The 71082-nt window shown below is 31.9% G+C and overlaps 8 protein-coding genes across 10 annotated transcripts; 6 read left to right on the forward strand and 2 right to left on the reverse strand.

The window, feature by feature from the left end:
• The first annotated feature begins 1123 nt into the window (after positions 1-1123).
• Positions 1124-5007, forward strand: LOC105774115 (hypothetical protein). Its single transcript, XM_012596472.2, has 3 exons — positions 1124-1795; positions 2406-2593; positions 4173-5007. Exons 1-3 carry the CDS (start codon positions 1171-1173, stop codon positions 4686-4688), a joined length of 1329 nt encoding a protein of 442 aa, XP_012451926.1. The 5' UTR covers positions 1124-1170; the 3' UTR covers positions 4689-5007.
• A 3311-nt stretch (positions 5008-8318) lies between these two features.
• On the forward strand, positions 8319-10084 carry LOC105773848 (protein PHLOEM PROTEIN 2-LIKE A10). Its single transcript, XM_012596002.2, has one exon. The coding sequence runs from the start codon at positions 8629-8631 to the stop codon at positions 9817-9819; it is 1191 nt and encodes a 396-aa protein (XP_012451456.1). The 5' UTR covers positions 8319-8628; the 3' UTR covers positions 9820-10084.
• A 2020-nt stretch (positions 10085-12104) lies between these two features.
• Positions 12105-12626, reverse strand: LOC105773849 (phytosulfokines). The gene is made up of 2 exons (XM_012596003.2): positions 12470-12626; positions 12105-12366 (listed from the first exon to the last, which is right to left on the reverse strand). The coding sequence occupies exons 1-2, from the start codon at positions 12569-12571 to the stop codon at positions 12241-12243; spliced, it is 228 nt and encodes a 75-aa protein (XP_012451457.1). The 5' UTR covers positions 12572-12626; the 3' UTR covers positions 12105-12240.
• An 8959-nt stretch (positions 12627-21585) lies between these two features.
• Positions 21586-25810, forward strand: LOC105773600 (hypothetical protein). Of its 2 annotated transcripts, XM_012595617.2 has the most exons (12): positions 21587-21845; positions 21943-22132; positions 22217-22285; positions 22459-22565; positions 22829-22889; positions 23232-23291; positions 23374-23448; positions 23868-24020; positions 24376-24430; positions 24863-24985; positions 25173-25402; positions 25495-25810. In XM_012595617.2, the coding sequence occupies exons 1-12, from the start codon at positions 21814-21816 to the stop codon at positions 25516-25518; spliced, it is 1179 nt and encodes a 392-aa protein (XP_012451071.1). In that variant the 5' UTR covers positions 21587-21813; the 3' UTR covers positions 25519-25810. The 2 variants fall into 2 exon arrangements, with proteins under 2 accessions (XP_012451073.1, XP_012451071.1); XM_012595619.2 differs by lacking the exon at positions 22459-22565 and having other exon boundaries at positions 21586-21845; positions 22217-22272.
• A 704-nt stretch (positions 25811-26514) lies between these two features.
• Positions 26515-31321, forward strand: LOC105773958 (kinesin-like protein KIN-7N). The gene is made up of 16 exons (XM_012596196.2): positions 26515-26756; positions 26853-26942; positions 27032-27150; positions 27243-27356; positions 27932-28013; positions 28092-28159; positions 28251-28325; positions 28414-28556; positions 28644-28746; positions 28821-28901; positions 29071-29139; positions 29209-29268; positions 29375-29521; positions 29637-29900; positions 30036-30122; positions 30759-31321. The coding sequence occupies exons 1-16, from the start codon at positions 26609-26611 to the stop codon at positions 31146-31148; spliced, it is 2040 nt and encodes a 679-aa protein (XP_012451650.1). The 5' UTR covers positions 26515-26608; the 3' UTR covers positions 31149-31321.
• Positions 31322-36211: 4890 nt separating this feature from the next.
• On the forward strand, positions 36212-38029 carry LOC105774433 (uncharacterized). Its single transcript, XM_012596921.2, has 2 exons — positions 36212-36836; positions 37477-38029. The coding sequence occupies exons 1-2, from the start codon at positions 36380-36382 to the stop codon at positions 37974-37976; spliced, it is 957 nt and encodes a 318-aa protein (XP_012452375.1). The 5' UTR covers positions 36212-36379; the 3' UTR covers positions 37977-38029.
• Positions 38030-39589: 1560 nt separating this feature from the next.
• On the reverse strand, positions 39590-49918 carry LOC105773222 (pre-mRNA-processing protein 40A). 2 transcript variants are annotated; one of them, XM_012594935.2, is made up of 28 exons: positions 49742-49918; positions 49516-49580; positions 49067-49132; positions 48762-48968; positions 48362-48556; positions 47337-47407; positions 47138-47207; positions 45234-45286; positions 45026-45083; positions 44586-44935; positions 44423-44495; positions 44077-44175; positions 43840-43908; positions 43678-43755; positions 43413-43499; positions 43283-43317; positions 43075-43180; positions 42333-42413; positions 42096-42242; positions 41905-42021; positions 41696-41794; positions 41529-41576; positions 41361-41453; positions 40945-41052; positions 40799-40863; positions 40586-40688; positions 40003-40308; positions 39590-39915 (listed from the first exon to the last, which is right to left on the reverse strand). In XM_012594935.2, the coding sequence occupies exons 2-28, from the start codon at positions 49546-49548 to the stop codon at positions 39778-39780; spliced, it is 2955 nt and encodes a 984-aa protein (XP_012450389.1). In that variant the 5' UTR covers positions 49549-49580; positions 49742-49918; the 3' UTR covers positions 39590-39777. The 2 variants fall into 2 exon arrangements, with proteins under 2 accessions (XP_012450389.1, XP_012450388.1); XM_012594934.2 differs by having other exon boundaries at positions 48636-48968.
• Positions 49919-63937: 14019 nt separating this feature from the next.
• LOC105772737 (uncharacterized) lies at positions 63938-66154 on the forward strand. Its single transcript, XM_012594155.2, is given in 4 exon segments — positions 63938-64470; positions 64473-65612; positions 65615-65692; positions 65695-66154. Coding segments are annotated over 4 exon segments (1671 nt in total). The 5' UTR covers positions 63938-64115; the 3' UTR covers positions 65793-66154.
• The last annotated feature ends 4928 nt before the right edge of the window (positions 66155-71082 follow it).

Genomic DNA, 71082 nt, shown 5'->3' on the forward strand with positions numbered 1-71082 from the left:
GAATTGAATTAACGGATAATTAAAAATTTTAAAAGCTTTTAACCGACCTCAATCGAATTAAATTTGGTGGCCAACCGATTAATTAAATTAATTCGATTTGATGGATTAATTTGATTAAAACTGAAAAATATACACATATCATTCCCACAATTTCATTTAGGGGTATAATGCCAGCAATATATGCAAGTGTTGAAAGTTTGAGCAATCTCTCTAAATACGCCCCCAATTCCAATTTTCCTCATTGTTGGTCATTTTTTCCACCATAACATCATTGCCACCCTCAATGTTGCCACTATTATAAGGTCGCAATGAGCCTAATTCGGGTATTATATGTCATCCTAAATCTAATTCTTGTTTCGTTACCTATTGATTAATAAATAATTTCTTTCAGTTGATCATATATCTTCATAAGTGATCTTCAAAAGTAGGTGAAAAAATCAGTTACTTTGCCTCTTAAATCAAATTGTTTGTCTAAACGAGTGTTCAGACAAGAGATTAAACAAACAACCAAAAAAAAAGAGGAGAAATCTGCACACAATCGTTTGTTAATGTAGTTGTTCAATAAATGATTTCATTTCACAAATGATTCAACCACCTATTGTCTAAAATCTAATATTCCTAGATAGAAGTAATTGCAGTCCCAATAACTAGTCTCAACTTGTTATAACCGTTCACCCAATATCTAACTTACAAAGGTTCAATCTCTCACAAGGAATTTCTACTAATATATTGCGAAAATACAACGGAAAATAACGAAGATAAACTTAATTAAATTAGCATAGCATTCTCTTAACCAATCATATGTATTAGCTGCCTATTTATCAGCATCCTCTAAGATAAACTCTCCTTCAATATGATAATTAAAATAAATAGCATTGAATCTTATCTCAAAATAAAGTAAACTTCCTCTCGTGATTGGATCGAAAACCCATTTATAGGAGAAATTATAGATTTTGGACTCTCATTTATCGAAGAATAAATTGTGATTTATTAATCGGGTGTTTATCTTTTTAAAAAAATAATTCGAGTTGAATTTACAATTATGGTAAAGTCAAAAAAAAAATCAAAGTCAAAACAAAAGAGATTCAACCATATATAATTGATTGCTCCACTCTAATGAAATTCAAAAAAGTTTAAAAGGAAAAAGGGCAGAAGAGATAATAAAGAAGCATGTCATGGTTAGCTCGGTCACTAGTGAACTCGCTTCTTCTTAACGAAGAAGATGATAATGAATCAGCTTCTTCAGTAGATGAAGAAAACGACGTTGCAACGCGCCAGTCTCAATCATCCTCCCTTCCTCTTAGGCAAAGCCTTGAACTCGAAGAAACCCAGTCGCTACAACAACATTCATTGTCCCCTCAACAAATAGCTGAGCATCAATCGCGTGGTGTCAAAGAAGACCTAACCGAGCTTAAACAAACCCTAACGCGTCAACTCTGGGGAGTCGCTTCCTTTCTTGCTCCTCCTCCTTCTCCTCGGACCCAATCCGATTGCCTATTAGATGATGTATCGTTCTCTAATTTGAATCGAGTTGAACCGTCTGGTTCTGTGGCGTTTGAGGGGGCTGAGATCGGGGGAAGGTTGTTGAAGATGGCGGCGGCGGAGGATTTTCCGTTTGGATCCGGGGAAAATGAGGAAGAAAACGGGAGGGAAAATGAAAGTGAAGATGAGGAGGTGGATCAGGTGTTCAATGCGGTTGGGTTAACGGATGAGGTGTTGACATTTGCGAGGAACATCGCGCATCATCCAGAAACGTGGTTGGATTTCCCTCTTGATCCCGATGAGGACTTAGATGGTAATTTCCTGATTAATCTGACCTCATTCCATACTCTGATATGCAATTTTTCTATTGATTTTCTGTTTTTTTAAGGCTCAAGAGCTCAACGCATCACCAAAAATTGTTAATTTTGTTTGAATTTCAATTAAATACGGGATGGTTTTAGGGTTCTACACCTTTATGTTAAAATGCCAGATTGATGCCACCTTTATTTTCCTAGGCCATTATGTAAGCTAAATATTTCTATTGTTGAGGCATTGAAGGGCATTAAATAAAGAAGTTCAGTATCATGAAAGTAAATGTAATTAATCTGCTGAGAACTAGTAAAATTTAATTGACTGGGCTGAAAACTTATTTCCAATGTTTGTGAAATTCGATCAAGTGCCACCTTCTTTGCTTAAATTTTCAAGCTTTATATTATCTTTGCATCTTGCTTGATCTGTATGGTTTTTCATGTATTCTTTGCTTCTTTGGCTAGTACTTTTGATTTATAAACTTCAATTTTGATCATAATTTCTGGGATTTCATTTTTTATTGTTTTTGTGTTTTACTAAGAATCAATTCACGCAAATCGCAATCAGAGTTTGCGCGCTTATCTGATTTCCCTCCATTGTTTTCCTTGTTTTAGATTTTGACATGTCGGTTGCACAACAAGAGCATACTATGGCCATTGAACATCTTGCTCCCAGACTAGCAGCTCTTAGATTCGAACTTTGCCCTTGCCATATCAATGACGGTTACTTTTGGAAAGTTTATTTTGTTCTTCTACATTCAAGACTTAACAAGCATGACGCAGAGGTTCTATCTACACCTCAGGTCAGTTGCTTTTCATAGAATCGATATCATCGGGCACCAAATTATCGTTTTTACTTACATTTTGGTTCTTTTGGCCCCTTATCCATCACTCTTCCTTTTTCATTGTTTTATTTTTCTTGGCTGTGGTTGTACATTTTTAAAATTTAAACTTTATTTGGTGTAGTTATATTCTGTAAATATTGGAACAAGAATTATTGGGTAAAAGTACCATAGAGGGCCCTGTACTAGGAGCCAGATTGCATTTTGCCCCCTCTACTAAAAAAATTGGCAAATTAGTCTTTTTACATTAAATCAAAGAGTAAATTAGTCCTTTCTGTTAAAAATTTCATCTATTTGTACTGTTAAGAACTGATGTGAATGACAGAATAACCAAACAGTGACATCTGGTGTGCCAAATGTACGTCATGCTGAAGTACGCAAACCAAAATTTAACTGTATAAATGGATGTAATTTTTAACAAAATGAATAATTTGCTCTTTGATCTAAGGTGTAAGGATTAATTTGCCCATTTTGTGAGTATAAGGGGAAAAATGCAATTTGACTTTTACTACAAGAGCCACTATAGTACTTTTACCAAAATGTTTCAAAGTCTGATAGTCAATTGATAGCAGATTCCCTTGCATTCTCGGCATTCAAACAAGAAATCCACCTTTTGCACCTGCACTCTAGCTAATCTTCTCCCTTGGGTTCACAACTATCATTTCCATTTACATGATAGGTAATATATTCATGTGTTTACAACGACTGGAAAGTCTGTAGCACATTTGTGTGTCTGTATAAACCGCAACCTTCTTTGCTTGGTTTCAGTGTGCTGAATATGTCGGACAAGAGTTTCTTCCTGTACTTGTTTTCTTCTTTTTAAATTATTCTCTCCATCCATTCAAGAAAGTTACGGTTAGGAGTCCATTTTCAAAATTGGTTTTCCTTGGATTCTTCATTAACTTTTAGCTTAAGTTTTTTACGTATGCCCTGAAAGGAGTAGACTTGGATGATTCTTGATTCTCTTTATGCCATGGCTGCTAGGGATGAGAAGCTCGGTTCAATAACATTTCATATTGTTTCATAAAAGTGATGGTATTGGACAAAAGTAAAATGAATGCCCTGTACTAGGAGTTAGTTTGCATTTTGCCCCCTTTACTTAAAAAATGGGCAAATTAATCCTTATACGTTAGATTAAAAAGCAAATTGATCCTTTCAGTTAAATTTTCAGTCATTTCTACCATTAAAACCGGCTTGGCTGACAGCATGACCTGACAGTTACACGTGCCGTGCCACATGTATCTCATTTTGACATACAGTGATCAATTTTTAACAGTAAAAATAGATGGAACTTTTAACAGAAAAACTAGTTTGCTTTTTATCCAACTTACAGTGACTAATTTGTCTATTTCTTTTAGTAGAGGGGGCAAGATGCAATTTGTTTCCTAGTAAAGGCCTCCACGGTACTTTTACTGATAGTATTGTTTTAGTAGAGATCTGATCTAGATTCTTTGTCCACTTTTTATGTCCTTTTCTTTACCAAGCATATGTAGACAATATCATTGATTAATTCTCTAGGTGGCTAATCTATTTCCGGCAGGTGATGGAAGCCAGAACATTGTGGATGAAGGAGCTACAAAAGCAAACGAAGCGAGAAACTGATTGGTACGGAAGAAGCACTTCCCACTTAGGAGGCAGCTCTAGTACTTTGCACAATGATCTTATCCCTTCCTCATCCAGTTATTTTGCCTTCGAGACCACATCACCTAGGACCTATACTTCTGAACCTACATCCAGTATCACAACAGATTATGAGGAAAAGCATCCACTCGAAAGTACCGAGATGCCAGTCATAGATAAGTCTGTTATCGAGGAACATCCGGTGTCTAGCACTGAGGATAAGGCATCCTCAAAAATAACAATTCCAACTTTTGAAGATGATGATATTGATTGGCCAGAAGATGATGATTCGGAATTCGGTGGTTATGGTGGAGCTACGATTTGTGTGGAGAACGAAGAAGATATTTCTTTCAGCGATCTCGAGGATGTAGATTATAGTATCACCCCCACAAAATCAAAGATGGTTTCAAAAGGATTTGAAACTTCTAAAACATAAGCCCGTGATATGGTTCAGTTAGGCATAAGATCCACTGGTCGGGCCGAGTATAGAAACCGACAGCAACGTTTATGCAGGGGCAACGGTGGCAGGTGCTGAAGTTGAGTGATCAATCAAAGTGATAAATAGAGTGATATTTTGTCTCGGTTTTCTTTGATTTTGTACAGAAAATCTGTATTTAAAAAGTTTCCTCCTTAGAACATGAGGTTTGCCACTTTGCCCAATAGATATAGGATATATGCATTTTTTTTTATTTTTTTGCTAAATTTTATGGAATTATTTGATAACATGATTAATGAGATTCAATTTTGATTTTTTTAAATATTTATAGTGGATTAAGTAAATTGTCATACAGATTTTTGTACTAAGAGTTGGATTACAATTTACATCTTCTACTCAAAAATGAGTAAATTAGTAATTGTTAGTTAAATCAAAGAACAAACTAGTTTTATTAAAAATTCATCAATTTCTCTGTTAAAAAGCGGTCTTATACATAAGGGTGAGTGTTTGATCTAATTGAGTGAAATTGTTAGGGTAAATTAAAAATTGAAATGTCAAATTAAGATATTTTAGTTTGATAAATTTGAATCATTAATTAAGCCCTAAAATTATTATTTTAAAGTTTTCTTTTTAAGTTTTAACCTATTTATATATTCTTTAGATTTTTTTAAATTTTAAAAATATAAATTTTGGATTTTTGAATACTTTTTAATTTTAAAATTATTTTAATTTTTCTTGAGCGAAAGATTAATTTGTTTATTTTCAAAATTGACATTGACCAAAAGGGTATTTATATCAATCTGTCATTCGAATTATTCGAATTATAAAATTCAACTCAACTCAAACTCAAAACTCAAATTACTTATTCAAGTTGACTTAAAAAATCGAATAACTCGATTCAATTAACTCGAAATTCAAATTGTTTTTTGTTTTTTTCTCGAATCGAATCAAGTTTTGCTCGCCCCTACTTATACATCAGCATGAGGTACATGTGGCAACCACGTGTAACTGTCTAGTTATTCCGTGAATCACATCAATTTTAAAAGTTTTAACAAAAATGATTAGTTTGCTATTTAATCCAACATACAAAAATTAGTTTATCTAATTTTTTAATAAAAAAAAAAGATAAAATATAGGATATGACTTGTTTACGTTATCACTAATAATTGAATAAAAAATTGTTGTGAAAGATGGAGTCTTTAACTTACTTCCATCTCTTAATTCTAATAATATACATTATCTAATTGTTTATGTAAGGATGGATTGTTAGATTTCGTATAAAATTGGTGCAAACAAAACTTATGATCTATTCCTATTACTCCCTTGTAGATTTTTTTTTATTTCTCAAGGTATCTACCGGAACAAGCCCAATAACTAATTTTCTACATTCTGTAATATCCTCGACTATCGGTTAAGGTAAGAAATATCATTGTCAATTCACTTAATTTTCGTGGTTTTGTAGATTATTAATTTAATCTTTATATTTTTAATATGGTCAAATTTATTCATTGTATTTTTCAAAATGATAACTTTTAGTCATGTACTATGTATAAGTAATCGATTTGATCCATGTTCTCTGTTTTAATAGTTTTAGTCCTCATACTTTTAAATTATGAAATTTAAGTTTATTTTAAAGTGTAATAAATACAATTAAAGTTTAAATACAAATATAAGTCCGAAGAACCCCAAGTATCAAATTATAGCATGGACTGATTGAGGAATTATAAAGTAGAATCAAATCATTATAGCATAATCGAAATAAGAATTGATATAATCCAAACTAAAGTTAACAAACTAGACTAAAACCCACATATGATAACTGCACATAATGAGACTCAAAGACTCACACGAGTAACTGCATATGGTGAACCTTGAACTTAGGTATTCAGTACGCAAACTAAATTCATAATTTTCTTTATTCGTTTGGGTAGGTGATAGAGACCATTCCCCACCGTGCCTCTAAGTGGTTATTGGTACATAGTAGACCTGTCCATGGGCCGGGCCGGGCCCAAAAAATTTTCAACCCGTTTACTAGGCCCGGGCCGGGCCCGGCTCGACCCAAAATATGGGCCTGAGATTTTGCCCAGGCCTGGCCCGAAGAAAAAATATGGGGCCCGAGCCCGGGCCGTTTTTAATTAAAATTAAAATTATTTTTTTAATAAAATTAAAACTAATTGTTATTAAAATTAATTGTTAGTAAAATTATCAAATTATTAATTGTTAATTGTATTAATTGTTGTAATAAAATCTAACATTTGATTAGTAAATTTATCAAATTATTAATTGTATTAATTGTTGTAATAAAATCTAACATTTGATTAATAAATTTATCAAATCATTAATTGTATTAATTGTTGTAACAAAATCTAACATTTGATTAGTAAAATAAACTTGATGTTTTATTATTATTATTTTGTAACGCTAGTCAAGAAAATGAAAGTAAATAAACTTAAAATAAAACTATTATATTTTAAAAATAAAAAATATATATTTAATATTTTTTGGGCGGGCGAACTGGGCCAAAAAATCTTGCTGAGGTCTGCCCATTTTTAAACGGGCCTAAAATTTTGCCCAAGCCCATATTTCGGGCATATATTTTTACCCAAACCCTCCCATATTTCGGGCGGGCCGTCGGGCTGGGCCGCCATGGACAGGTCTAGTACATAGTATAGCCCGCCTTCTTTGAAATATAAAGGTTTTGATACTCTAACTTTATTTATTTTTTAGTTTTTTTTAGTCCTTAAACTTGTATTCTTTTATCAAATCACCCTAAAATGGATAAAAATAATTAATGTTTGTTAACTTTGCTGACATGGCATACACATGAATTGACACGTGGATTACATGGCAACATTTAATTACTTTTTAAAATATAAAATATTAAAATTATTTTTATAATTTTTGAATTTTGAAATTTTAAAATTTTAAAAGATTAATTAAATGATGATGTGTCATTCACGTGTGTCAGCAAAATTAAATGACGGTAATTTTTTCATCCATTTTTGAGTGATTTGACAAAAAACACAAATTTAACGGTTAAAAAATTAGAAAAGTTAGAGGTCTAAAATGACTTTTCTATAAAATTGGAGGGTAAAAAAATGTCATTATTCCAAATATAAAAATACACCTAACAAAAGAAGGATAAATTATAATTTCGGTCCTTTTACGATGCTCAAATTCAAAATTTGTCTTTATACTCATTTTTGGTACAATGAAGATTCGAATATAAAAGATCGGCAAATTAGTTCCTGTACATTAGATCAAAAAGTAAATGGGTTATTTTGTTAAAAATTTTATCTATTTTTACAATTAAAAAATAGTCTCTGTATGTTAGCATAAGATACAAATGGCATGTTGCGCGTCATTGTCGGGTTATTCCGTTAGACATATTAGTTTTTAACACTACAGATAAATGAAAATTTTAGCATAAAAACTAATATTTTTTTAATTTAACGTATAAAGATTAATTTACTTATTTATTAAGTAAAAAAAATAAAATGAAATCTAAATTCTATTATAGAATCTTACACGAAAGATTTACCATGGGCTGTTACATGATATTATCTATACTAATAAAGGCAATGCTCTGATACAGCGTCGTTTAATAAATAACGACAAGACCCCCCGCCTCCTTGGAAAAATCAAAGCAGAGAAAAGAGATTCTCTGGACCTAAATTTCGGTATTTTATTTATCAATTTGATATTTTTTTCTTCATTTCTGCAACCAGGTTCGTTTCTCATTATCGTTACTGCAAATCCAATAGAAATTATCGTAATTCAACACCAAAACTAAAAAAAAAAACCTTTTTATCTATACAACTGATCTTTAATTTCTCTTCTTCTTTTTTTTTCTGGGGTTAATTTGCTTTTTTTTAGTCGTATTTGAAAAAGCCCCAGGGTTTAAAATTATTGTAGCTCTGGGTTTCTTTTGGGGGTGTTAATGGATATGGAATTGGTGGAAAAGGCATTGACTTTTTCACGTAGGAAGAAAAAATGGCTTATTTTGTTAGCTATATGTGGTGTTTCTGGTTATGGGGTTTACAAGGTGTATAATTTACCTTCTTTAGTGAAGAAAAGGAAGAGACTTTTAAAGCTGTTTGGAGCTTTGGTTTCTTTAGCTGAAATGGTCTCTGAATCAGCAGAGACCATTAATATTGTCTGTAAGGACTTAAGGGAGTTTTTACAATCTGAATCTGATCAAATTCCTAATAGTTTGAAACAGATTTCAAAGATTGTGAGATCAGATGAGTTTTCCCAATCTTTTATTAGGGTTAATGAGGGTTTAACAATTGGAGTTTTGAGAGGGTATAAGTTAGAATCAAGGAATGAGAGTGAATTAGGAAAGGGTATTATGGAGAATTCTAGCTTGACTGATAAGGTATTGGATAGGGTTTTTTCTAATGCTGGGACTGGTTTTGTATCTGTTGTTGTTGGTAGCTTTGCTAAAAATCTAGTTATGGGGTTTTATTCAAGTGGTGGTGAAATTGATGGTGAGTCATCTGATGTGCCTAAATGGGTTAATTTGCTTTATGATGATAAGTCTAAAGAGTTAATGGCTGAGTTTATACAAAGATTTGTAAGCACGGCTGTTGCGGTTTATCTTGACAAGACGATGGATATTAATACTTATGATGAAATGTTTGCTGGGATGACCAATCCGAAGCATGAACACAATGTGAGAGACATTTTGGTTTCTGTTTGTAATGGTGCTGTGGAAACGTTGGTGAGAACGTCGCATCAAGTGCTGACAAATTCGAGATCGGATACTTGTTCCATTGTAGAACAGAGTGAGAACACCAAGGAAGAAGCATCTTTAAAAGGAGTGAAAGAGGGCAAGGGGAGCTCATTTGATAAGGTCTCGTCGACGTTGGCAGTTCCTAGCAATAGGAAGTTTGTGGTTGATGTGACTGGGAGGGTGACTTTTGGAACGATAAAAACCATAATGGAGTTTCTGGTATGGAAGCTTTTAGAGGGTATGAAAAGAAGCATTCATGTTGTTCGTGATGAGGTTGTGGAAAGAGGACTTGATGTTATCAGATATGTCGGTGCAAAGTCTTCCATAATTGTCACCATTTGTGTCTCGCTTTACTTACATATCGTTGGTGGTAGCAGGGTTCTCTTGCAGGCTTGAATGGGTTTGTTCTCTCTTCTCATGGAACTACAATGAAATCTTAATAAAGTTGCCTTCAATGTATATATATGTCTCTCCTGCAAATAAAATGTATTAACTAGGGTCATTTTAGCTTTAGGAAAATACTGAAATTCCTCCAAATTTATTGAATTATTCAAATGTATACTCGATATTCTTATGCTGTATGTATACCACAATTATGGTAATTGTTGTTCCACAAAGTTGAGTCATTTAGAAATCAAAGTTGCAGAGGATGTTCACACTACTATTATGCTCTCAGTTAAATTTCCAATACTTGTGCCAACTCTTTGACCATTTTGAATAGAAGTTTGTTCCATTGATCATCACATCACACTTTCATGAACTGTGATTTCTCTGAGTAGGATGGGATTTGCTTATTACTGTACCTATTGCAGTCAGTTTCAGTCAATGCCTTTCAAAGATATTTATCCCTATGAGCATCATTTCTTGCCTAGGAAAGTTTTTGATCATGTAATATGATTCTGATGGATTATATATGATGATAGATTGATTAACATTATGACCTATTGTAGATGCTTGTTTTTGGTTACTAATTGTTCTATCAGTAGAAGCTTCGGGAAATATTGTTTCTTACAAGAGCACCTTTGGGAACGTCATGTCGGGAACAACCTTGGAAGGTTGGCAGAATTTCTATGTCGTTCCACTTTTGGGATGCCTTGGAGAGCTTGGTCTGGAAGCTCAGATACAAATATGTTCTTAACCTTTCTTTGGAATACAACTGCTTCCTCCTTATTTCTTCATTAGACAAAATATGCATTTACACTTAAGACCTTTCTTGCTAAAATATTTTAACGAGGTGTAACTTTCATGTACCCATCCTTATACCCATTATTCATATAACTTACCTTCCATTATCCACATTCAAATAACTTCTCCCACTTCCATCACCCATTATTTTAGCATGTTCATTCCCACTTTATTATAATTGTTCTTTAATCATTTCTTTCCAAGGCCTATAAATGCAGGCTTAAAAGTTTTATTTCGGGACTTCTAATCTTTTAGCAAACTTAGCACTTTAGAATTTTCCCTGCAGCTTTCTTTCTACAATCACAACAACCATAGTAGTGCTCACCTTTCTCAGCCTCTTATTGCTTGCATCACCTCTCACTGCCACCGCACTTGTTTTCTAGAGTCTGCCCGATCTTCCTCTCTGCCATCTCTCCATGACATTTCATTTTATTAGATTGTAACATTTTCTCGCCTTATCAAAAGAACCCTTTACACCTATCTTACTAACCCCAGCCTATGAACCGAAGGGATTTATCCATAACCAGTTGGTCTAGTCTACTTTTTCAGTTTGTACTTTTGCTTGTCGATACAAGCGTCTGTGCATATACATAGAGCTTGCTTTGTCACGAACAATTTAGTTGTTGATGCAGTCACCTTTAAAACATTACATCCGACGGCTGTAGAATCTGAATATGGTCGTTGTTGTTAAGTTGATAATGTTGAACCTTGGACTTGTGTGATTGTGACAATAATCCATATTTATGATTCTGAGAATCATCAGTGCCTATGTACTATGCAGTCCAGATAGTTGGGTAGGTCCTTGTAGGAAATTTACTAGTGGCATTTGCAAGTGCAACCCTACCTGCCATTCATTGACAGAGCTGTGACCTTGTAGGTCATCCAATGACATGATCTTTATGTTGAAACTTTTGGTCCCTGAAAAGACCATGTACTTTCATCTCTAGTCCCCCACTCACATCCAATTATAACGTAAAGCTAATTCTTCAACAACTGACACAGTATAAAATTATTAAAAATTTGTACCCTTTAGTTCATATAAAAAAATGGTGGCTGTTTCTTTGCCATTTAAAGATGGTATGTTCATCTCTCTTATGGTTGTTAAACATGCATTTATCACATTATTAAAGGGTGTTGAATTGTCATAGCCATGTTTGACCCTCAAGGTTGGCATGTTGCCAATTATCTGGCATGTGTTGGTACTTGCAAGAAAATTCGTACGTTTCATGTGTGAATTGTCTTGCAAAAAGGTCATAATTTTTTTTATGTTAATTCCATTGTTGTTTAGTCACAGCTTTTTGACCAATATAAAGCGTAACCAATTTTCTTTGTCTTCATCTCCATTTAAGAGAATCTTCATTGGCAACTTGGCTTATGTGTTATTCCTTTTCTCTCTTCTTTTTCCCAATTGAATGATTTTTCAAACATTTTCTAAGTTTGCATCTACAAAGAAATGGATCATCTGGGGTTCACATGCATGAAAAAAAGAAGAAAAAGAAAGAACAAAACCATATTTATATGCCATCTATACAATCATATGTCAACATTAATGGAAATATATGTGATTTTATTTATGATGCTACGATTGAACCAATATTTTACTCTCTTTTTTTCTTCCATAGCAATTCAACTTCACGGCTTGTGATTCTGGGTATAAATATAGTCCACATGAGCAGCAAGGGTTCTTCTCATCAAGCACTCCTCTTTGCCAATTCCTTCACAGTTCTCATCAGCATCAACTTTCTCTGCCTCAACTCCCTGCATGAACCAAAAACCAATATTAATACACACATGTATAGGTAGGTAACCTTGTAAAAGAGATCTACAAAGAAATCTGAGGATTAGATTAGGTGAGACATACCTCATGTTGGGTTAAGGACAAAGTTGGCTCAGGCCTAGCAGCATAGCTTAGCATGAAATTAAAAAGAAGGGCAGCTATGAAAAGTGAACAAAGCTTAGACATCTTTTTTTCTCTTGTTTTCTTGGTTTGAAGAGTGAAACAAAAATGGATGAATTTATAGAGGAAATAGAAGAGAAAGAAAGATACTATGTGAGTAGGTGGGGGTTGAATTTGGGTGGACTTACAGATAATTTCATGTCAATCCAATATCAACCAGTTAATTTCAGACATGTGTACGGGTGAAGTTTTAATTACTTTGTATACTTGACTTCAGCAGATATATAATATATGATATCATATCAAATGGAAATGGAAAAAGAAATTGTGATTTGATTGCTTTGTAAAAAAATCTAAAGGAAAATCTCAGTGTGAAGATTTTTGCAATTTTTATGCTTTGTACTCGATGCATGAAATTCACTAATGGCATTTAATGTGAGATGTTGTAATCCAGGTGTTTCCCATTTTGACTGTTCCAATGTTTGTCAGGTGATTTAGAGGTTACATGTATCACAACTTTTAAGGATGTTGTATGAAATGGGCCACAGCCCAATAACATCTTATTCAAGCTCTTGATGTTTGAAAAGTACTGTAGAAGTGGATTTCATAACAACAATAGCAGTAACAAATAAAGTTTTTATGGTTGAAAGGATGATGTGTGATATACATATGGAAGAACAATCATTTCATCCTCAAACTTTACTTCTACACTTGATTATGGATCAGGTCATCTATCCAAACTTGAAGGTCTACTAAAAAAATAGGAGGTTTTAGATAAAAATATAAGCTTGAAAAATAAGCTTAGACAAAAAAATAAAGCTTGTTTTTTCTAATGAACCAGGCCTCGAGTAGGATTTTCTCTCAACCCAGCCCGAATTAATTGTTTTGTTATCATTTTACTATTATATTGCTACTATTTTGTTATTATTATTTGAATATTGTATAACTCTTGTTTTATTATTAATTTTGTTACTATTTTATAGGCATTTGCTTGCTAAGTTGCAATTATATTAGTGTTATTTAAGTATAAAGACCTTTTAATGTATTTTCAATTTGTTGGAAAATATTAATTTCAATATTTTTAGTGTATTCGATGTATTATACTTTTTAAATTTAATTTTATATAAAAATAATTTTAAAAAATTAATACGATAGGTAGAGTTGAACTCGGATTTAATATTTTTAATATGAATTAAACTTTGGTAAAATTTTAAGTCCATTTTTCGAGCTAAAACCAACTCATGATCACTAGGTTTATCTACTTCTTAAGGGAAGTACTAAAAATTGGAGAAGTAACTTTAGTTTACTACAAGTCTAAAGATCAACTAGCAGATCTATTTACAAACCACTTCTAGTTAGCAAGTTCATGTTAGGTTTTTATGTCTTTTTAAGTATGGTAATTTTATCAAATTTGGTGGTCAAACTGATTATTCATGGAAATGCACAAATGTCGATCATTATTTCTATGCTAAAATGCCTTCAATAATCAATAATTTTGCCTATAAAGCAAATGGTTAAGAAAATATTAGGTCATTGATTACCTAAGATTTCCCCAATATTAAGTTGTATTATAAGGAATATTTGTAATATATAAAACAATTTATATTATTAGATAATCTAAAAAGTTTGTAGTTCATGTAATCTTATTGAGTAAATGACTACAGTTAAGACTATCACTATGTCGCCTATAAGTCCAAATAGAGAGATAGCTTGTTTTGACTACTGAAGTTGAACTGACTTCCAAGATAAAGGCATAGATATGGTTGTTTGAATTAACAATGCCTTGGACAATAACAAGTTGAATTAATCTTAGATCCTTTATAGATTAATTTACTACGTAAATGAATGACTATATGTATTGAAAACCTATTTATCTCAAAATAGTAAACTAAAAGTTGATACATTGACTATATGACTTATGCAATATATAGCTCCACTCATAGTAATGGAATCATAGCTCGATAAAAAGTAATGGTATCCTTTATATGGTATTATATGGTTTATGAAAATAGAATATGGGACCACATGTCATTTGTTTGTGACAAATGATTTAATCATTATCGCTATAAGTTATGACTATTTTTATTATAGTAGATACAATGGTGACCATGAAAATGGAACATGACCATGGGAGCTCGATTCTAAGCTCAAGCTCAATTAAACATAGATTTTTAAGCTCGTACAAATTCAAATTCGAACTCGGCTTGATAATTAAACTTAAGATTAATAATATATATTAAGGGCAATAATATAATTTAATAATATAAAATATTTAACAATATATTAAAAATTAAAATCTCGATAAGGTTCACGAGCCATTTGAGTCGAGTATTACTAAGCTCGAATTCAATTCGATGGATAGCTCTAACTCAACTCGATAATTACCAAATCGATCTAAAACAATTCTTTTTCAAATCGAACTCGAATAATTTATGAGCATCAATATTTCATTTACATCCTAATTTCAAATCTTAATTTACAGAAAAGTTAGGATTCAAATCCTGAAGAACCCCTACTCCCACCAATTTCTTACAAATTTCTGAAGGATCCCTTCTTGGCAATTAATGCTAGGTAGTTTGAATGGTGATCAACATCCTCCAAATAAACGACGACCATTCAAGTCTATGTCCTGCAACATTCCTACAATCTTTCGATTCACACATAAACATAAACATAAATATATATATATATATATATATATATATATATATATATATATATATATCAGCATCAACTCTTAAAAGCAAGCAATAAGCTTCCACCGACGACTACTGTATCTTACATATCAAGTTTAGGATGCCATCAAAAATAATTAAAATAATAATATAAAACTTAACACGAGTTAAATAATTAAAATATATGTCTCTTTTATTAAATTGGTATCACGAGTTAACCGAATACCAACTCTATTAAAAATAATTAATTATAATTATGAATACATTTTATCTTTTACATAATCGAAATCTAAAATATATATTGTAATGGCCTGAATTTTCAGTGGTGTCGGAACGGTGATTCGAGATCACTAAATCTGACAAGTGAATAGAAAATATTATTAATTTAGTGAGTATAGGTTAAATGTGAAGTTAGGAAAAAATTTTGAAATAGTGAATAGTGTATTAGGGATAAATATTAAAATAATTAGAATTGAAAATGAGGTATCGAAACCCCAAATTCATAAATTGAGTCATAAATATTTTAGAAATATTTATAGAGTGTCATTGAGTTGGTATTAAAGTTTCGTTGGAAAATCCTAACGTTTGGGTGGTCAATTAATTAAAAATGACTGAACTGAAAATAATGTAAAATTTGTTAAAAGTGATTAAATAGATTAAGTGATAAATAAGGAGGGACTTAAGGTATAAATATGTCAATATGGGATAGTTGAGACAGCATAAGAGAAGAAAAAATCTGAAAAAGTGATGTAATAAGGGCAAAATTAGAAATTTCGTAAAAATTAACAAATAAAAATCTTAATTAAAAGAGTTTCTAGGTAATTCTTCATATTTCTCAGCCAAAACGCCATATAAGAGTCCCTCCAAGCTGGTTTTTGATATATTTGAATCATGTAAGTTTAATTCTTGATTATTTCTTCTAATTTTGTGATTTTGATACTTTTACAATTAGGTCCAATTAATTATTTCATTAGTTTTTGATTTCATGGCTGATTTTGAGAGTTACCATTGATGAGTGCTGAATTTTATGATGAATGAACATGGAATTAAAGCTTTAATTTTATTATATGATGATTTTATTAAGTGATTTTTATAGAAATTGATTTTAGGGACCTAATTGTGAAAAATCTTAGAATTAGGGTTTGGTGTTGCGGTTTTAAAAATTGCAGGGGAGGTTGAATATTTATAAAGGGATTATAGTGAGTTTTAAAAAAAATAAAAAAATAAAAAAAATCGGGACTTCGCAAAAAATTCCCTATGGTTTTGATTAAATCTCGGTTTGGTCCCGAAGTATGCTTTGAGCTTTGGAGACCTATCTGAAGGACATCATGACATGTTTTAGTAAATGAATAGTAATTAACTTGTAATAACGGGAAAAATTAATTAGGTAAACTTCGGTAATGCCTCGTTCCCTATTCCGGCGACAAATACGGGTAGAAGGTGTTACATATATATTTTAAAATGACCACACTTAATAGGATTTGAACTTAAAACACATTAATTTTTAGCAATTTAATCTCATAACTTAATATATATGAAAATTATTCAATACATCGTCAGTAATTTTTTTAAACTCTAAAAGCGGGTTAAAAGTTTAACAAATATATTATAAAAATTAATTATATAAATAAATATGATACTTATCGCACCATCAATCCATTAATAAAATTTACAGAAAATTTTTTACTATAATACATCGAATAATTACCATATATATATAGATATCAACTTCTAGTTATCTAATGCATGCAGAAGAAAGCACTTTCCACTGTTCCACATGATAAATTTTGTCCAAAGCTTGAGTTGTTGCCCAATTAATTTTGTGATATTACATAACAACTACCACTACTATAATTCTTTCCCTATTTAGTTTTACATTCCCAAATTAATTTCACTAACCAGAAATTAATTCCCCATATGTAAAATTCAATTCATCTCTCCCTTTCTCGTCTCCATAAATAAGTTTAGGGCTGTTAACTATTTGATAGAAATAATGAAGATAGGGCTACAAACAAAGTGGGGGTAACAATGATTAGACTCCTCACTTCACCTATGGGTCTCATCATTGTCCTGTATTTCTTCTTTATTATGGTAGGCTTCATAAGGATTCAGATGACGAAAATACATAATTTCACCCTAACATTTTCTCTCTCATCCCTCTTTTAAATTCTCATACAAGAGCATTGAATTGAAATTATTCATTTTTTAGGGACCAAGGCCCCTTGTAATACTTTTTCTTTAATGAAATTAGCGTTTTATAATTAAGAAAATAAGAATTCAAATGATCAATCTTCAATTCAAGATGTGATTTACGTTCAACTTATTTATTAAGTTTTGACCTTACTCCGGTACATAGACTTGGCCCTTAAAAGTTTAGTATTGAACACGTAAGTTGCTCACAACAAGCAAGCTAAGAGCTTTTTATCTCATGCTATTAGTAAAACAAGCCTTCCATTAAATAAGTGTATGTCGACTTGTTAATTTTTCCATCGACGCGAACTTCAAACTCCTTGAAAATAGATTGAGTACGGAAATAAATATCAAAGATCTTCTGGGAATAAAGATCTCTTTTTAATCAAGGAAGTTTGATAACGTTGAAAGTCTTCAATATGTCCTTGCTTCATTGATTTTTTTTCACTTTTCAATCTGATAAATTGATGTTAAAAATCCTCAAATATATGCATTAAAAAAGTTTAAAGCTTTTTGATGAAAGTTGTCGGCACATATGTGAGAAGTTACACTATAGTCCAGATGGATAATTGGCACTAACAAAATAAATAAATAGGAATAATATATTTTTTAATTAAATTTAGAGTCGAATCGAATCAAACCTCTAAGTAAGAAGTAAAAACTCTCTCAACATAGTTTTCTTTATCTATAAGTCTTAAATTGAAATCATTTTTAAGAGGTATCAAATTTTACACCTCTCGACAGAGAAAGAGTTAATAGATTGATTCTGCCTATAACTTAAAAATAATAGTAAATAGAATATTAAAAAACTTAAAATTGGGTGAGAAAAAGCAAATATAGGATTTGCCATTGCTATATAAAGGAATGAAGTTATGTGAAAGAAAAAAAGAAGAAGAAGGAGGAATTAACATTTTAGGGGCCTTTATTTACATTTATTTATTTGAATAGAGTTGTTATGGGTAGGGTCCGGTATTTTCTTTTTCGTTTTCTAGTTTCAACTTGCTAGTTGCTACTTTCCTATTTGAATATATGCGGTTATTATTATATCTATAGCCGAGTTTTTTAATTTCACAGGTAGAGTTCAATAAATGTTACGTGTCTATTTTATTTTTAAATATTCGTTAAGGACACATAGCAACATCTCACCCCTGTTTGGGAATTTTTTTAACTTCACTACCGGTAAACCAAATAAATTTCCATATATATGCATATACTTATATTAAAATTTAGTGTAAATTATAAGAATAGTTCCCAACTATGCATTTGGTTCTATTTCGGTCATTCAACTAATAATATTTTTCGATTTAGTCATTAAACTTTTCGAAATTAAATATTTTAGCTACTTCCCATAAGTTGCTATTAACTCAATAATAAAAGTGTAACGTGAACTTTTTTTCTATTGACTTATTAATAAATTTAGGTCTCTAATATTTACACACCTCGATCTCTTGTCAACTACCATATACATCACCTCCTCATTAAAAAAAAAAACAATAGGGCATAAGTAGGAATTAACTTTATTGTAGTAATAATTAAACAAACAACCATAATTATAACTTTAAAAGGGACACCCAAGCCCTCAACTTTAATCCCATAACCACTCTTCTCTTCTTTTTTTTCTTAGGCAACTTCAAGGCTTTTGATCATAAATTATTTTACCAACTAAATTCATGGTCATGGCAGCCACTTCCTCTACTACCACTAACTGCTCACATTTCTTCAATCTCCGATCAAACGACGACGAACCCAAGCTGGTCCGTCCGTCACCACCCGCCGCTCACGGCTCACCAGCTGCTTCTGGGTCTGGGTGTGGAAAGCTCGACGGTGTTATCATGTGGTTCGTCAATGGCGTGGCGACTGTATTCTTTGCATCGTTAGAACGGTGTTCTTGCGTCCGTATAACCACGGCGGATGACGGCCAGGAAGCGAATGACGTGCCGTTGATTCACGGTGACGGGAACGTCAGGCTTGACGCCGGAACCACGAGGAGGAGAACTGCAGGGAAAGGACCGTTTCTTCAAGACTAAGGGGTTTTAAGAAATATATTTCGTTTGTTACTTGATTTGGTAAGCTAAATATGATGATGGAGTTCTCTTTGAATGTTTTAGTGGGATTATATTGTTGTTTGGAAGTATATTTTTACTTTTGTTCTTTATGATTATGAAATTGAAAAATAAATTAGTCTTTCTTATTTAAAATTTGGTACCGTTAAAAATTGATATGACTGTTAGAATAATCATACAATAACACGTGGTATATTACATATACCTTATATTGTTATCAAGATCAATTTTAATAGTAAAAATTGATGAAATTTTTAATAAAAAATCAGTTTTCCTTTTGATATAATGTATAAGGATTATTTTGTCCATTTTTTAGTAGAGATAAGAAAATGCAATCCAACTCCTAGTAGAAGAACGTCTCTCTCTCTCTCTATATATATATATTGGTTAAAATATACCTCTTACCATATTAAAATTCTATTGAGTTTGTGTGACCCTCAATCGCGTCACCAACTCAATAAATTTACCAAAACAAATCCCTCATTTTTAATAAGTAATAGATATTATTTTTAGGGTAATTTTGTATTTTTATATAAAATCTAAAAATATTTGCACATGGTATTTAAACCTAAAACATTATAATTTTTAATCATTTAACTTTAACATTTCAACTAAAACTATTTTATGTTATCATATCATTTTATTAAAATTTGTTGCCTATATTTTTTTACTCACATAAAGCGTGACAAAATATAGTTCAATTTAAAATTTTAATCTAATCATTGACATAGTATTTTTTCATCAAAATGTGCTTATTATATGATAATCATTATCGAGTTTATAACGATAAAGCCACGAGCATATTAATAGTAAATGACAAAACATACATACAATATTAATGATTAGATTAAAATTTATAAATCGAAAAATAATATTTAATATATGTATGTCGATTAAAGATTATATAATTGTTTTTGAAGTTATAATTGATCAATACAATAAGTCTAATCAATATCAATCATTATAAGTATTAAATTAAATGATTTAACTCAATCGAAGTAACAAATTTAATTTAGCTAACAAATCCACACAATTTTCATAAAATGGAACTCGAATTTTGGCGCTCAACATCCCAATGTTGATAATATGATCTGGCTATATCGGCTCTTTTTGACATAATACCCAAAACTATTCATAGCCCCTCCCCAACCCATAAATAGGAAGATAATGCACTTCAATGCACTTAAACCTATGTCCTCCTACATTAGCGACAATGTTCATAACAATTGAGTTAAGACTCAATCAACTAATAATATGGTTATTTAATTGTTATTTTGTAAATGTTTTTACATTTGATGTATTATTTTTTAATTTTCTTTTAAAAAATATTTAATGATAGGGTGTTTTAAGTTTTTTTTTTAAATACACACCTTACCATGTGTTTCAATTAGACCTGTACAATACATATTTTTTATTTAATGTTTTTTTTTAAATACACACCCGACCTGGCCCGGCCCGAATATAATAAATATATATTTTTTATTTTTATTTTTAATTGTAAAATACTTTTAAAATATTTTTTTTATTTTTTTATTTTTTTATTTTTAAAATAATTTTTTAATGTTTATTTTAAAAATGGGCCGAGCAAAATTTCAGAGCCATATTTCGGGCCGGGCCCGAGCCCGGGCCTAAGAGGTGGGCCCGAAAATTTTTTTTGAGCCTGGCACAAACCCAGCCCGGCTCGACCCATGGACAGGTCTAGTTTCAATTATGTTGAAATCGAATTGGATCGGTCGATTAAACTAAGAATTAGGCGATGTACCATTTCAATGTAAGATAAAAATTCACTTAACCCGTGAAGAAAAAAAAAAAACGCAATTGACTTTTTCACAAAAGTATAGATATGATGATGATTAATATGTTTACATTGATATTAATAAATTTAATTAAATAATAAAAATAAAAAATCTAGAATTATGTATGTTTAATTGACTTTTCCAAAAAAGAAAGCATAGATATGACAAAAAAATATTAAATTTTTTAAAAAATTTTAAATTTATTTTTAAGAAATCATTTTTAGTAAAATAAACGTATCCTAAATCAAATCCAAAATGAGAGTTAAAACTATAAAATTTTCAAATACTAAAATATCCAATCCAAAATTAAATAAAACGACACCCTTTTTACCGTTTTTAAACTATCTTTGGTTTAAACAAAAGAAAAAGTCGTCTCTCTCTCTATCACACACACATCAGCACGCAGAAGGGAAGTTACTGCCACGGTGCAGCATCAGGATCCGCCACCGTTTTGAACTACCTTAAAATCGTCGCCTTAAATTCCCCAATCCGTCGCCGAAAAAATTCTTCAGTAAAGGACAACTTGATTTGACGGCACGTTAAAGTGAAAAAAAATTCAAAAAAAGGGGAAAAGTTTTTAAGCGATGCTCCAAATTGGAGAAGAAACCCCTTCGAGGTAAAAGACATTGAAATTAGGGTTTAATTCTTCATTTTATTTCTTCAATGATTTCGAATTTTAATAACAGTGTTTCTAATTTTATGTTTTGCGGTAGGTTTGAGTTACTGAGCGTGGTTAGAAAACACTCGAATTTATTAGGGAAAACGACGGTGGATGAGGAAGATGCTACCGACGTTGAAATGGACGGTAAATTTTGGCATGATGTCTTCGATTTGTATTTCGTTAGGGGTAAGGAATCGAGAGGTCGACAAGATGATGATCTCATATTTTTCGTTCGGAAATGGGTATCGAATCTTGATCACTTTATTTTTTTAAATTAACTATTTTTTGGAATATTAAGCTAATTGTTTCTATTTATGATGTTATAGAAGGGGCATGGTTTTAACGAAAGTGAGGAAAGTGTTGCTCCTTACTTTGTACGCAGGTGGGCACCTGAGGTAAAAGAAAGTCAAAAACCAACTTGAATCTGAATTTAAGTTTTCTTGTTTAAGTTGATTCCATTTCAATTCATTAGCTTTCATAGCTTTTTGGTATAATGCTGTAGGTGCCAATTCTGGGTTACCTTTATTACAACTTAGTATAATTTGTCTTTACTTTTTTTTTTAAACAGTTAGATAAGTTAGTTGGCGACAGTTTATCGGTTGTGGATTGGCGGCGCTCGTTTTACTTGAATATGATTGCCCATACTTCGTACTCTGTAACAGTTGCGATTTGCAGGCAATTTCTTCACTTCAATGTGTTGTGTCTTATCTATACAATGTGATACATATTTTAGTTATTTTGCCGTATATGTTGTTCCAATCATAATGGTGGATACTTTCCTAAAGTTTAAATGATATATTCCGTTTCTTATTACTCTTAAAAATGTCTCTTTGTTTCCTCCTTTCAACCTGGTGAACTAACTTTTCCTGTCTTTGAATTTGAATTTTGAAGTTTAGTGGTTAAACTTGAACTATGAGTTAACTTTCCCCTTTTTCCAGTCACAATGTCCTTAGAAATCATCAAGTGGGGCAAGATACACCATTATCTGCTATCTACAAGGTAATTCCTGCTTTATTGTAGCTAATGATTTCAGTAACCTTTTGGATGATGTTTATATCTCTAACTTTTTGGAACTGTTCTTTTGTACTTAATATCTGCCATCATGGAGGAAAAGAAAAAGAAAAACTGACCAAATTTGTTTAGAAATGTAGGAATAAACATGTAACTATTGCTTCTAACATGCTATGTAAATTACTGAATTCATCCTCCCTATATAAGCTATAGCCTGCTAATTTTTGCAATTTGAATCCTAGAACTTGAATTATTTTTTATATTAAATCAAATCCTGTTACTTGAAAGGATTGCTTAATGTCCTTGCCAACATTGGATGCTGTCCTGCAGGTTGTGAAGACTGTTTATGCATCTCCCAGTCGAGTAAATTTTCATTTGGACTCAAAAAAGGCAAGCCTTTCTATTTCCAGGAAATCATGGTGACATTGAGATTTTCTTCAATTTTTTGGCATGCTCACTTGCTTGGATACAGGAAGTAGAGACAACACCTGCCTATCCGGACATCTGTTTTGCAATAGATGATTTTGACTTTACTTTTGATGCAGTGGTAAATGCTTTCACTTTCTTTATAAAGTTACCAATTATATTGTTGCATAAATGCACATGTTATTTATCCTTTTATTTTTTCTCAAATTAATTTATTTATGATGAAAATTTTAATTAAGTAATTTTTGCAAAAGTGCAAGTTTCTAGTGGTATATGGTTTTCAATTTGGCTGGTATTACTGACTTCCTCTTGCAACCCATTTTAAAAGCATAAGCTAATGAGGAAGTTAGAACTTGCTATTTTGAAGATGTTTAAGTACCAAAGTCACTTCTTTGTTTGTACATTTGCATCCTTTCTCGGTTATACTGTTGTGCTGTTCTTTGTTAATAATGAGATTGCTGGATTTTATGGAAAGTAAAAATGTTTTGGTTAATTGTAGGACCTCCAATATTGATCACTGACATTTTTCTTCTCATGCAGGTCTTGACAGAAACAGATCATTGCTATTGTGTTCTTCTTAATGCGCTTGATGGGGCAGCTTTTCCTAGTGAAAAGGATACAAATGATAGCAGTTCCAGTAACAAAGTACCATTGAGAGTAGATACTAATTCTATGAAGACGAAAAATAGTAAGGTTTGGGTCCTTTCTCAGCTTTGTGATAATTTATGTGTATTGATTCCATGATCAACCAGAGTCTTCACTTCTGAAGGAGGTACTTACAAACAACTGCTTGGTTTTTGATGTTAACATAAATGATGGAAGTGGTATATAATTGTTTTTCCTGACATTTGTTACATTTTAATGATGCCAACTTGGAATATTTTATCATCATGAACTAGTTTTGTATATGTAAGTTTTAAATAACATAATGTTAGCATCAAATGGGCTGATGCCATTGATTCTGTGAAAAGCTGCTTAGGAGTAGTATGCAAGCAACCGTACTTTGAAGATCAGTTTGCTGATGACATGCTGCTAATTGTTATTGCAGCTCACACTTTTTTCTGGATTTGTCAGCTATCAAATGGTCCGGGATGCATATGATGGTACACTACCTGGAATCAATCTTTCCAAGAATTGCCTTCTGTTTTTGTTCTTTCAGAATTTTGCAAAAACCTAGCTCATGATCTGATAAATATGTTCTGCTTGTGTTAATGTGAATGTGAGAAATTGATTGATATGTTAAACATATTCTGTTTTACTATAGTTTTACAACGGGTTGACACCCTTGTTGGTGCCTTTTAATCAACATATTTTTCATTTATCAAAAATAATCATGGTCTGTGGAAAAACATGCACATTTAGTCTTTAAACTTGCAGTTGATTTCATGTCGAGTAAGCCTGGTCTAGTTTAAAGGGAGCAAAACAGGTAGACTTGTTAACTTATGTTCTAAACAGCTTAGCTTTTAGTTTATTCTTAATGTCTTCTTCATGCTTATTTAGTTCTCATCTCATATCATTCCGTCTTTTTTTCTCAGCTGGGAGTTCTGGATTCGGAAGTCTTCTATCAATGGGTCATTCCTCTGGCAAAAAAGACAGACTTTACATGAAAGGTCCTGGAGGACGTGGGGAAGTTGAAGTAGCTGTTTCTGGTGTCGTAGGTCAGTAAGAAATTCATCTTAGAAACTATCCTCTAAAATTCAGTTCCTTCTTTGTTTCTTATTTCTCAATGCTTATGTAGATTATTAAAACTGTAAAAGCCCAAATTTCCAGTGTTGAATTCATTACTCATTTGAATGATGCATGCAAGTAACCCTTCATACACTGAATCTATCTTTTCTCTATCAGACCAAAGCAAGGAAGATTCAGGTCCTTTTTCACCCATTATATCAAAAAAGGGTTTCGGACTTGGCTCCATTGTTCGTAAAGCAGCTTCTGTTGCATCTGTAGCAGCAAAGAACGCTTATGCAGCGGCTTCTGCCACTTCATCTTCTGATGAAGAAATGATACCTCTCAAATGTTGCTTAATGTCTATAACATTGCCTTGGGAACACATTGCTTATGATCTTTTGTTCAAGGTAAAGATCAAATTTTATAAATTGCATTTGCTGCCATACTGATTTCTCTGCACACCAATGAACACTTCTAGCTTCCATTTCGATTCTTACAGGGAAGTCCTCCGGTGAACTTGTAGATTTCCTGTATTTCTTGTTGCCGAAATCCACAGAACTTAAGAGTAGAAGCTACCTGCCTAAGGAGAAGTGCAATTGCAGGTAAATGTCCAAAATGTTTCCACCATCCAGAGCATGAAAGGAGATTATCTTTTATCTCTGTATACATTGGTGCTGGGTTTTTGAGTGTTTTAAGGGTGTATGATGAAATAGTGTACATTATTTATTGTAAAACCTAGACTGTTCTTTGTGATGCTTTCATTGTATCAGATTCTTTTCACATTCTTAGTGAATGCCAAGGTTTCACTCCTTCCATTTGCATGGGCATTGCTTCTTTGCATATTTATGTATGGGTCTAATTCTGGGTTTAGTCTCTTTATTATACTGAAATTTGTGATTTAATCCTTTTTATTCTGACATAATTTGGTCTTGTTAACATTTCTTTTTTCCATCTAAGTGATGGAATAGATTTTTCCTTAACAGCCTAAAGCATTTAGTTTATATGTAAATTATTTTGAATTTACTAATGATATTATTATAAAAGTAAAGAATCGAATTATGTAAAATCAAAGGGATTAAGTTTTAAATTTCAACACAGTAGAGGATTAAACTCAGAATTAGACCATATATAAAGGAGTTAATAGAGCTTGTAATGTGATGATAAATGATCTTGGTTAAAATGAAATTTTGGTTCACCTTTGGGGCAATATAATTGAAAAATACGTAATTAATTTGAATATAATTAAAAAATGACGTAATTAATTTGAATTTAGTAAAATAATTTTAACAGGATTAAATTTCTACCTAAAACTAAAAATAATAGATTAAATTATAAATTTAAATTTAGTAAAATAAATAAATAAAGGGCTGAACCTGGTTAAAAACATAGGCCCAAAACTTCTGGGCCAAGAAATACCATTAATTTTGGATCCAAATCCACCAGTCAAAGACAGACGTAAACGGTCGAAAAACTTCCATTAGGGGCTTCCCAATGAACCCAAATCAATTCAAATTTAATTCTCCTTTTAAACAAAGCATAAAATCCCGCCTCTTTCTCTCTGCAACCCCAACGTTCTAAAACACGAACAAAAGGAAAAAAAAAAAAAAAAAGCAATGGCCGAGAAGATCTGTGTAGCTGTGAGAGTACGACCTTCGATCTCTGAAGAATCTCCTTCTGGAACTTTCTGGAAAATCGAAGATAATCGTATCTCTCTTCACAAGCTTCATGGCACTCCCATTTCTGGCCTCTCTTACGCTTTCGGTAAATCTCAGTTCTTCCCCTCTCAATCCTCCCCTTTTATTTTTTTCCCATCCTTTTCAACTCTAATTTTTTTGTTTTTTGTTTGTTTGTTTGTAGATCATGTATTCGATGAAAGTTGTTCAAATTCAAAGGTTTATGAGCTTCTTACCAAGGATGTTATTCATGCCGCTGTCGATGGCTTTAACGGTTCATCTTTTTTTTTTTTCCCTTTTTCTTTTCAGCCCTAATTTTGATGATATGTTCAAAATTTTGATCGATTAGTAAAATGTTTATAGGGACTGCATTTGCGTATGGACAAACGAGTAGTGGTAAGACCTTTACTATGAATGGTTCATTGAACGATCCAGGAATTATTCATCGAGCTGTTAATGATGTGTTTCAGAAAATACAGATGGTAATTTAAATCAATTAGTTTCTTTTTTTTTTAAATTGGGGTTTTGATATTTCAAAATTGAAGCTTTGAATGGTGTTGAATTATATTGTCAGATTTCTGATCGGGAGTTTCTCATCCGAGTTTCTTACATGGAAATTTATAATGAAGAAATTAACGACCTTTTCGCTGTAGAGAATCAGAAATTGCCGATTCATGAGAGTTTGGAGGTCAGCCATTGATTAAACTCGTTAAAGTTTCAATTGTTTATGGTTAAAACCTGCGATTAGTCCCTGTACTTTGCCAAAATTTTGGATTTAATTTGGTAGTTTTAGTTATTGTAGTTTTCGAATTAATCAATTTTAGTCATCGCCAAATGATAACAGTTAAGTTCATTAAGTCATGTTCTGCTATTCCTAAAATTTGATGCAGCAAACATATTATCATATATGTAATCATGTTAGCTTGTTATTTCATATATTACTCACTAAAAATCTAGTTAAGGGATTAACTACCGTAATTTGCTTCAGCATTGAAATTTCTAAATTTGAAAAATATAGAGATTTAGAATGATCCAGTTGGAAGATATGGATTAACTCTACAACTATATGTATTGTACAGGACTAGTAATTGAATCTAACCAAAAGGATTTAGCTACTGTGTCAGTATTAAAATTTAAATTTTCAAAAAGTAAAGGGATTAAAATTGATCAAGTTAAAGTACAGGGACTAATAGCAGAATTTAGCCATTATTTATACATAAACCATAAAGTAACTGTTGTTTCTTGTTTTTGTTTTTTTTTCAGCGAGGGATATTCGTTGCGGGTCTCAGAGAAGAAATTGTGAACAATGCTGAACAAGTGATAAAGCTCCTAGAGTCAGGAGAAGGTCCTTTAAATTGCTTGCTTTTTTTACCCTTAGTTTTATATGACTCTATTTTTTTGGTAATAGTTACTTTTCCCACAGTTAATAGGCATTTTGGTGAGACAAATATGAATGCACGAAGTAGTAGGTCTCATACAATATTCAGAATGGTATGTTCTTTTAAAATATTGCTGAACATGAATATTACTCTTATTTATTAGTTGAATGAATATGTGTTATGTTTCTTTTTTACATGACTAGGTGATAGAAAGCAAGGGAATTGATACAGGCTCCGGTGATTATTCAAGCAGCGATGCCATACGCGTGTCAGTTTTGGTTTGCATCTCATCATACTTCAAAAGCCATTTTTCTTTTATCCAATCTCTACTTTGTCTTGCTAATGTTTCTTTCATTTCTTTGGTAGAATTTGGTAGATTTGGCTGGTTCTGAGCGAATTGCTAAAACTGGAGCTGGTGGAGTACGTTTGAAGGAAGGAAAGTATATTAACAAGAGCTTAATGGTTCTTGGTAATGTAATTAATAAACTTAGTAACGGTGCAAAACAAAGGTATAGTTCTTATCATCTGTGAAGTAACTTCATTTGTGTAGGATAGAATAACCATGTTCTAACCATATGGCTTATTGACAAATACAGGGCACATATTCCTTATCGTGATAGTAAATTAACCCGCATACTCCAAACTGCTCTAGGTGGAAATGCAAAAACTTCAATTATATGTACTGTAGCACCAGAAGAGGTAGCCTTCCTTTTAGCGTGTGCCTATGGCGTGTTCACAGAGCATTTGATTTAATTGTGATATCATATGTTTAGGTTCACGTTGAGGAAACTAAGGGAACTCTCCAGTTTGCTAGCAGAGCTAAACGCATTACTAATTGCGCTCAAGTGAATGAGGTTTGTCCAACTTTCTTTTATTGGACCACATTACTGTCTAATTTATGGATCTCCAGCTCTAGTCTATTATATGAAAAAACAAGAATACTATTCCACTTTGCTTCTCATCATTTTTGTTTGATTTGGGATGAATTTGACATAAAACTAATCACGGTGAACCTGTTTGTAGATATTGACAGATGCAGCCTTACTGAAAAGGCAACAGTTAGAGATAGAGGACCTGCGCAGGAAGCTTCAGGTGAGGCTCAGGTCACATATACTATTAATAGTCTTAAAAAGCTATCTAACATTGTTTAACTTTGTTCAGGGGTCTCGTTCTGAAGTACTGGAACAAGAGATATTAAAGCTGAGGAACGACATGCTTAAGGTTCATTAAATTTTTTTATTGTTCAACCTGCATTAGCTTCTTGTGCCACAAATTATTAGCATATACATATAATATATTTTTTGTCTACTTATATTCCAATTTGCAGTATGAACTAGAACGTGAGAAACTTGAGATGGAACTGGAAGAGGAAAGAAGATCACACAAGGAGCGCGAACAGCGTATTAGAGACCAACAGCTGAAGATCGAAAATCTAAGTAGTCTAGTTTCAGATGGTGATAGAAGTTCTAGTCAGGTACACTCTTGTCTGTTTGTGGTTCCGACAAGATCAAACACCTTATCTGGGTATCCTCTAGCAACATTACTTGGAAACCAAGGCAATTTAACGAATTTGGTTTTGGTGAGGGCAGGATTCCATGAAAGAAAGCCCGAAAGACGAATGCAATGACTTTAAAACCCCTTGTTTTAAAGAGACTAGCAACAACGCCTTCGTTGCCAAGCGATCAAATTATTCAGAGTTACCGGATTTCAGTCCTCTTCCAGATTCTTTTAGCAATGTAGCTGATGAAGACACTTGGTTCAAAATGAATAAAGGCTACATTGCAGACCTTGATTCACTCCAAACGACTCCCGCAAGAAAAGTTCAATCATTTCCACCCCAAGATATAACTCCTGTGAGTTGACATTCCAAGTCATTTTTTTCTTCTTGCAATTTTGGTTTTCTATTAATACCTTTTAATGTGATAAATGGTATTTGGTCATAAGAACAGCTGCATAAATTTAACTTACTTTATGAGTTGCATTGTCAGGATTGCTCAAATGATAACTACAAACTAGAACTCCAAAATCTCAAGACACAGCTAGAACTTGTCATCAAAGAGAAAGATGAACTCCAGGTCAGTATGTAGCTTACATTCCAATTATTTTTCTTGATTAACCGTCAATCTTTCAAATGCATTAATTGGCGTTTAAGGTAAGTTAGAAAGGGCAGTTAACTGCATGAAGTTATTATTCCAGAAAGAATATTGTTTTCATTTTTCAAATGCCAACTCTTATTGATTGGTAGGTAGCATTGGATATTTCTGCACGACGAACCTCTTTGCTAAAACATAATTTTGTGCAAAACCCGAAAATCTAGCCTGATCAACCCGAAACCAAATCTAACGTGACCCGATTTGATCGCAAGTCACTAATCCAAACCCAAATTAACCTGAATCTAATTTAACTCAAACTGATATTAGCCCCAAATCCAAAAAGTATCAGTCCAGAAACGATCGAACAAGTAAACCAAAATGATTTGAAGTGACTGAAATAATTTGTAACTGAACTTGACCCAAATTCAAAATCATTCCAACCTAAAATGACTAAAATTTTAAAACTTGAAATAATCCATCTAGATTGATTGACCCAAAACCTAAAATGATTGGTTTACATTCCAGGTCTCACCGTAGCGAATCTGACATTTTTTTACTGCTTAATTTTCTTGATGGTACTTTTCTATGTTCTAACAGTTTCAAGCTTGACATTCGCAGAGAAAACATGAAGAAGTACAAATAAACAGGAGATTAGTGGGAGAAATATCTGAACTTAAACAAGAACTAGATCTCAGCAACAACTCTCTAGAGTCCTCAGAACAAAGATACGGCAACTTGGAAAGAGAATTTCAAAAGTTGAAAGACGAACGAGATTCATTGCTGCAAACAGTCTCCGAATCATCGAAGAACATAACGTTCCTAACCGATCAAAAGGAAAACATTTTGAAGGACTTGAACAGTGAAGTACAAAGAAGGAAAGATCTGGAAGCAGAGATTAAACAATTCAGCGTTGCTTTTGCTTCACGGCAGAGATCACTGGCGTCGATTCACGGTGAGTTTAAATCTAAAATTGAGAAACTGAGAGCTGAAAATCTAGTACGGTATTAAGATAAATAAATTGATTTCATTTATCTCCTTGCCATTCTTCCTTCAATTTATTCAAACTGTCTCTCTTTTAATTTACAACTTGTTTAAACCTTAACGATGTTGGTATTATTGGAGATACTGTAGTTAGTTGTCACCACAACATATGTTATATATATTTCTACTTTTGGAATTAAGTTCTTTTATTTTCTCGAATTTAAAAATTTTATAATGATTGTTTTACAGTTAAAAATTATTCTCTAAATTAAATATATTCAGTTGCTAGTAATATAACATCGAAAATTCTATCTTACCGTGTTTAAATAATTTCTTTTGTTGGAATAATATTTTTTTTAGTGAACATAAAACAAAGAGTTGTTCAAAATTGCAATCTATTTTTGCAAGAAAACCCACAATTTTATTTCTTCCTTTGGGCACATGTTAGATATGCCATTTTACTGTTCCTTCCAACAGTTGATGTATATACCCTATCGAATCTCTGCTTCAACAGAAGTGAAAGCCCTCAAAGATACTCCATAGTTTGGCCTCCAATACTGAATATGTTCCCAGAAATTTTTTGAATCCTAAAATCCAATATTAATTAAGTTAAGAATTTGGTATGATTAACATTTTTTTTTATGGAAAGAAAGAAGAAGAGTAATTAAACTAATGCCTTGTTGATTGGGTCAATAAGATTGTGATGGAAGGAGACAAGGCCCCATGTCCCATCCCATCGATGATATATGGTTTTTTCCACATCACCATGGCTATTGGACACCCACTTGTTATTATGTTCCTATATGCATTTGTTAAATAAGAGGGATAAAAAGTAATTTTTTACTCTGTTTTTGATTGCGTCTTTAAATTTGATTTATGTTAAAATATGATGATTTGACATATGCATATTTTATTAATTTAATAAATATATTTTTTAATTTTGGTATTTAAATTTAGTAATTAATCTACTTTAATAACTGAGTTTAAATTTCGTATATTTTTTATGACATAACAACACTTTAGAATGCCACGTCATCACTTAAAATTTAAAAATTATATAAAATCTAACCTCATAATGCAAGTCTTCAGATCCCAAATTTAGGGAATAAAATGAAAAAAAAAAAGCTGTCAAGTTCAACTATAAAAGTGGACCAAAAATATAAATAGCAAAATAAACATAATTACTAAATTCAAGGATCAAAAATGAAATTAACGCAATATATGCGTGGTGTCAGATGCAACAAAATACAATCACAAAATTAGAACAATCAATCACGGGTGGGGAGATCAAATTCTGACCAAATTATGATGTGCAATCATTAGATACATCCCATTGTACAATTTGTTTAAACTGTATATATATAAAAGTTTAGGGCAGATTGGTTATTACTTCAATTGGTATGAGTATTACTGTCAATGCAAGAGCACGTGGGTTTGATTGAGTGCGTTAAAGTGCATTATTTTCCTATTTATAGGTTGTGGCAGGGTTATGGATAAATTTTAAAAAAATATAATTAGTATTTATAATGAAATTATTAAAAAAATAATTATTAAAGAAAGGGATTAATGAGATATTTTAACCCATTTAAAAAGTGAAATTGTGGTTATTAAAATAATTGGCTTTTCAGTAATCTTTTTTTTAAGAAAATACAGCTCAACCTAGAATTTTTTAAAATTGAAAATAATTTTTAAGGGTATTAATGATTTAAACTAAGATATAATCATAAATGAGAAAATATTTATTACACGGTTAATGAAGTTTTTAAAATTAATCGAGAGATTGATAAATGTCCAATAGAGGCATAATAAAATATTAAAAATAAAAAATATTTACTAAATTTTTAAAATTATTTGCGGAATAAAAGAAAAAGTAACCCATCAAATATTATATATATTATATTACAATGTTGAAGATGATAATGTAGATAATTTAAAATGCGAAAATTTAACACTCTAAATCAATGCATTTAATACACTTTTATTAATTTAATTTTAAATAAAAATAAAATCATGTTTAATATTTATTTAAAAGAAAACATGTTTGTCACGTGCATTGTGAAAACTATTTTTTATTTTGATACACTTTTTAAAGATAATTGAATACACTTTTACTAATTTTATTTTAAATAAAATTAAAATCATGTTTAATATTTACTTTAAAAATATGTTTAAAACAATTTTTTACAATTTAAAATAATTCTACTTAATACGGTTTACAAAACTGTTTTTTTATGAGATTCAAAATGTAAAAATATATTAATTAAAATAATTGAAATAGTTTTTTAAAAATTTTTCCAATTTAATTTTGAGTTAAAATTTTCTCCACAATTTTTATTTCTATTTCTGTATTTTATAAAATTATTGATAATTAGTTTTATGTATCAAGCATTTATTTTAGTTGATAAATTGAATTTATTTGCAATTATATTTTAAAAATTCCAAATAAAATTTATTTTTCGTTGTCAATTTTCCTTTAATTATATTTAAATACAATATATTAAGCTTTGTTTATTTTTATTGGAAAGAAAATTAGTATTATTAATTATAGAAAGATCAAAATTGAACTCAATCTCGCTTTTTCAAAAAAAGATGGGCTTCGTCCTTATTGAAATAATTTGAACTCAAAATGATTCGAATTTGACCCAATTCCAAAAACATAAACCTCTTAAATGACCCGAAATTAAAACGATACTAACTAAACTTACTTGAAAATTTTAAAATTCGAATCCACCATGTAATCGAAAACCAACCCTACTCACCTAATTGAAATATCTATGGAATGGGTTTCAATATTTTTTTCCCAATTAGCTCTATTCTATTATTTTATCATATCAATCCATCCAACAAAAGTTCAAAATCTGGAAAACCCCAATCCCTAAAACCATAACACAACAATACAAACAAAGAGTAAAAAAAAGGGTTAAATTGCTATCCAAGTAATTCCATAACAGTATAAACAACATAGATTCTCCTTTCCGGAAACCCTGAATCCATATTTTCTGATAAACCAAATCCCCAAGTAAAAGATGCTCCCACTTTTTTGGGTAAATTGTTTCCAAGGTAACTAAACTATTTGTAGGTTTATGTTTTAGTCATTCAATTTCAAAAAATTACAAAATAGTCATTGAACTATTGAAAAGTTCTCATTTAAGTGTAATGACCATTTTGTAACTTTTTTAAGTTGAGTGACCAAAATATAAACATACTAATAATTTAGTGACCTCGGATGTAATTTACTTTTCTTTTTTTTACTTTATAAACAGAAATCATGTCATTACTGGGGCCTCCTCAAATCATTTCATAAAAAAACAACGAAAAGAATGAAAATGAAAGTCATTATGTTCTCAAATGAATATTGTAAATGCTATGAACAATGAACCATATTACATGGACTGTTTGACTGCATGTACTTGGCTAAAATTATTGTATTTAAAGTTAAATTTTATTTCTGTCCTCTCTATTAAATAAATAGATAAAATAATTCACGTGCGTTAGTTTGAAGAGCAACCTAATTCTTCTATTAAAAACTCCATTCGTTCTTATCATTAAATGATAACGTGACTGATAGAGGAACTACGGGGCAAAATGAAAGCCATTAAGCTAACAAATGCAGATTGTAAATGTTATAAATAAGGGACTTGAATGCATTTTGCTCCCTCTGCTAAAAAAATGAGCACATTAATCCCTATATGTTAAATAAAAAAGCAAAGTGATTATTTCATTAAAAATTTCATCCATTTCTACCATTAAATTATGACGTGATTGACAGAACAACCAGGGGACAAAATGAAAGCCATGAAGCTTACAAACAATGAACCATATGATGTGGACATCCTGAATGCATGCATTTGGGTAAAAGTGTCATGGAGGTCTTTGTATTAAGAGTTGAATTGCATTTTGCTCACTCTGCTCAAAGATTAAGTAAATTAGTCCTTACGCATTAAATCAAAAAATAAATCATAAAAAAATTTCCTCCGTTTCTACCATAAAATCATGTGTGGCTGATAGGACAACCAAGGGCAAAATGAAAGAAATGCTGACTGTAATGTCACGAACAATGAGACCTTATGTTATGGAATATGGACTGCCTGAATGCATACCCTTGAGTTAATAGGAAATGGAGGTCCATACATAGGAATATATATATATATATACATGATGTGAGACTAGTTTTATAAGTAAAAACAAATAGAGTACAGAGCCAATTTCAGACCAGGTTCTAGCATTCAACTTGCCTTTGGCTAAGTCAAAAAGAAACAAAGTCCTTATGGGACCAAATTAAATACCAAAAACAAAAAAAATTATTCTGAGAGGGATTAAAAAGAGACAAAAAGGCAAACCCTTTGAATAGAAGGCTTATATTCCCTATATATTACTCCAACTCGAGTGTAAGTGTAAGATACGGATTATGTATTAATTTAAGATAATATAATTTTTTACCCTTAAATTTGATGATTAAATTCATTTTAGTATTTATATTTTTTCTAATTCACTTCATTGCTTGAACTTAATAATTGGGTTCATTTTGATCTTTAAACTTGAAAAATATAAAAGTTTGATGATGTGACGCTCTCATATCGTACCATATCATTACTTGAAAATTAAAAAAGTTATATAAATTTTCAAGTGATGATGTGGTATAATCTCAAAGTCTTGCATTGAGTGTTTATAATCGGACGGATTGTTAAATCGGTTAAACCACCGGTTCCTGATTCAATCGGTTCAACCGTTAAATCAACAATAATAAATAAATTCATAAAAATCTAAAAAACTAATAATAAAATATTATTAAACCTATTCAACAGTCAATTTTTGTCCCAAATTTCAATTTTTACCAATTTTAAGCAATTTTCAATACAATCGGTTCAATTCATTTGTTCGTATTGTTACATCAATCAGTTCTCAATCCAATTGATTCAACTAACTAATCCGATCTTATTCCGATAGTACTAGTCACATCATCAAAATTTAAAATCCAAGTTTAAATATTAAAATGATTGTAATTATCATATACAATATCCATGTGTGTGACACGAGCGTGAGAAAAATAAGCTATATAACCTTTCTCTCTCTCTTTCTTTCACTTTCATGGCCTTAAATACCCCATTCTTCCATCTGTTCTCTGTTATTTTACATTCCCAAACTGATAGAAATCCATGTTTTCCCCCATTTAATGCCTAAGGTCTTGCATATGCAACACCTTATCTTCATTTTGTTACACTTTTTTTCGAGTTTTTTCAATCATCTTTTCAGCTCACATGGCCTCAAGGACCATACCATCCAAGCCTGCAAGACAACTGGGTGAACTCCTTGAAGAACAACAAGAGCCTTTTATCTTAGAAGTTTACCTTTCAGAAAAAGGGTGTGGTGCCAAGAACTTAACTCCCATCCATGGTGGTTCAACCAAAAACAAGACCAAAAAGGGTATCCCAAAACACATCCCCAAGGTACTTAAACTTATACCATGTAACAAATTCTTTACAAGCAAAGGGTTAAGAAGAACCAATAATCCCAATGATGAAGATGGAAAGACAGATACATTTTCTTGCTCAGCACTGTGTAATTCAAGCTCAGATAGTGACATAGATGAAGAAGAAGCATCATCATCATCAATGTCTTCAAAAATGGCAGAAAAAGCTGTTGTAGATACAAACATGGAAGATACTAAGCAACACAGTCCACAATCAGTATTAGAAGCTATGTCTACTTCCACAGGTTCATCACTTGGACACCCAATTTTGATCTGATTTTAAATTAAGGGTTAAATTATTATTTAGTCTGAATTTGGCAACTTGGTCTAAACTATTTTTTGTCCAAGTAAGACCCTAAACTTAGGCAATTGCTCTCACATCAAATTTGATCTGGATAATTTTTCTCATATTGGAGTCTGAATTTTTTTTATCCAAGTTGGTCCTGAACTTGACAACTATTCCATATTAGGGCTTAATCTATTTTTTGTCCAAGTTAGTCCCTAAACAATTATTCTCATATTAAAGCTTAAACTAGACAACTATTCCCATATACCTTAGGGCTTGAACTTGACAATTGTTCCTATATTAAGGTTTGAACTAAGCAACTATTCCTACATTAAGACTTAAATTTTTTTTTCTAAGTTAGCCTCTGAATTTGGCAATTGTTCCCGTGTTCCATATGAGGGTTTGAAGTTGGCAGTTATTTCCAAGTTAGGGCTTGAACTATTTTTTTCAAGTTCAGCCTTGTTGGACATAATTGTCAAGTTTTGGGACTAATTTAGACAAAAACAAAATTAAAGCTCCAATGTGGGAAAAGTTACCAAGTTCAGGTCCTAAATTCAATTACTAAAAATACTAACCCTCGTGGTTTAAATTAAAAACAGGTTCCAATACAATGCAGAAAAGCTTCATTTTGCCCAAATTAATAACAGAGGAATCAATATTATCGGCTACACTATGGAATTTGCTTCTACAAACAACAGATTCAGAACAGTCAAGTGGTTCATCACCATTTTCAATGTCAAAAAGGGTATTACAGCAAACAAAGCAGCTACTGTTAGACTGTGTAAGAGAGCTTGTGGATCATAACAATGGATGTATGAAAGAAGGGAAAGGGAAAAGGTATTTAGGGTCAGAAGAGATTGGGAATGTTATATGTGAGAAAATAAAAGGATGGGGAAAACAACGTGGGGATGAAACAAACATACAGGAGATGTTGGAATTGGATGTAATTGAAACAAAGCAAGAATGGGAGGGTTTTGAGATTGAATCATATAAAAAGGAGATGGGGATATGTATTGGAAATGCCATTGTTGAAGAGCTTATAGGTGATGTTGTTATGGATATGATTGATGGATTGACTTTGTTAGATAACATAACATGAATGTAATTTTGGTTTTGCTTTGCTTCTAATTTCCAATTACTATTTTGATTTTATGTGCTTCTTTTAATCTTCTTTCCTCTCTTTAGATTTATTGCATAATGATAGAAATTAATGAATATAATATTATAAGAGTTAATTGCATCAAACATCTTTAAACTATTGATATTATATTAATCAAGTCTTATTTTTATTAAAATCGTTAATTTAACTATTATCTTGTACATCGGGTCTTATACAACAAAATTTAAAATGAAAATTTTATTAAAAATGGATGTTGTAAAAATCTTAATCTTGAGGTTTTGAAGCTTTTATAGGTGTTTTATAATCCATTCTCTCTTTTTCGGTTCTAATTTATTTTTAGTTTTTACTTTTAAAATTATACTGCAATATCTTATTTTAAGAATATTTAATTTTTAAATTTAGTTACATAAGATTTGATGTGTCATTTAATGGTCTCAATAATGAAAGCACCTTGCCGATATAACATTGGTGGTTTTTTTACCTCGATTCATTTGGTCAAAATACAAATTAAACCCAACTTAATCTGATCATAGGAAGTCGTTAAACTAGTCCAACCTCGATTAAGAAAACGTTTTGAACCCCAAATAACTCAACTTAAAATGACTCGAATAAATAATTTGAAATTATTCTAACCTGAAATGACCAAACCAAAATGATATCTAACCCAAAAAAATTTAAACAAAATTAATCAAATAAAAAATCAATTTACCCAGAATTCCAGCACACAAAAATAAATAAAAGGATTTGTTGTTTGTTTGTATGGTGCAGCACTTGAATGCCTTCCATAATAACATATTAATGATTGAACGGAAATTTAATTGAATATAAGAAATGATATTCTTTTTGAGAAATAATATAATAAATGATTGAACCATAGTGTTGGAGCTTTTATTAAATGATGGATTTGATCCATTGAGGTTGACATACAAACCACCATAAAGCAAAAAGCACCTTCTTTTTTTGTGATTAACTTAAGATACTCGATTAATCATCGGATACCGCCAATCTAATCAAACTAGTCACCAATTACAATTAGTCAAGCCTTTGAAGGTCTACCAACTTAACTATACATTCTTTTGGTATTTTTTCTTAATTATTCCACTAGAAAAAGAAGTACGACTCAAAATGCATAATCATATCGTAAAACCAGTCAAATTAGTTGAATTAAAAATCAGCCAAACTACCAATCCAGAATAAAGGTCTGATATTTCTAACAATTCATTCAATAGAAACGATCAGATTAAACATCACCACGTAAAACCCTTTATATGTATAATAAATAGAGAAAAGGAGGGACCATACGTAACACAATAAATGCACATTACATTATGACAAAACACATGGCAGCACTCAAGACATTTTTCTAAAGCCAACAAAACTGTATATCAAAGTCGAAATAGCCTCCAGGAAAGGAAATTGTACCTCTTAGATGCTCTCTTAATAAAGATGGAAAATTCCAATACAAAACAGAGTGGTTTTAAGTAAAGACAAATAATAATATTAATAATAATCACATGCATTCAACCAAAAGACCAAATCTTCGTATAAAGCCAACAGTTTGCTTCTGATGTGTGAATGACTACAAAATCTAATTTTTACTAACTTGGTGAAATTCTTTTTTATATTTTTGCCTGTGTAGAAAAGGCTAAAAAGTTAAAAAGTGATTAGAGTTGTAGATTTCTTGGTTTACAAAATACAACAATGTAGCAGTAAAATCATTGAAGTACTAGTTTATTTCCCAACTTTGTTTACTTAGCTTTTTGGATGAGAATAGGAAACACTACTGGATTTCACCATCCTCACCGAGTTCGCCATCTTCCAGCTCCTCGTAACCACTGTTTCGGCGTGAGCCATCACGGTGATCTCTCTTGTGTTTTCTATGTCGGCTTTCACTGTCAGAATCGGGTGAGTGAGCATGCTGCCAAGGAAACATTGGAAGAACAGTTAAGGCTTAGTTGGACAAACATGCAAGTACTATCATCAATGGATAGATAGGTAGATATACCTTTCTAGATTTCTTACGGTCGCTACCATGTCTACGAGACTTCTTTGACTCCTCTCTATCATCCTTGTCAGAACTCCCATCATCAGCAGCATGTCGTTTACGGTGTTTCCTGTCTTTTTCCTTCTCCTTTTTCTTCTCCTCTTTATGGCCGTGGCTGTCAGATATATCTAAATTCTCACTATCTGTTTCATCTTTTTTACTTCGGTCTTTACCTTTTTCCCTCTCCCGTTCTCTTTCCTTCTCCTTTCTCTCCTTCTCCTTCTCTTTCCGTTTATCTTTCTCTTCTCTATCTTTCTCCTTTTTAGCCTGAAAACAACCAGATAAAACTTCTTTCAGTTTAGAAGAAACCTATGATTTTATGCAAATATGAAGTGGAGATAATGATTCAAGAAAATTAGAGGGGAAACTCAAAAAAAACTATGCAAGTGCTTGTATTATTTCATGCACTTCATATACACATAAAGTTTAAAACCAACTAAACTTACTTCATGGTGACCAAAGAGTGAAGCGATATCAAAGGTATTTTATGAATATATGAAAAATTTAACCAACTACTTGGAAATATAGTTTAAGATTCACAAACCTTTTCCTCCTCTCGTTTACGCTCCTTTTCTTTAGCTTTCTCCTGTAAGTGTGTAATGTATTCCTCAAAGATCTCTCTCCTAAAGCTTTCTTCCGCAATTGATCTAATAAAAAGCATGGCAAGAAACCATCAAAGGAGGAAAGAATCATAAAAGTGAGAAAAATGATAAATAAACGGTTGTTTATCTTTAATGCAAAGATAAGGGTGAAATACCTGTATTCTTGGCTTTCTTCAAAAAGTGGTTTCGATTCTTCCCAGTCAGAAGAAGCGGTTATCTCCTGCAAAGAAGCAGGACTAGAAATTAAACAAGTTTACAAAAGCTATACTGCCCATTTGTCTTCAAAAAAAGTATAACAGACCTTATATGTATGTAATAGTCTAGTGAAATCATCGGCTAGACGTTGACGTTTTTTAGCCTCTTTCTCCTCCTTCTCCTTGGCTCTCTCGAGCAGCTCATCATACACAAGCTGTGAACAAGTAAAGAATAAACTTATCAACGTTCAGCCACAAGCTGTCTACTTCTTTAATCTAATAAATGAAGTGAACAAAATGCTAAAACAACCATCCAACTTATCAACACCTTACCAAACAGAAGCTCTAAACATCTGATTAAATTATAAAGTACAAGGACTCTAATCAGATAAAGTGTTCTAGGAGGGTTTCATTTAATTCAATAAAAAATCTACAAGAGGTTAGGGCTTCCTTCTTTTCCTTTCCCCCCAATCCCTTCCTTTTTTTGTTGATGAAAACATGAGTTCCCTTGCAACAGAAGTACCTTTAAGTTAATATCCGATATCGATGAGGAACCAACATCTTCTGAAATAGCAGCCTTGAAGTCTTCAAATGTCCATGAGTAAACCATAGTAACCTGAGGGAAAGCCAAGGGGGTTCAATAACAAGAAAGCACCAAGCAAGAACCAGCGACTTGAATATAGTATCCTACCTTCCCTGTCTTCATTGCTTCTTTTATGCGGGTTTTGTGTTCATGATACTATCAATGTACAAAAGAAACCATCAGAAACATGAAACTTTTCCTGCTTGAGCAAAAATATAATGGAAACAAGAGGAAAATGGACACTTCTCACAGAACATATCTGAGGCGGCACACACCTGTTTGTCTAATTCTTCAGCAACATCCTCAAACAAATCTTTTGGAGTTGAACCTGATGTGTTAGATGCAACAGCAAGATACTGAGGCAATTCTTTCACCTACAAAGCATAAAACAAAGAGACTAAGCAAAAGCTATTGCTGAAAATTAGCAAAACACGCATTGGTTAAAGCCACTCTTACTATAAAACAAGTTAAAACAGATAAAAACCTTCAAACAATAATCTCGCCAATAAGTTTTAGCCGTAAGAGTGCCATCGGCAACGTGTTCTTCCATTAGCTTACGAAATGCATCACGGTTTTTGCGCTCAGCACGTCTCAGTTGTTCCTAAATTTTGACAGAAGAAAAAAGGTAAGAACACAGATCGGTAGCAAATTAATAATCATAAAAAGTACTTCTACCTTTTGCATCTTCTTTTTTTCCTCTTCTTCCTTCTCCAAGTCATGAATGTAGTCCTGGAATATGAGCAAGCGGTCAATTTTTTCAAGACGTGAGCATCTTTCATCATCCTCTAAGCGATCTTGAACTTTCCGCCACTGGCTGTTTGCCTGCAAATTGAAAGTTCATGAAAAAGAGAAATCAAGCTAATGACCTTTACAAACAGAACAAATAACAATCTTCTTTTGTAAATGTTGTACCTTAATAAAATCACAGGATTCCAGAAATTTCCTGTATTCTGCTATATTCCGCCTTTTTTCCTCTGCAGCATATTCCCTTTCCTGCATTAAATAACAAGATTACGAATTTGAATAGGTTTGATTTTTTGCTTGGTTATTCACCAATGAATATAGTAATATAATGCATAATCCTCCAAAACTTCCATTTAGCCATAAGGAATACTAACTGATAAAAGCAGATGCAACATATATTGAAACTAGAAATCACAAATCTGCATGCATGAATCTTTTTTTTTTTCACTCATGAACCTTTATTTGATGTCTGACCCACCATACTTCACAGAAATAACAGTCAAATTTGTGGCAGAAATTAGCAGGATACCAGTGATAATATGTGTTATAAACAGAAGCAGTAAAATGTTTCAAAGTCAAAGAAATCAAAATCTGAACCAATGATTTTCGTAAGTTATACAAAAATGGCCAAACTGATTTACAGACTGAATTAGCAGACTATCAATTAACTTGTATTTGAAAGCTACTACTCCCAAGGCAAAATTTGATTGAAAAAGCATCCATCCATAAATATTAATCTTGCTGAAGGCATATGACTGACAGATGAGGAACAAGGTGGAATTCACAGGTTTTTATTCTACAGACAACACCTAGGCATACCATATCTTGTCACGACATCCACACACCAAAACCCAATTATATATGAGAAATTGTACATCTGCAAAAACTGCAAGAAATATGAAACTATTACCTTCCTCTCAAGATCCACTATATAGTTTTCAAAGAGATCTTCCCGATCTCTGGCTCGTTCAACAGCCTTAAACCGTTCATCATTTTCAAACAAACTTTGAGCTTTGCTGAACAGATTAAAGCTTAGTTAGAATATTGAACAGTTTCAACATTTAATAATGAAGCTATAACAAATCTAATTTCCCCAAAACATAGAGAAAAATCTCAACCTCCATCTCATTGATGATGTTAGTTCCTTGGACTCCTGGAAAGAAATCAGAGCAACAAGAAGGCATTAGGTCAAATAAACACGTAAACAGAGACAAGAAGAGAAGATAATATGAACTTCATGCAACATACTTCCAACATCTTTGTAAACTCTTCTCGAGCTTTCTTCTGTCTCATGCGCCTTTCCTCAGCCTCTAATTTCTTTCTTTGACCCAAATACTATTAATGATATCAATTTGTCAGAACATAATCAGATAATTTTTTATTTAACCCCAAACATTGATTTACAGAAGAAAATAAATTAAGTGAAGTAAGACAAACTTATAGCAATTCTATGACATGTATAACAAAATGATACCACACAACCACAACTATAAGACTCCTGGGTACCATTTACCTCATTAAAGGCTTGCTTCCGTTCACCAAGTGTCTTCAGAGCACCATACCTTTTGTCATTAATTATTTCTCTCATTGTCTGGAAGAAATTTTCAATGTCAGAAGAAACAAACATACTGAAAGAACAAAGCTGGCAGGAAGGCAAAAGATGAAGCAAGAGTACCTGCTCCCAAGTCCAATCAGATTGCACATTTGCAGATTCAAGGAGTGATTTGAAAGCATTTTTTGCCTCCTGAAAAAAAAATTTAGGTAAGAAAACACATAAATGAACTGCCATTGATCCGGTCGATTGCCTAATTGGCATCAAAGTTCCCTGTCTTTAGGGGAAAAGATAGAACAAAATTTAACTGATAAGACAAAAAAAAAAAAAAAAACAAGTGACATGTCTTTGGAATGTTACCAGCTTATTTGCATATACTAAAGGCTCGTCATCTGGAACCTTCTCTTCCACCGGAGTCATATTAACTTTTCCAGCTGTTGCCATCCCCTTTTTAGCTTCCTGAAAGAAAAAACAAATTAAAAATATTTTAAACAAAACAACAAATACAAATACGAAAAACATCCCACTGCCAACGTATTTGGAAGTGTGCATCTACAATTTGCCAAATAGACCAGCCAACAATGGTAGGTAGTAACTATTTTTTTTCCAAAAATAGAAAAGAACTCTTAAAAAGATCATTTTGCCTCTCCCAGAGATGGTCGAACGAAAGAAGGGAGCTGTGAATTGAAACAACAAATGAGTATACCTCAATGTCCTGAGCAGAAGCTCCATCTGCAAAATGCATAGTGTCTTGAGTTGCTGTAGTTTCCGAGCTTCTTCTGAAGTGAGGATACAGAATGATGCGGTTAATTTCAACAACATTATTGAATCACTGAAAAATTAAATAAAAGTTCAATAGATGTCCATACGTGACTGCTGTGGTAGCACCGACAGAAGGAGCAGAGACAGTGGAACCTCTGGAGGGGACTGCAGGTACAGGTGTGACAGACACAACAGGGAGTTGAACCCCAGTTGCACTCATAGCAGCTGATTGTGCAACAGGACCTGTTGTTGGTCCAGATACTGAAGTAGGTGAAGGATTAGCAACAGGCGTAACTGAAACTGGGCTTGAATCCTGCAAAGTGTTGGAGCTCACAGGAATAGCTGTAGTAGGTGTCTCAGCTGCAGAGACAGCAGTAGCAACTGGAGCTTGAGGAGCCACTCCAGAACCTGATGGGGTACCTTGGCTACTTGCTGCTTGAGCTTGCTCACGAGCTAACTGGAATTAAACATTTAAAAATAATGTCAGATAGGTAAAGTGCCAGCCTACCAGGTAAAGATACAGTAACAATAAATCACAAGGATGAACCTTCAACTCCTCAGGTATTGTCCACTTAGACTCCTTTGTAACCTTGTTGTGGTAATACCTTCAAAAGCAATCTCTTGATCACATATTGCTCATGCAAATAAAATTTTAACAGACAAGAAAAAGGTGGATACAATAGGGCATCTAACAATAATCTGTGGGGGGAAAATGTGAATGATAAATAAAAGCGTAAAACAGAGCTCAAACATACTTTCTTCCCTCTGGAGTTGTAAATTCCTTCCAAACAGTGGATGCATCAGCTCTCTGTTACAGAAAAATCAATAATTAAGCAAAGAAGTGAAAGTAGTAATGAAAAGAATTTCAGGAAAATATCATGATTATACCAAGGAGTGGTACCATATCAGTCAATGTAATCACCAAGGAAGTTGCCAACAATGCATCCAAGCATATGAAGATGGAACAAATATATACAAAATAGAACGAATTATACATGACCTTGTTAAGAAAGATTGTTAGTTTCATCCATATGACTCCTCGAAGGGAAGAGGATGAGTGTATATGCAACTATTCTATCATGGTAAAAGATAACACTAGTACACACAATGGTTTCAATTGTAAAAGTCCAAACCTGAAAAGGTAAAGGAAATGTCAACTAAACAACTCAGCCATTGCAATAAGTTAGCCCATGGGCATGCCAAAGTTTTTGCTCACACAACAGCTATGCTAGAACCAGTACCAGAGTGCTCTACTTGGCTAGGATCAATGTAGGTCAAAGAACCTCCAGCAACAGTCTGTACTATGATCCTAATATCAAAATTATTTAACTCTAATTCAAAACTAACAGAAAGAAGGAGCAGTTATCTCTGGTGAGAATTTGGCTCAAGTTACCTCCAAATTCTTTTTCCCCTCATGAATGTGCTTGGATTCATCTAGAAGTCTTAATTAACATACTGATAACATCATCTAAAAGTGCAAGCTAACATCTCATTTAGTTAAAAAGTAATAAAATCCATCTTCCTCCAGGTCCCAAATTGAACCTAAATCTAAATTGTACTTTACGGTTGCAAATAGCAAAACCTTTAACAGGGCCAAATCTTGAGGATGTTTCCATGCCAAGTGAGAAACTTAAATACATTTTTCAGGGATTCCTTAACATCCAAGTCAATTCACATTACATTCTCCTTCGCACCTCTAAAAGGATGAGTAAACAAATTGTAGAGCCAATATGACCAACAAAAAAACATATACTGAAAATCAAATTCTATTCCAAAGGAACCTTTACATAATCACAGCAACAATTATGAAAACAAAAAGAACTGATAAATACAGCAAAAACCTTTGACCCAGCATCTCATACCTCTGAAATCAGTAGCCAATATGTACCTGTGGAACTCTCTACAAACATATGCTTGCACCAATGAAACCATAAAGGAGGAGAAAGGGAACAAGTAATAACATTATTAAACTAGAACAAGAGTAAACAACAAAGAAGTTCGATTGGATAGAAATACATGATAAACAGCATGACATATTCCTTTACACCAATCTATAAAACTCATTACTGTACAAAACATAACCACATTTGTCTAAAATAAGATACAGGATTAGACAAATACATGAACTACCAAAGAGACAAGAAAAGAAAGGGAGAACTATATAGAGGTGACAGAAGTTGAAAAGCAGATTAGATAACCATGTTAAGAGGGGGAGGGATGTATTACTACCATCCTAAAACTTCACTAACAGTGCAGGAAATGAAGAAAAAAATTGAAAACAGTTAATTCAAGGCACCTAATTGTCTATATATCTAATCATTCCTCATAAAAAAATTGCCCCATATAATAAACAAAATGTAAATAGCAAAATGTTGCCTGCCTTGAGAAAAGTGAAGGCCCGCCCTCAAAGTGACCATTTAGAGCAGTTGTTAAATTTCTCCAACTTGCCATGACATCTACAAACCAATTCCAAAAGACGCAAAAGAAAGAAGAATTCGCATAAAACATTTTTTAACAAGTTAAGAATGGCTACAGTCTCAGCATCCATTAAAGGGGGCAATTTGTATAAATAGCATATCACAACAAATTCAAGGTTAACAGATCATGGAGCATAAAAATTTAACAGCAGAAACAGCAACCAGATACTCAAATGCCTCACCTCTATTGGTGTCATCAGTTCCAGAGGCTTTTCCCAACTAGATTGCCTTGTCCTTTTGTTGTAATAGTATCTGCAGATATGTAAAACAGTTAGACACAAACTCATGAAAGCTAGATGTCTAAATAACTAGAAGTTAAAATCCAAATATATAGCAAAACGTGAGCAAAAATCACAATTATGAGGTACTATATAATGTTACCTTCTTCCATCAGCTGATGTATGCTCTTGCCAATCAGAAGATTGCGGAGTAAGGCTAGGAACATTTGCATTCTGGTATGCAAAAAGTGAAGAATAAAAAAAAATGAGATTTAATAGAATGGTAACATGGGAACAACAAGGACAAATGCAAAATACAATGCAAACTAACTTCCAAGATGCAAACTAAATTAAAACATTATATTGTTCAATTTGGATCAGAAACAATTTGAGATTGTGTAATGCACATATGATTTCTTTTTAAATGCAATGTACAGAAACAGAGAAGACTAAACAAAAAACTTAGCCTAGAAAGCCAAAAATCACTTAAGCGCTTGCAGAACTTCTTCAAAAAAGGAAAAAGATAAAAGATAAACTTTCATAACATAAATTTATGCCAAATTCTAGCTAATGATAAAAGGAACTAAAGCTCATAAAAGTACATAAAATTCATATGTACTCATTGAAGAAAAAATTCACTCAAAGCTACCATGTCATATAAACTGCTATGATAAGAGAAAAAAAGCAAAAACTGAAGTATTTATTATCCAATTGTAAAACCGTAGAGAAAAGATGAAGATAGGACAAGTCCAAGAGGGTTAAAGCTCCGTGGCCTTTCCTTTTTAAATTTATATTTTGGTTATATATGTCCTCTTTTTCTTCTGATTTTCCTCTCTCAGTCTTCTCCTCAAGACTGATCACCTTCGTTAACAATTTGTACTTCTTAGGCAAGTTCTCACCACAATTCAATTTATCAATTGAATGTATTTCTGATCAGCATAACAAATAAACACTGAAGAGAGTATATAACATTTGAATTAAACAACGAAAATTAGACATGGCATAACCTCGTTATATTTCTGTTTAGCATACTATTTTATATCCTAGGAATGAGGACTTACTGTATCAACAAATAAACACTGAAGAGAGTATATAACATTTGAATTAAACAACGAAAATTAGACAAGGCATAACCTTGTTATATTTCTGTTTAGCATACTATTTTATATCCCAGGGATGAGGACTTACTGTATCAGCAGAAGAAGGTGGAGGTTGTTGGCTAGTATGCTGTGTTGGTGTAGCAAGTGAAACATTCTGATTTCCAGTTGACAACCAAGGTTGCCCTGCAACTGGGGCAACAGGTGCATGCACTTGAGATATAGGGTGAAACTGCGATGGTGCACTGACATTGTTCTGTGGCAAGCCGAAAGAAGATGGCGCAAACTGGGAGAATATAAAAACATCAGAGGCTGTGCAACATATTAACTAAAGGGAAAATAGAAACATTTGAATGAGGTCATACACCATATGATGAAGGGGGCACTCCAGGGACTCCTACACCAGGCATATGACTATTCAAAGGAGGTGCAGATTGATGTGACTGAGGTGGTTCAGATGTAAGAGGCCTGTTTGTTTGACCATATTGTACCTGTATTGGCTGTTGTGAAGGTGTAGAAAGACCAGGCTGATTTGGCCGGGGTGGAAACTGCTGCATTGGCTGAGAAAACTGCATCTGCTGATTTTGAACAGCTGGCATCCCAATATTTGGAGAAGGAACCTGCCCAACAGGCCGAAACTGTTGGGAAGCAGCTGGAACAAAGTGTTGCCCTTGCTGCGTTGGGACCACTGGTCGAAACTGTAATGGAAAATTTCACACACATAGTCTAATAAATTGCTCTCAGAAGATTAAAAACCATCTAATAAAAATGAGTAAAAAGAAAAAAGTGTAGCTACCTGTGAAGATAACGGAGAGCCATAACTTTGGGGACCCATGGATCCAACTGCAGGAGGCCAATGTGGCTGGGAAAGAAAGAAGATAGCCAACAAATTTAGACATCTTAGACCTTCATCTAAAAACTAGAATAAAGGGGATTACTTATGTACTTCGGGCAAAAACAACACCCATTTCTCACTAATATTGAAAACAATAATGCCAGTGCCACCAAGAGAGTCTTGTAAAAATCATAGCTTGTAATGTGTACATTCAAGTTCTTTCAAACTACTTCCAAGAAGAAAAAGAGAACGATAGGAAAGCCTTAGGCTATGTTCTTAAATTTTAATAAATTTGAACAGAACATAGCAACAGTAACCAAGCTTTAACCCACAAAAGACAACATAATATTAGTTAAGGTCCTAGATTAAAGAAATGAAGCCAAGAAAATTAAACCTAATCAGCAGGCTACCTGGGCACTAGAGGGTTGAGAATTGTTAGCCATTCCAGAACATATGCAAAGTTTGCCTCAAATACCTGCAAAAACAATCAATTAATTTAATAACAATCACCAAAAAAAGCTGAGACAGCATCCAAGTTATCCATACCCGAAAATACCAAGAAACAAATTTACTCCAAATCAATCGTAGAAAAAAAAACTGAAAAAAAGAAGCTAAAATCGGAATATTAATACTTACAGATATTAAGTGAAGATTCAAAGAGTTTCAATTTGCGAGAAAGCTTGGATCTCAGTATCGAAATTTTAGGTGCTAGGGTTTAAGAGAGGAATAGGTGGAAAAGAGAAGAAAAATGCTTCTCTTTTTTTGAAGGGTAGAGTGGAAAAAAATTGTTTTTCCTGTTGTGGAAAATTTACTAAAAGGTGAAATTTTCTTCTTCTTTTTTTTCGTTTTATTACCGGTTTTGCCAATTATATCCTTTTGGTGACGGGCACAGTGTACCCCTCCCGGGATTCTCCGGGTCACTTCCACTAGAATCCGATCCATGGTTTCTTTCGAGTTACAGCCGGTAATACCGGTTCGGTTTAGTTCGGCTTGATCGAATTTTTTAAATTTTTTATTTTAAGTTAGTTTAGTTTTTTATTTTTTTATATTTTTTATTTTAGCTTTTTAGACTTGTTTTAACAAAATAAAGTTTATTTTATTACTTTTGAATATTATTTAGTAAAAAAATCAATAACTTTTATATAATGTTTTTAAATATACCTTTTTATATAGAACTTTTGAGTGATTTCCACTTTTTAAATGTAATATCGGGTAAATATAATTTTTTAACTTGCATTTTATAAATCGTCCAAACACTTCGGTTCGAGTTAATTTGTGGTTTATTTTCGATCTTTCCAACCATAAGGATGACCTTGTAGGATCCTATAACATTGGCACTGTTGTTAAAATATTTCTAATATTACAAACAATGAGTGATATTTAATAATGCATAATTGCTACCTAAGTTACAGGAAATCATAGTCTGACATAACCTTTCTATGATAACATTATCGTGCAGTAATCTCTTTGTTCGTGATATCTAAATTGAACATAAATCATTGAACAATCACACTTGTATAGTTTAAACTTTTATTTTTTTTGAACCTCGAGTATGCTAAGACAAACAAATAAGTCTAGTATATCATATCATTTCATTTAAGCATGCCATGTATTTTTATTCTTAATCAATGGCTCAATAAATCATTCTCATTATGTAAGAGGGACAAATCCTAATTTGATCTTTCATATCTCGTTATATAGATCGTAAGGTACTCAACAAACAGTCTTTATAGTACTACCAATTAGTGAAGACATTTGATTATGTCAATGTATATGACTCTTGCAGTTGGAACTATGACGAGCCCAAGTCTAATGATCATGTATATCATTATCACTATGAGAATTGCAATGACTATTTACATAATAATCCAAGAAACATTCTCATGGTGGGTCAGTCCAGCACTACTCCTATAACATAATATCCCACATCCATAACAACATTTTGTCATCAATCAACAACGTATTAGTATCAATGCATTATTGTTGCCCAAAAGACATTTCAGAATAATCATACTATTCTTATGAAATTATTATTAATCGATTTATTTAATACACAGAAATAAAGATTGGAAATAACAATGACAAATGCCTTTACTAATAGACTAGGTAAATAAGTATACTATTACAATCATCTTATGATTGGTCTTTAGGCATGCTTCAATAATCTCTCATTTGCACTAAGACCAATCACTCATGTATCTATTCCAAGTAATAAAGGTTGACTATCATGCTTATGCTTTGTCAAAAAGTACGTTAGTGAATCTACGATGTTATCTTGTTGGTACTTTACACATTTTTTACATCCTTTCAATCAGGAATTTCTCAAATGAGATGAAAGCGTCTAAGTATATGTTTGGAGTGTCGATGAGATCTAGATTCTTTTGCTTGTGCAATAGCTCCATTGTTGCCACAATAGTCTTATAGCATCTAATATGCTAGATACATCTCCTAGTTAAGTAATGAACTTTTTAATCCAAACAACCTCTTTTGTTGCCTAATTGGCTTCAATATACTTGGCCTCTATTGTACCACCATTAAAGCAAAATCGACAATCCAATTGTGATCTAGATTCGTCATTATCGAGTTGGAAGTCAGCGTCAGAAATTTAAACGAGTACATAACATGACATACACAATAAACCCAACAACAAATTCATCGAGATTTACTTAAGTGCTTAGTCATCATGCTTAAAACATATGAATTATTTAAACGAGTACATAACATGACATACCATAATAAACATATGGAATGTCACTCATGCGTTCTCTTTCTTGTGGCATTAAAGAACATATTTCCTTCGAGAGAGAAATTTCATGTCTCATGGACAAAAATCTTTTATTGGGTTATTCCATGTTGAATTGTTTTAGTGCTTTGTATGAGTTGTCTCAATCTATCTATATAGATTTTTTAGTCCAAATATTTAAGTGGCCTGACCAAAGTGGCTTCTTTCCCCCCACAAATGGTAAAATTACTATATAAATCTCTTAAAAAGTTAATAAATTATAAATTAAGACTTTATACTTTATATATACCACATTAAAAACAATTATGCCATGTTGAAGTTACTAGAACCTCCTCAATGTTTAATTTCCTTATAATTCGTTTACATAAAGAATTTATAAAATTTAAAATTATAAATTTTTATTAAAATTTCTAATTTTTACCCTTTAGACTTGTTTGTTTCAAAAATTTCTAATTTGCTTCCAATAAAAAGTAAGGTAAAAAAGCCTTAGTAACAAATTTTAAAATAATAATACTGACCCAATAAAAGAGTAGGGTCAGATTTTATTAAAACCTTATAACCATTAGGTTTTAATGGGTCGGTATTGTTATTTTTAATAAAAAATTATAATTTTAAATTTTATAAATTCTTTATAACTTTTGTCTATAATTTTACAATTTTTAAATAATTTTTTAATTTTAAAAGACTTAATTATTATTTTTAATTTGTTAAGAAGGTTTTTTTTTGACTCTTTAATTTTATTAAACTTAAATTTTTTATTTTACTTCCAATAATAAAAAACTAAAACTCCAATATCATACATTACCATCTTGGAATTTAGTAGGAGAGTTGTGGTTCGTTTCAACAAGTCCACTCATCTTATCCTATAAGCATATTTTCAACCTTGCAAAATGAAATTATTTTCTTTCGAAAATTGAGGTCTACATTTTTGCTAATAAATTAATGTCTTGAATTCTAAAGAATTTTCTTTTGATTTTTTTAGGTTATATCAAATACCAAAGATTGAACAGCTTGAACTTTGTGACATCAAATGATAGACCCAACTAGCTCTCACAAGTCACAATCAATCCACCCTTTGACTCCGTCTTGTACGTTAAGAAATGTTTAATTATCATTCCCATCCTTTTACTCTTTGGACTTTTAAAATTTAATCCATCTACTTTTTATTTTACAAACTTAGTCTCCTTAACATTATTAGATGGACTTCTATTGAATTTGAGTATATGTTATCCATTGGATATTAATTTATAAATTAGACATTTGAATATAAAATATCACAAGTTCAAATTTGATGAAAGTCTATCAATAATACTATCAACTGGATTTTAATTTTAAATCGGACAAATAAAGTAATTAAATTTTTATAATTAAAAGTAGAAAATATTAAATTTTATAATTAAAATTTCCCATTTTGATAAACTTTTTAATATTTAGCTTATTAGTTTACGGTGCAGAAATTTACATAAAAATATATTTATCATAAAAATCAAACTTCGCTTTGGTTAAAATCTTAGATATAAATCACATCACTTGAGATTATTATTTTAGATTTATTTTGGGTTTAAATTATTTTTTATAGATTTTATACATAATAACACCCTCATGTAAAATTATTCGTTGATTTGTTGATTTGTAAAAGGAATAAGTTTTTAATTAATTTTCAACTTAATTAATATCCGGTTGAGTCGTGATATCAAGTCAAGTAACACTCGTGGTTGTTTGAGCATGACAAGACAATTAGATCGATTGGTTCGAAAACTAGTTAGGGTATCAATTCGGAGAAAGGCATTGGATTAGTTGAATCCAGAATCAATATGGATTAAATTATTTTATGAACTATTAATGATTTGTTTAATTAAACTGAAAGGAACGATAGAACTGACAAATCGATAACATGCCCGATTTGATCAACCATCCAATTCTAAAAACGTTTAAGCCATATGATACAATAAAAGAAGAAAACAAACTAAGACAACTTCCAAGAAACTCAAAACACACACACACACTACAACATCCCTCCATCTTCAAAACAAACCCAAATTAATCAATATCCCTCTCAATAGGAAGTTGAGAAACCCTAACTAAACTATCATCCCTAACACCACAAGATCCTTTACAAGCAAAACTAAAGAAACCCTTCTTCAAAACAAACCACCCTCTTCCTTTTTTACCTTTGTTGCTCCCTTTGGTACACTCTTTATATGCTGCTAAAAAAGGGTCATCACCACCATCAACACCACTTCCCTTTGAACAAGTTCTCAAAGGGGGTTGAAAAACACAAGGTGGGAGAGGGATAGCAATGTCATGCATCGGTACCTTAGCGATTTCTAGTCGACATGGAGGTGGGGGTAGCTTTTTTTGTAGAGTGTAATGATCATCACCTTCTTTAAAGGATTGTAATAATTGGGGTGTTTCTTTGGATATACCTGGCTTGTTTTCCCATGAGAAGGGCACGTTTCCTTGAGATTGATTCATTTTTTGGGGGGGTGGACAAGAAATGGTTTTGGTTTAAGGATGTTTATAATAAAGGGGTTTTCTTGTATGTATGATCACATAATTTCCTTGTATATAAGATGTGAGAAAATTACTAGTAGAAGGCCAAGTCATAGGAGTCTATATCATAGAATAACTGGTAATGGAGAAGAAAACACTTTGGTCACTGCTTTATCTTTGCATTATTTGCCGCCTTTTGTACGTTATGAATTTGACCTCATTTGATTTTTAGGCTAAACCACACCTAAGTTCGTTAAACTATTAGTAAGTTTATATTTTGATTACTCAACTTTAAAAAAATATAAAATAGTCACTGAACTATTCGAAAATTTTCATTTAAGTCACTAAACTATTTGAAAGCTTTTATTTTAAGTTATTGGGTTGTTAAGTTTTTATTCTTTTTAAAGTTTGGTTAACGAGCTCCAAGTGATAATTTGACGATTGGTGCGATGAATCAATATCTATCGTTTTTATTCTTTTTAAAGTTTGGTTAACGAGCTCCAAGTGATAATTTGACGATTGGTGCGATGAATCAATATCTATCGATGAGTAAAAAACCATACGTTAAATCCAAGTTGATCTGACAGTCAGTATCATCAAAGATCGAAGAAGAAAGCTATTTGGATTTTGGTTCATAGATTTGTGACGTTCAAAACTGGTTCATAAAATAAAATCTAAAGTAGAGAAGAGAAGGGAAAGAAGAGTTTTCAATTGATGTAGGTTGTGCGAACAAAAAAGGCTACAATACAACAACGATTTTAACAGCTTGGTGATTTAAAAGAAAACTTTTGAATAGTTTAATGATCATTTTATAACTTTTTAAAGTTGAGCGATCAAAACATAAGCATACTAATCGTTTAATAGATTGATTTTAGGGTGTGACAGTTAACATAATAAAAATCGCGTACGTTTTATAGCTAACGCGCTTTCCTTTTACAACAAATGCGTGTGCTTTCTACTTATATGATTTAAGTTCAAGTTCTATTCCATGTTTATTTGATTTTTTTTTTCTAATGCATGTTGTTACAAGCCTTTTTTTTAATTTTAATTAATATTTTTTTATTAATAAATATGTTATTTTCAAGATTTTAATTAACAAACATGTTTTTAAGTTTTTATTTTATTTTTAATTTATATTTTTAATTAATAACTTCTTTATTTATATAGACAAAATAATAAATATGTAATTATATAATAAAAATATTTTTTTATATTTATCATTATGTTAAATATATTTTATTTTTCAAAAATATCAACTAATTTTATATACTTTTCTTTATATATAATTTTTATATGTTAAATATTTATTTTTTCATTATGTTAAATATCATATATGATATTTGAAATAATTAATTGATTGTTTATATTATAATTTATCATATTCACAATGTACGTGAAAGAATAATAATATTTGAAATAATTAATCAATTTTTATTTTAAAACTTACGGTATGCATAATGTACATAAAAAAATAAATATTTGACATATAAAAAATATATCAAAAATATTTTTTAAATAAAATATATTTAACATAATAATATATAATATATTTTCATTATATATTTACATATTATTGATTATTTTATTTATATAAAAATTATTAATTAAAACATAAATAAAAATAAAATAAAATTTAAAACTTGAAAATAACATGATCATTAATTAAAACATTAATTAAATTTAAAAGAAAAAACATGAAACAACATGCTTTGGAAAAAAAATCAAATAAACATGAAAGAGGACTCTGGGACATAAAGTAGAAAACATAAGCATTTAACCATCAAACAGTAGATGAAAAACACATTTGGTATAAAGCACTTTCCGAAAAATGCTTTTTATAGGACGCATTTTTTGTTATATTAGTTGTCACACTCTAAAATCGACTTATTTTTGTAAATATCAATCTGGACTTGTTAATAATATTATTAGTTTAACGATAGTAATTAAATATATTATCAATTTGGACTTAATAATAATATTATAAAATTATAGACCAAATTATATGAAATTAAAGTAAAAAGATTAAACTTCAAATTTCAATATAACAGAGGTACTAATACCAAAATTAAACACTTTCATTTCTATTATTTGCCGCCTGTTAGCACTTTATGGCTCAAGACTCATAGCCTAAAGACAGATTTTATTATTATTCTTATGAAAGTAGAGAAAATTAGTGTATATAATATAGGGTAAATTATAAAAATAGTCACTTTTGTTTGCCTCATATTACATTTTAGTTACTTATGTTTGAAATGTTACGTTTTAGTCACTTACGTTATCGTTTTTGTTACAAAGTGGTCATTCTACCATTAAGCTTCGTTACCTCCCTAACAGCGGTCTTACGTGGCAGTCCAAATGGGCTTTAAATGCCAACTTGGATGTCCTACGTGGTAGTCCAAATTAAAAACTTATTTTCATCCCAATAATTGAACATCCAAGTTGGCATTTAAAACCCATTTGGATTGCCACATAGGACTGTTGTTAAGGAGGTAATGGAGTTTAATAGTAGAATGACCACTTCGTAACAAAACAATAATGTAAGTGACTAAAATGTAACATTTCAAACATAAGTGACTAAAATGTAATTTGAGGCAAACAAAGTGACTATTTTTGTAGTTTACCCTATTATATATATATATATATATATATATATATATATATATATATATATATATGCCAATTTGCATTTTACAAGTTAAATTAACATAAACTTTATTCGAGGGCGGAAACTCAATCAGGCAGCCACAAAATTTGACAAATATCTTCAATTTGGCTTTAAATATTGTAAACCAGTACAACTTAGACCATAGTTTAATTGGTAATTTGATTTTGGGTTATTTGCATTTAACATCCTTCAACTATAATTTATTTTTTAATTTGATTCTTAAACGCCAATCATGCCATACTGTCAACTTAACCATAAATTTGGATCCTACATGGAGTATTTTCAAAATACATGCTAATCAAATTCTAAATATGTCTATATCTATGGTGTGAACAACTTAAATATAGTCAATGTTAATAAAATTTAGGGACTATTTTTTTAACATGCTAGATCTAAGCAGTTAATGTAGGTATACATGTGTTTGTAACTTAACCTATGTGTTCTAAATTCTCCTATTCGAGCTGGCGTTTAACGTCCAAACTTATGGCTAATGGAAAGATTTGATTGATGCAAAATATTCCTCAAGCCGACAAATGCTCCCCTAACTTTGAGAACTCAATTAGCATATTTTGAAATTTGGATTTTTTTTTTTTGGTGGTGATTTGGGTATCTATTTTAAAATCTATGCTATAGTTTTTTTAGAGGGGGTTCTGATGCAATTAGCCCTTAAAAATTTGTAAACCAGTACCATTCAGACAAAAGTTCAACTGGGAATTTGATTACCATACTTCCATATTGTAAGAAAAAAACGGGCACATCATATACAAACAAGATTAATTTTAGGTTAAATATGCCATTAGTCATTGTACCCTTCATGAAATGAGAATTTAATCCTTATAGTTTTGTTTCTAGAAATTTAGTCCCTCTACTTTTCAGATTTCAGAATTCAGGCCCTACCGTTAACAGTGTTATGTTTACATTGTCAAATTCATATTTATTACCTCAATTTTTTAGTTACATGGCTACTGAGTCAATAAAAAAAAATTATTTCAAAATATCACGCTAACAAATTTAACAAAAAAATTTAAGAATTAGACCTAAAATGTGAAATCTTAAAAGTAGAGGGACTGAAATCATAAAAATAAAAAGTATAAGGACTAAATTTTAAATTTGTGGAGGGTGACATTTTAACCTTTTAACACGTTGTCCATTCAATTTTTGCAAATCAACCCTGTTTTTTCCTTTCAAACACCGACACACTCTTAACATTACAACTACTAACATTACACGAATACTTACACGACAGAATAAACATGTTCTTCTTGTTCCTAGTCTTGCATGTCCCGTCGACTTTGTCATCGGTACCCCTACCCCCCGGCTTACCGTTCGTTGAGTACTCCGTGCATTTCCTAAATGCCGCCACAAAAGGGTCTTCCTGCTTATTGCCGTTGTTAGCATTACCCTTCTTTTCCGAACTACTCGGTGGTGTCTGAAGTTGGCATGATGGAAGAACGCCGTTCAAGTCGTCGACACAAAACCGAGCACTCTTCGACAAACAAGGAGGAGGAGGCAAATTTACTCTCACATGTCGGAGACTGATACTGTTTTCTTCGCATGTCACCTTTGAGACCCCGGGTTTGAGTTCCCATGAAAAAGGTACATTAGCATTGTGACTCATTTTTTGTTTTGATACTAACAACACTAAGGTTTGATCATAATGTGTTTTTAAGCCTATGATCAGTTGCTAATGTTCCTTTAAATGTGTGTTAGCTTTTAAATTAATAAAGCATATTAGACAAATTTTGTATTTTATATGAAAGAAGTCCCCAACGGCTTGCATGTTTACATCATGAAGAAAACGTAGAAATGGTGCTAATGAATTACAATTTCTTTTTTAAACTTAAAATATGCCACACGTCCTTATATTTTCATAAATTTAGAATTTAGTCTCTTTACTTTTTAGATTTTAAAATTCAGGTTCAATTGTCAACACAACTTTTTTTTTGTTAAATTTGCAGGTGTGACATTTCGAAATTAAAAAAAAAATACTCAGTTGGTAGCAATGTAACTAAAAAAATGGCTTTGTAATAAACTTGAATTTAATAAAATAATTTTAACAGTGTTAACAATTGGATCTGAAATCTGAAAAGTATAGGGGTTAAATTCTTAGAAATCAAAGTGCATGGACTAAATTCCAAATTTACATATAGTACAACGGCTTCTGGCATATTTTGACATTTTTAATTATATTTTGGTTAAAACTGTTAGTCCCTGTACTCTAATTTACAAATCTCAGTCCAATCATTAAAGTTCGTAGGTATTTTCTATCAAAATTTGTCAAATTGGCATGTTGATTTAACTTTCCTCATGTAACGTGTCATATGATTGACGAAAAATAAAAATGTTAAGTCGACAATTTTTAACATAAACTATCAATGGCGATAATGATTAGACTAGGAATTTTAAATTGAAAAAGTAAGGAGATTGAATTTTTTTTTAAACTCTTAAAGTACAGAGACTAAATCTCAAATTCCATACAAATACATGGACTAACAATATATTTTAACATATTTATTATTTTAGTTCATTTTCGTCTTTTATATTTTCTAAATATATTAATTTATATAAAATTTTAAATAATTATAAACTCAATTCAACTTGTTAAACCGAAAATATAACAACATCTCTATGAAAGTAACAAGCCCTCCTACGCTACCAAATTGCTATGGTACGCCGTTCTTAGAATGCATGTTAATTTGTATGTATAAAGAAAACTGACAGAAAATATCTAAATTAAGATTTCTTAATTGGTCCTCAATGAAGTATATATTTATAAAATGTAGGTTGTTACATGCCCATCTTGTTCCCTATCTATAAAGGGTAAGGGTTGTCCAGATTAAACTCGAGATTGATATTTATTGAAGATACGAACAAAATTCAACCAGACCTTGTTAATTAAAAACAAGATTAAAAAATATTTCATAACTTCATGTATTTTTAGAAATTTAAAATTTAGTCCTTATACGGTTAATTTTAGGAATTCTCGATTTCAAAATTCAAGTTCAACTATTAAAATTGTTAAGTTTTTTTTGTTAAATTCGAGTTCATTATAATAACGAATTTTTAGTTACATGGCTACCAAATAAGTATTTTTATTTATTTCAAGATGTCACACAACACAAATAAATTTTGAAAAGTAGAATACCTAAATGTCTGGAAATAAAAGTACAGTGACTAAATTTCAAAAATTTAAAAGAATAGAGACTTATGGCATATTTTTAACCTAAAAATAATAATGTGTTTAAGCCTTTATTTCTTTACCATTTTGAGCAAGATTTTTAGAACCGAATTGGGAACCAGTTAGACCACTAGTTCGGTTAAAAATCATTAAAATTCATAAAAGAAAAAGTTTAACCATTAATTCAACTGATTTTTTTAGTCCGATTCAATTAATTTATATCGATTCGTGAGTCAATCGATCCTATCTATTGTTCTGAACTGATACCTCAATCTACTTCAAATTCGACCAACTAATCTGATCCAATCCGAAAATCATGATTTTGAAAAATGTCCAACACTAAAATTTGGCAATCTTAACACCCATCTCTCTCTCTCTTTCTGCTTGTGTGTCGCTTTTGCCTTCAAGATGGGCAAACACCATAAGGCAAAAAATGTGTTATAGGGCATACTATTAGCTTAACATGTGTGTTTTAGGGTTAAGTTGAATTGAGTTTAAAGCAAAATTATTTATTTATCAAGATTTGGGTTTAAGTTAATGCGATTTGATAACTTGTTTTGTTATTTTAAAATATTAAAAATAGTTTTATATCAATATTTATATACATGGTAGTAACCATTATTATTCGTATATAAAAATTTAATTTAATCCGATTTAATCATAAAAATTAAAGCAATCTAAACCCAAAATAATCATTATCTCAATTGATCAAAATGATTTGAAATTGAAGTGGAGAAAACTTTAAAAATTTATCATTTTAGGAGGGCAAAGTACAATTTTACTTTTAGTAATTTAAAATTTTTAAAATTTCAAAGGGTCTAAATAGAAATTTTTCTATTTTAGGGGGCCGGGGGTCCTGCCAACCTCCCTAGTTTCGCTCCTGATACTATGTCGACCTTAAAGTATGACATTTTTCTTAATGTATTTTGATATAATAATCTCTATTATAGATTTTAATTATATCTGCTATTTTTAAGATTATATCTAAAACTAGGCATAAAATTTTCTCAACTCATAAATGGAAGGATAATGCATTTCAGCGCACTTAAACCCATGTCCTCCTGCATTGATAATAATGCCCATGCTACTCGAGTTAAGACTCAATTCACGATGGCCTTTCAATTTATATATATATATATTTTTTTATTTTTTCGATTTTTTTTACAATTGTTTTTTTAAAATAAAAGGTTTATAATATCATTAACCACCAAAGGGTACACATAAAAAGGCCCCAAAGCCTTGGAAAGTAATACAACAAGAACATGGGCTAACCAGGCCCAGCCCAAACCTGAAATAAGCAAACCTTAGCCACATAAACTTCCGGCCGTCATTGCTTGTAACGGGGAAGGGAAGGGGATGGCTGGAGAGAATAGATCCAAAAGGGCTGACGAACATATGACTGGCAAATCCACTGCTGAGGAGGGGCCAAAGCCTAGGACTACCGTCGCCTCCGTTGAGCATGTCGGGGACACCGACGGCTGTAGATCCAACGCTTTCGAGAGGGCATTAGCAGCAGACCGGCGAGGGCATCGTGTAACTCGATCGACATCACCATGTGCGAGCCGTCAAGGCCAAATAGCGACGGTGTGCCGCCGTGCGCAGTGACCTTGCTGGAGTGTTCAAAACAAAAGCCGTGAAAACTGAAACTAGTCCAGCGGTGGGAAAAGAGGAAGAACCCTTGGGGGGAAGTAAGCCGCCTTTTTTCCAAATACCTTTTTCCCCTGTAATAAAAAAATTCAAATTACATTCAAGGATAAAAATTAGATAATGTTTTTAAAATTTAATAATTTGTCTAATGGTTGAATCGATCGTACCATCGATTTTCAGTTGATCAGTTTAATTGGTTTATCTAGTTTAATTAAATAAATTCATAATTTAAAAAAATAGAGAAAGTTGATTCAATTAATTTTATTAATCCGATTTAATTAGTTTATATCAGTCCACATGTCAATCGATCCAACTCTTTACTTCAAACCGATACTTCAATTAATTTTTGATCCAACTAATTCGATTCGATTTTGAAAACGAAGATTCATCGAAGGTTTCCCAACATATAAAGTAAAACATTACTACCTAAGAAAAGTTTTTAGAAAAACTAAGAATCATAACATGTTGATTTTGATTCACGTCCATCTCAATAAATCAATTAGGTCCAAAAATTTTAAGTTATTTCAATTTAAGTTTATTATAGATTTTGATCATTTCAAGTTTAGGTCAATTTGAATTTAGATTTTTGAATCGATGAAATATGTTTAGATTATCCGAGTTTTGGCTATTAAAATTCAAATTGTTTTGAGTTTAAAATATTTGATGTTCGAGCTTTACTTGTATATTTTATACTACAATTGAATTGGATCGAATTTATTTTTAAATGGACTAAATTGTAATTTTTGAATTCGAATGATACTCTTAAGGGTAATTTCTTTAATTGGTCATCCAATTTTTAGGTGTTTTCATTTTTGTCACCTAATCGTTAAATCTCTAATAGAGGTTGGCTGTACACACCAAATTATGTTTAAACTTTTATTTTGGTCACCCAACTTCTAGGTCCCTTTCATTTTGGTCACTTAAAAGAAAACCTTTTTAAGAGAAAAAAAAACATCATTTTTTAAGTATTGATGGGGTAAAAGTTTAAGGACTAAAGTGAAAAAGTGGTTGAAACTAAAAATAATGTATTAAAAATTGTCAAATTGTACTTGTTTACCACATTGCCAACAATAATATATTTTTTAAATATTGAAAATTTAAATTCAAAACATCAAAATAAATTAAATAAATTCTTGAAAACTTTTATCCCTTCATAATATCAATCGATTTATTACTATAATATTGAAATTAATTAAACTAACCTCCTAAATTTTAAAATTTTATTTTATGTTTTCATACTATTGTTGATGAAATCAACTCAAATAAATCATATTTAATATTTGCTCATGTTTGGTTATATAATCTCGAATATTCCATGCTAAGTTCAAAGTAAAGAAAAATCATGACAATTAATTAAATTAACTACTGTTTTCCGTCTGTGTAAAGAAGTGATGAAAATAAATTCTAGGTTTTATTTGGCACAAAAGATAAAATTAATTAATTAAATTAATTGTAAGGATCTTTCTTTACTTTTAGCTTTAGTATGAAAGACTCGGGATAATATAATCAAAAGAAATTTGAGTTTTATAGAAAATTATTAAAGATAAGTTATTTGAGTTGATTTTAGTTTGGAAACATAAAATAAAAATTTAAAATTTAGAAGGACATTAATTTAATTAATTTCAATTTTACAAGAACAAATTAGCTAACAAGGGATATTTTTTTCAAGAATTTATTTAATTGATTTTGATTATTTGAAATTTAAATTTTCAATATTGAAAAAAATTAAAAATTTCAGAAAGGGGGTAAACAAATATAGTTTGACAATTTTTTAAAGTATTATTTTAGTTTCTACCGTTTTTCCACTTTAATCCTTAATGTTTTTTACCCCATCAATACTTAAAAGAATGATATTTTTTGGGTGACCAAAACGAAAGCAACATAGAAGTTAAGTGATCAAAATGAAAGCGCATGTACAGTTAAGCGTCATTAAAGATTTCATTTTAAGTGACCAAAATGAAATCTCCCTAAAAGTTGGATGACCAATAGGTAGTTTACCCTACTCTTAATTGGAGCCGCCCATAACCCGAATGAGTCATTAAAGGACGGAGAGGATCCGAAACTGGATCCGGTAATCGTGCCCACAAAAGGAGGAAACTAAAGATTATACTTTTCAAGTATTTTCGTGTTTTACCCTTCTCCAGCCGTTTGGCGTTCAGGTTTTTTTTTCTTTTCCAGAACTACCCTTAGGGTTTTTTCTTTGCTTGCTCTTCTTTAACAGCAAACCGGAAGAAACCTCCTATTCCGACGACTTCCTCTCCTAATAATTTCTGATCGGCTCAATATGGCCGGATCCGGAGCCGGAGAAGGCCCGACCCTGATAAAGCAACTCGCGGCTTGCGACAAGTCGAGCCGTGACAGAGCCGTACGGTCTCTCCTCGATGGGTGGCTTCCTTCACAGAGTGAAGTCTCCGATGAAGAGATGAAGAGGCTGTGGAAAGGTCTCTTCTACTGCGTTTGGCACGCCGACAAGCTGCCCGCTCAGACCGACCTCATCAACAAGCTTTCCTCGGTTCTGCCGAAGCTCGAACCCGGTCTATCTCTCCAATACTTCTCCGTTTTTCTTCTCACCATGCGTCGTGAGTGGACCGGGATTGATAAGTTAAGGTTAGATAAGTTTTACCTCTTAATTCGTAGGTTTTGAATTGCTTCTTTGCTATGTTGAAGAAATCGTCCTGGGATTTGGATTTTATGCGTCGTTCGATTAGGGTTTTAGTTGATGGTACATTTATAGCTGATGATAAGTTTCAAGGTAATGGCGTTAATTATCACATTGCTTCGATTTTTCTCGAGGAAATTAGGCCCTTTTTTCCATTAAGAAAGGAGGTTGTTGAGGTTCTATTGGAACCGTTAGTTGGAATCTTGGGGAAAGTGGGTGATAAGGTTTTGGTTGGGAAGATAAGGAGCAATGTGTTTGATGTGCTTGTTAAGACGGGAAGGAGATTGCTGGAGCTTAAGCAGTCCGGTGATGAGGTTGATGAAAGCGATGATGTAGTTGTGTTCGGGACGATTGGTTTAGTGATGGGGTTCTCTACAAAGTTCTATGAATTGGGTTCTTCAGTAGATTGCTGTCAGGGTAATAGAAAGGCTGTGTTGGCATTACATGAGGAATTCTTGAAGTTGGAGAAGGATTTGACGTCATTGGGTATTGATATTTCGATTCCCGAGGGTAATGAAGGCAATGAAGAAGATGAGGTACCTGAATTGATACCTGTTGGTGGTGAGACAGATGCGAATGTTTCAAATGATGTTTTGGAGCCAGTTGAAGTTAATATTACTGGTTCTGCGAAGAAGGCCACAAAGAAAAGCAAGAAGGCCAAAAAGGCAACTGGGGACAATGGTAAAAAGACTAAGAAAAGCAAGAAAACTGAATGTAGCCCTGCAGATCAGGAGAATGATGTTAAGTTACCTGCAGAGGTTGCCAGTTCTAATATCGAGCAGAATGGTGATGGGGATTCTATAACATTTACTGAATCAGTGATTTCAAACCTTCAGCTCCAGTTTGAGAAGGTTGCCGCAGAAGTGGGTTTGAATAGCGATGTTGCAACTGCCTGTGATTTACCAAAAGTTAATGGTGCTGTCTCCAAGAAGAGAAAGAGAGCAAAGGGTTTGAATGGCCGAAAACCTCAGAATGGGGAGCTAACTGGTGAAGCTGATGGTGAAGGAGATGGAACTGCGAAAACTTGCGAGAATAGCACGAAGAGGGTAAGATTTTCAATGAAAAGCAATCTGGTTTGGAAGCCCCACAGTCCTTTACCTCCATTAAGTTTGAGGTTACCTCCTCTGTTACTCCTAGAGGAAGTGCACTTAAGCAAGGAATTCCTCCAGGTCCTATAAAGGAAATGGCTCCTATGACTAAGAAGGAAAGAAAGCTAAATCTGTGAAGAAGGCTCGGAAAGTGATAAAGAGTATGTATCCTCTAGTCAAACGCACAAAGAAATTGAAATCTACTTCCTCTTAGCAGAGTCTGCTCAAGGGAAATGCCTCCTATGTATAAGATGGTGAAGAAAACTAAATCTGGGAAGAAGGCTCAGAAAGTGAAAAAGAATGTGTATCCTCTAGTCAAACGAACGAAGAAATTGAAATCCATGCCCTCTTAGCAGAGTCTGCTTTGTGAGTTTCTTATGTGGAACAAGTTTTATATGCTTAGTCATTAAAATTCTTCTAAATTTGGGAGTCTTTGTCTTGTTTTTCTCTGTTTAAACCTTCCATAACACATGTTATATTTACTTGGTAGACCTTTTGGTCTATGAATTCTGAAGTTGATTGTGATGAGAAGGTGATTTATCCATGAGTGAAAGATGGATTGAATTAATCTTTGAATTCTGAAGTTGGCCATGATGAGAAGGTGATATTTATCCATGAGTGAGATGGATCATGGAACTTCGATTGAATTAGTCTTTGCTTTCTGGTGGACAGTATTACTTCATTGCTGCTCAAATTTTCTAGCATAAATTTGTTGCTTTATGTTTTCTTATATTTGTGACCTTAGTTGACTAATTTGGTAATAGAGCTCTTCTTTATTCATAACCATTCTCATTGATATGAATCTGGTAGCTTATGTTGAGGATTTATGAACTTTTCACCCTTCCTTATGTTCTAGGACATGTAATCTTTACCTCTTCCCTTCTGTTTCACTATATTCAAATTTAATTTTCCTTAAATATTATTATATTAGCCTTTCACTTCTGTAATTTTTCGAGTCATGTTGCCTCTTTCCATGTGAATCACCATCATCATCTCTCACAACTCACAAAGGGTTAAATGTCTTAACAATCGTTGTCTAGGATTTAAGTTGGAAATGGAAATTGCCTCCGCTTCTTTGTTGAACAGTAACTTTCACGACCCCATAGACTGGCCAGGTACTCTTCACTTCCGCATAGTGTGTCAATGTCATGACCGCAATCTTAGTATTGTCCTCTTTGGTTCAAGCTTGGGGACTCGCATCTTAGGATGATCCAAAGAAAAGAATACTGGTAACGTACATGAGCTCCCAAATGGAGAGGGCTTGGGCACAAATCCTCGAGAAATCAATGGACAATCGAAAAAGACGAATACCGATTTATGGGCACAAAATCATTGCATAAGAGGATAGGAAGCAAGCAAAGGTATTGAAAGCTGAAATCCCTCTCTTTTCTTGCAATGCATAAAATTCACCTCTATCCTATAGGCCATAATAAGTCCATTATTGTGTCTGTGATTACAAATATCTTTATTTAAGTAATTAATACTTGCCCACTGGTTCTGGTCAATTCATCATGGAAATAATACATAGAGAGGGACAATCATGGCAGTGTAATTATTAATACTATGGTAAACCAAACTGAACTAAACCCATGGAATGGTAGAATGTCCACTGTGTTATACAGGCCTAGCAGATTCGTATTCTTTTTTGGTTGGTGCATTATTTTTAGATAAGAAAAAGAAAAAGGCCACCAAACTTTTAAAAAATAGGATTAGGATAAAGGATTGGCTAACTTCTTTCCAATGATGATGATGATAAATGATTGAGGAAGCTAACCAAAGCCTTTACGGCCCCCATTGACATTTGTAGTGTTTGATAAGCTGGATGAGTTGTATTCTATGCTTGATTCATGTCCATGCGGGTAACTTGTGTACTAAGTTAATGTATCTTCCCATACGACCCTTAACCCAGAATCAAATTAGATAAGTCGGTTGGAATGGTTGCATTGGAAACCGGTCAGGAATAGAGAGTTAGACTGGTTGAGCCACAAACATATTGAACTGTGCGATTGAATTGGGCTGATTTTTTATTTAGTTAATAATTTATTCAATTGAATAAGACAAATTAGTTAGGCTAGGAATAGGTGGTATAATTGGTTTAATCATCCATCTAATTAGTTATGAAAATCTTGCATTTAATCATAATTTAAACTAAATTATATTGCACTGACAATGTGAGAAAAATTATGTTTAAATATCTTCTATTGAAATAGTAGAATTAAAGGTTTAAGATTAGGTATTTTAATCATTTTTCAACTAATTTAATTTGGTGCTTGGTTGATTTACGTCATTAATTTAATTAGGAATTTAAATATAATATACATTTACGCTTCATATCATATCTTAATCAGAATGTTCTTTTAAATATGATAAATTTCTATTAAAATTTTAATTTAATAGTTCTCATTATTAGACTTGTTGATATTATTAAACTCTTTCAAATAAATTATTTCTTATTAGCAAATTTATAGTACAATTTTTAATAGTTTGATATTAAAATATTATTCTATTAAACTATTTTTCAATTTTAATTGGTACATCACGTATCGACCGTATGCGATTCATGCATTTTGAGGAAGTGATCAAGCTAACATATTCAAATTTTCACTAATAAGAGGAAACATTTTTATCATATTTAATATAAAATATAGTTTTACTTAATATAGTTAATATAAAGTGTTATGCCCTTAACCCGTCGGGTATAATTCTTCGAGAATTAAGGCCAACACCTTGAAGGTCACTCGAACACCATTCTTCGAAGATTGGACCCATCCTTTGGGTCACCCCTCGGAACATCGAATAAGTGAAACTTTTTGACAGACCATGTTATAAGAACTCTTCAAACCAGACATATATGTACATAAGGCATGTAAGGGCCCTACTTAGTCGCCATTTATGACAACAATCGTCAGACATCAATCCCATTTGACATGATTGACAGCCTATCCATTTGTCACCCTAGCAACCACACCTAAGCTTAGGCTTGTTACAACTGGTCAGTTGATATAACCACCCGTTCTCACTAATAATGCTAGGGCATGTGGCACCTTAGGATTACAACTTTCTATATATAAATTAATAACAACTCCCATATTAGGGGACCGAATCTCTCTCTCTCAATCTTATAATCACCTCTATCACTAACCTTTTTCCAACCATCGTCCACAATGGCTCTTTGCCTCGCCTTAAGCTAGGTGAATCGTTAATTACCGTCGTATGTTGGACCCCTGCATCAACAGTCCATCGTCACCGCCCCTAACATTAGTACCCCTCACCATTCTCTCTTTACCAACTAAGAAGAGGATAATCGATAAATAAGCTTACCAAAATTAGGAGATCGTCTAGCTTTAGGAAAAATGAAGCAACATTCACCTAAGAGAAATAAAGAAACAAAAATCAAACCAAAGAAACAAGAAGCAGGAAATTCAACTTAAACACTAAAACGGTAATAGAATATCCTTGGGGAAAAAACATAGGCTTTATAAAGGTTTTTCAACCAAGGAAGCTTCTAGAATAAGCGTTAAAGCTTAACCAACTGATGACGGACACGTGTCCAACTAAACAACACATCGCAATAGAAACAGGCTTTGTCAATTCTTGAGAATAAGTTGTACCCCATGGCAATCAAAGTATGTGTATGCAAGCATAGATGGAGAAACAATGTAGACCACACGTGCATTACACACACCAAAGCCAAGACAATTCAAATTCAAGAACCTCAACAAGCACCCTAAACATGTTCGACATGTGGTAATGTCTCGAGGAAGGTCACTTTATAACCTTTCTCCAAATTAGGGGGCAATTGTTATACCCTTAACCCCTCGAGCATAACTCCTTGAGAATTAGGACCAACACCTTGAGGAAGGCCCCTCGAACACCACTTCTTGAAGACTAGGACCCACCATTTGAAGTAGCCACATGCCTCAAAAAAACCCCTCACGTGTCACCTCTTGAAGCATCGAATATGCGAAACTCCTTGCCAAATTCCTTGCTAGACCATGTCATGCGAACTTCTCGAGAACTCATTGGACTAGACATATTTGTATATAGGGCATGTAAGAGCCCCACTTAACTGCCATTTATGACAACAATCACTAGACACCTATCTTGTTTGACATGATTGACAACCTACCCAATCGTCACTTTAGCAGCCACACCTAAGCCTACGGTTGTCATGCTAGGCCAGCTGATGTAATCGCCCTCGATCACCAATAACGCCAAGGCACGTGACACTTTGGGATTACAACTCACTATATATAAACCGATATCAACTCCCATATTAGGGGACCAAATCTTCTCTCTCTTACAATCACCACCATCATCAACTTTTTCGCAACCACCGTCAACAACGGCACTATGCCTCGTCTTAAGCTAGGTGAATTGCCGATTACCATATCACCCATTTTGTTGGATCCCTACATCAACACAAAGCAACATTATTCAAAATAATAGCTAATAAAAATAAATAACATATATCAATTATTTAAAAAATGATATATTATAAATTAAATTCTTCCCTATTCATTTTTTCTTAACAAATTTTATTATTTGGAATTTTATATATGAAACACAAAGCTCTCTATTATATCAATAATTAAAACTTATTATTTAAAATCAATTTTTTTCTTTTTGTTAATGGAAACATAATAAATTAAATACAAATTAATCCAACATAAAATTTTTATTTATTATATAAATTCATTTAATAAAAGTTGCTTAGTTGAATCAACATTATTATTTATGATAAAACAATTTTATTAAGTAAATTTATATAATCAAATATAAAATTCTTATTTATAAATGTGATAAAACTTATAAATAATAAAAATGTTTAAATAGAAGATTTAGTAATATAATCAACAAACAAAGACTATATTGATCAGTTCAATAGTTTTTCAAATTCATACTTTTATATATATTATAGAAAAGAAAATAATCATTCAGGTACCTTAAAAAAATTTAAAGATTATGGCACATGATGTTGGTGAAAAAATTCGTAACAAATATATTTATTAAAAATTAATGTTATGATTAAACGAGGCTTTTGTTGAAATGATAAAATTAAGACTTGAAAATTGTAGTGTATTTTTGGGCTCAAATCCCATCAAGTGCATTTTTCTAGAATTTACATGATTTAAAATGATAAAAATATCCTCATAACAATATTTATTTTTTATAGAAGGAAGGAATTTTAGTAATTGCTCAACTAAATTAGGATTCGATTAATTTGTGACACCAACTTAATTACTCTTTTAAATATAGTATATATAAGTATCTAACTAGCAATGTTATATCTTCTACGTTCATTGTTCAAATATAGAGAGGATCCACTTACACCCATGTAACTACACTCTTTCGTATCATTTTATAAGATTAATATTTTAATGATCCAATTGTCATATTTCATATTCCATTAGTATAGAATATTTTAATTATGTATTTTATGTAAAAATAACTTTCAACCATTCAATAAATATTAATATACAGAATTGTGCTAGATAGTATCT

The sequence above is a fragment of the Gossypium raimondii genome, chromosome 6, assembly GCF_025698545.1.
Source record: "Gossypium raimondii isolate GPD5lz chromosome 6, ASM2569854v1, whole genome shotgun sequence".
Classification (NCBI taxonomy): domain Eukaryota; kingdom Viridiplantae; phylum Streptophyta; class Magnoliopsida; order Malvales; family Malvaceae; genus Gossypium; species Gossypium raimondii.

What these genes read in the sequence shown, in the direction of transcription:
- LOC105774115 (XM_012596472.2), top strand. Translation starts at nt 1,171, where the DNA reads ATGTCATGGTTAGCTCGGTCACTAGTGAACTCGCTTCTTCTTAACGAA. An exon ending in TCCCGATGAGGACTTAGATG is followed by an intron (nt 1,796 to 2,405) that starts GTAATTTCCTGA and finishes TCCTTGTTTTAG; the next exon opens with ATTTTGACATGTCGGTTGCA. An exon ending in AGGTTCTATCTACACCTCAG is followed by an intron (nt 2,594 to 4,172) that starts GTCAGTTGCTTT and finishes TATTTCCGGCAG; the next exon opens with GTGATGGAAGCCAGAACATT.
- LOC105773848 (XM_012596002.2), top strand. Translation starts at nt 8,629, where the DNA reads ATGGATATGGAATTGGTGGAAAAGGCATTGACTTTTTCACGTAGGAAG.
- LOC105773849 (XM_012596003.2), bottom strand. Translation starts at nt 12,571, where the DNA reads ATGTCTAAGCTTTGTTCACTTTTCATAGCTGCCCTTCTTTTTAATTTC. An exon ending in TGTCCTTAACCCAACATGAG is followed by an intron (nt 12,367 to 12,469) that starts GTATGTCTCACC and finishes TGGTTCATGCAG; the next exon opens with GGAGTTGAGGCAGAGAAAGT.
- LOC105773600 (XM_012595617.2), top strand. Translation starts at nt 21,814, where the DNA reads ATGCTCCAAATTGGAGAAGAAACCCCTTCGAG. An exon ending in TATTTTTCGTTCGGAAATGG is followed by an intron (nt 22,133 to 22,216) that starts GTATCGAATCTT and finishes ATGATGTTATAG; the next exon opens with AAGGGGCATGGTTTTAACGA. An exon ending in AGCTGTTTCTGGTGTCGTAG is followed by an intron (nt 24,986 to 25,172) that starts GTCAGTAAGAAA and finishes TTTCTCTATCAG; the next exon opens with ACCAAAGCAAGGAAGATTCA.
- LOC105773958 (XM_012596196.2), top strand. Translation starts at nt 26,609, where the DNA reads ATGGCCGAGAAGATCTGTGTAGCTGTGAGAGTACGACCTTCGATCTCT. An exon ending in GCTCCTAGAGTCAGGAGAAG is followed by an intron (nt 28,014 to 28,091) that starts GTCCTTTAAATT and finishes CTTTTCCCACAG; the next exon opens with TTAATAGGCATTTTGGTGAG. An exon ending in CACCCCAAGATATAACTCCT is followed by an intron (nt 29,901 to 30,035) that starts GTGAGTTGACAT and finishes TTGCATTGTCAG; the next exon opens with GATTGCTCAAATGATAACTA.
- LOC105774433 (XM_012596921.2), top strand. Translation starts at nt 36,380, where the DNA reads ATGGCCTCAAGGACCATACCATCCAAGCCTGCAAGACAACTGGGTGAA. An exon ending in AGCTATGTCTACTTCCACAG is followed by an intron (nt 36,837 to 37,476) that starts GTTCATCACTTG and finishes AATTAAAAACAG; the next exon opens with GTTCCAATACAATGCAGAAA.
- LOC105773222 (XM_012594934.2), bottom strand. Translation starts at nt 49,548, where the DNA reads ATGGCTAACAATTCTCAACCCTCTAGTGCCCAG. An exon ending in ACATCATCAATGAGATGGAG is followed by an intron (nt 43,181 to 43,282) that starts GTTGAGATTTTT and finishes TAATCTGTTCAG; the next exon opens with CAAAGCTCAAAGTTTGTTTG. An exon ending in ACCGTAAGAAATCTAGAAAG is followed by an intron (nt 39,916 to 40,002) that starts GTATATCTACCT and finishes TTTCCTTGGCAG; the next exon opens with CATGCTCACTCACCCGATTC.